The sequence below is a fragment of the Salmo salar genome, chromosome ssa02 (assembly GCF_905237065.1).
Source record: "Salmo salar chromosome ssa02, Ssal_v3.1, whole genome shotgun sequence".
NCBI classification, from domain to species: Eukaryota; Metazoa; Chordata; class Actinopteri; order Salmoniformes; family Salmonidae; genus Salmo; species Salmo salar.
The window spans coordinates 51,329,758-51,401,846 of record NC_059443.1 but is presented as its reverse complement, the minus strand read 5'-3'; the positions used below and the strand labels follow the sequence as shown (position 1 = coordinate 51,401,846).

General features: G+C 42.1%; 1 protein-coding gene across 12 annotated transcripts; it reads right to left on the bottom strand.

The window, feature by feature from the left end:
• Positions 1-34,317: 34,317 nt before the first annotated feature.
• Positions 34,318-64,471, bottom strand: LOC106586283 (TOG array regulator of axonemal microtubules protein 2). Of its 12 annotated transcripts, XM_045705607.1 has the most exons (11): positions 64,069-64,471; positions 63,243-63,276; positions 62,831-62,922; positions 62,504-62,557; positions 47,387-47,938; positions 46,641-46,902; positions 46,165-46,333; positions 45,861-45,966; positions 45,474-45,709; positions 36,776-36,934; positions 35,115-36,025 (listed from the first exon to the last, which is right to left on the bottom strand). In XM_045705607.1, the coding sequence occupies exons 5-11, from the start codon at positions 47,867-47,869 to the stop codon at positions 35,875-35,877; spliced, it is 1,566 nt and encodes a 521-aa protein (XP_045561563.1). In that variant the 5' UTR covers positions 47,870-47,938; positions 62,504-62,557; positions 62,831-62,922; positions 63,243-63,276; positions 64,069-64,471; the 3' UTR covers positions 35,115-35,874. The 12 variants fall into 12 exon arrangements, 10 of the variants coding, with proteins under 10 accessions (XP_045561555.1, XP_045561563.1, XP_045561569.1 ...); XM_045705613.1 differs by lacking the exon at positions 63,243-63,276; XM_045705616.1 differs by lacking the exon at positions 63,243-63,276 and having other exon boundaries at positions 62,831-62,876.
• Positions 64,472-72,089: the final 7,618 nt, after the last annotated feature.

Below are 72,089 nucleotides of genomic sequence, written 5' to 3'. Positions count from 1 at the left end.
CACTACTAAAAGACACCAATAAGAAGAAGAGACTTGCTTGGGCCAAGAATCATGAGCAATGAACATTAGACCGGATGAACGGATGATCTCCACATGTGTGCTTCCCACCGTGAAGCATGGAGGAGGTGTGATGGTGTGGGAGTGCTTTGCTGGTGACACTGTCTGTGATTTATTTAGAATTCTAGGCACACTTAACCAGCATGGCTACCACAGCATTCTGCAGCGATACGCCATCCCATCTGGTTTGTACTTAGTGGGACTATCATTTGTTTTTCAACAGGACAATGACCCACCACACTACCAGGCTGTGTAAGGGCTAGTTGACCTGGCCTCCACAATCACTCGACCTCAACCCAAGTGAGATAGTTTGGGATGAGTTGAACAGCAGAGTGAAGGAAAAGCAGCCAACAAGTGCTTAGCATATGTGGGAACTCCTTCAAGACTGTTGGAAAAGCATTCCAGGTGAAGCTGGAGAGAATGCCAAGCGTGTGCAAAGCTGTCATCAAGGCAAAGTTTGGCTACTTTGAAGAATCTAAAATGTAAAATATATTTTGAATTGTTTAACACTTTTTTGGTTACTACATGATTCCATATGTGTTATTTAATAGTTGTGATGTCTTCACTATTATTCTACAATGTAGAAAATAGTAAAAAATTAAGAAAAACCCTTGAATGAGTAGCTGTGACCGAACTTTTGACTGGTACTGTGTATGTATTTAATTATATTTCATTTTAACATGCTAATATTATTGTATAACCTCTGAAAATGTGATATTGATAAGAAATTCCTATCTTGAGATATTTGTTCATCTGATTCGACCTGTGTCATTTTGGTGCCATTTTTGGAAAAGGCTTTGCATTACTGTATCGACGTGAATTTTTGACCCAGAATTCGGACACACAAATTGTAATATCTCAGCAATGGTAAGTCCTACAGACATGAAATAACATGCACTGTGCTAATAGGAGTATGTTGTATCATCAGATCAGCTCTAAAAGCAATGTTTATTTTACCCCCCAACACCCTAACAACCGTCATTTTTGCTGTCACAGTACATACTCTACAAACATAGTGGCTGGTTCGATGTCAGTACTTTTACCCTTTAGTTTGTGTCATGCTTAATCTCTATTTTATAGAAGTGCAGCAGCATTCTGTGTAGGCTACTGAAAGTAAAAAGCTGAAAAACATGGACATAACTTTTCTTGGCTCCTGTATGTTCTTTCTCTCTTTGTTTCTCTTTTTCCCCTTTTGAGACAGCAGCAGTCATAACTGCTTTTCATTGACATCATCAATTCTCGTCGCCCTGTGCTAAAACTCCCATCTTTTGTGATCCACCCAGGAAGTGTGTTTGTTCTTTATGTGTGTGTGTGTGTGTGTGTGTGTGTGTGTGTGTGTGTGTGTGTGTGTGTGTGTGTGTGTGTGTGTGTGTGTGTGTGTGTGTGTGTGTGTGTGTGTGTGTGTGTGTGTGTGTGTGTGCACATGCATGTCTGTGTGCCTGTGTCGGTGCTTGTGTGCATGTACGGTATGTGTGTGTGTTCTGTATACACTGGCAGGGACCCGAGGCAGAGACATTTCCATTGTTTTTGAAACTGGCCAGTATGGAGCATTTGCTTTCATTAACTATCAAAGGGCCCTCTGCGGCTGCAGTGGGACTCCCCGCCTTTTGTCTTTTTCTTGGAGGACACTCTGAGCCCTTCTATCTCAAAGGTATGCAACATGGCTCCCTGTCCAACAGTGTGTGTGTGTGTGTGTGTGTGTGTGTGTGTGTGTGTGTGTGTGTGTGTGTGTGTGTGTGTGTGTGTGTGTAACATGGTTCTCCATCCAACATCCAAGCCCTGTGTGTGAGTGTCTGTGTGTGTGTGTGTGCGCGCGCCACATGGCTCTCCATCCAACATCCAAGCCCTGTGTGTGTGTTCACGTGCATGGCAGTATGTGTGTGGTAGAGTGTGTGCATGTGCGGTAGTTTATGTGTGTGGCAGTGTATGTGGCTCCCCATCGAAGCCGTGTGTGTGTGTCTAAGTAATGATGTCATAGGCTGGGATAGAACAGGGATTAATAAGAGCTCTGTTTTTCCTTTCTGTCGTTGTCTCTTTTCAAGGCTGAAGCCACATCCAACATCCAAACATTTCAAAGAACACAGTTTTAGTGGGTGTCATATTTCCTCTTTTGTTTTAGTCCAGAAACGATGGAATTCAAATTTACTGAGCGAGGCATGTAAGCTCATGATGGAGTTTCATTATGTTTTGGCTAATTGTGATATTCTATAATATACAATTTATATTGGTATCTATCTATAGAATCTGTAGTTAAATGCCAAAATAAAGGAAACACCAACATAAATCAAATTTATTTCAAATCAAATTTATTTTTATATAGCCCTTCGTACATCAGCTGATATTCTCAAAGTGCTGTACAGAAACCCAGCCTAAAACCCCAAACAGCAAGCAAAGCATGTGAAAGAAGCACGGTGGCTAGGAAAAACTCCCTAGGAAAAACTCCCTAGAAAGGCCAAAAACCTAGGAAGAAACCTAGAGAGGAACCAGGCTATGAGGGGTGGCCAGTCCTCTTCTGGCTGTGCAGGGTGGATACTAAAACAGAACATGGTCAAAATGTTAAAATGTTAAAATGTTCATAAATGACCAGCATGGTCAAATAATAATAATCATAGTAGTTGTCGAGGGTGCAACAAGCACGTCCGGTGAACAGGTCAGGGTTCCATAGCCGCAGGCAGAACAGTTGAAACTGGAGCAGCAGCACGGCCAGGTGGACTGGGGACAGCAAGGAGTCATCATACCAGGTAGTCCTGAGGCATGGTCCTAGGGCTCAGGTCCTCCGAGAGAAAGACAGAAAGAGAGAAAGAGAGAATTAGAGAGAGCATATTTAAATACACACAGGACACCGGATAAGACAAGAGAAATACTCCAGATGTAACAGACTGACCCTAGCCCCCGACACATAAACTACTGCAGCATAAATACTGGAGGCTGAGACAGGAGGGATCAGAAGACACTGTGGCCCCATCCGATGATACCCCGGACAGGGCCAAACAGGCAGGATATAACCCCACCCACTTTGCCAAAGCACAGCCCCCACACCACTAGAGGGATGTCTCCAACCACCAACTTACCGTCCTAAGACAAGGCCGAGTATAGCCCACAACGATCTCCGCCATGGCACAACCCAAGGGGGGGCGCCAACCCAGACAGGAAGACCACGTCAGTGACTCAACCCACTCAAGTGACGCACCCCTCCCATGGACGGCATGGAAGAACACCAGTAGGCCAGTGACTCAGCCTCTGTAAAAGGGTTAGAGGCAGAGAATCCCAGTGGAAAGAGGGGAACCGGCAAGGCAGAGACAGCAAGGGCGGTTCGTTGCTCCAGCCTTTCCGTTCACCTTCACACTCCTGGGCCAGACTATACTTAATCATAGGACCTACTGAAGAGATAAGTCTTCAGTAAAGACTTAAAGGTTGAGACTGAGTCTGCGTCTCTCACATTGGTAGGCAGACCATTCCATAAAAATGGAGCTCTATAGGAGAAAGCCCTACCTCCAGCCGTTTGCTTAGAAATTCTAGGGACAATTAGGAGGCCTGCGTCTTGTGACCGTAGCGTACGTGTAGGTATGTACGGCAGGACCAAATCGGAAAGATAGGTAGGAGCAAGCCCATGTAATGCTTTGTAGGTTAGCAGTAAAACCTTGAAATCAGCCCTTGCCTTAACAGGAAGCCAGTGTAGGGAGGCTAACACTGGAGTAATATGATCAAATTTTTTGGTTCTAGTCAGGATTCTAGCAGCCGTATTTAGCACTAACTGAAGTTTATTTAGTGCTTTATCCGGGTAGCCGGAAAGTAGAGCATTGCAGTAGTCCAGCCTAGAAGTAACAAAAGCATGGATTAATTTTTCTGCGTCATTTTTGGACAGAAAATTTCTGATTTTTGCAATGTTACGTAGATGGAAAAAAGCTGTCCTTGAAACAGTCTTGATATGTTCTTCAAAAGAGAGATCAGGGTCCAGAGTAACGCCGAGGTCCTTCACAGTTTTATTTGAGACGACTGTACAACCATCCAGATTAATTGTCAGATTCAACAGAAGATCTCTTTGTTTCTTGGGACCTAGAACAAGCATCTCTGTTTTGTCCGAGTTTAAAAGTAGAAAGTTTGCAGCCATCCACTTCTTTATGTCTGAAACACAGGCTTCTAGCGAGGGCAATTTTGGGGCTTCACCATGTTTCATTGAAATGTACAGCTGTGTGTCGTCTGCATAGCAGTGAAATTTAACATTATGTTTTCGAATGACATCCCCAAGAGGTAAAATATATAGTGAAAACAATAGTGGTCCTAAAACGGAACCTTGAGGAACACCGAAATTTACAATTGATTTGTCAGAGGACAAACCATTCACAGAGACAAACTGATATCTTTCCGACAGATAAGATCTAAACCAGGCCAGAACTTGTCCATGTAGACCAATTTGGGTTTCCAATCTCTCCAAAAGAATGTGGTGATCGATGGTATCAAAAGCGGCACTAAGATCTAGGAGCACGAGGACAGATGCAGAGCCTCGGTCTGACGTCATTAAAAGGTCATTTACCACCTTCACAAGTGCAGTCTCAGTGCTATGATGGGGTCTAAAACCAGACTGAAGCGTTTCGTATACATTGTTTGTCTTCAGGAAGGCAGTCAGTTGCTGTGCAACAGCTTTTTCTAAGATTTTGGAGAGGAATGGAAGATTCGATATAGGCCGATAGTTTTTTATAATTTCTGGATCAAGATTCGGCTTTTTCAAGAGAGGCTTTATTACTGCCACTTTTAGTGAGCTTGGTACACATCCGGTGGATAGAGAGCCGTTTATTATGTTCAACATAGGAGGGCCAAGCACAGGAAGCAGCTCTTTCAGTAGTTTAGTTGGAATAGGGTCCAGTATGCAGCTTGAGGGTTTGGAGGCCATGATTATTTTCATCATTGCGTCAAGAGATATAGTACTAAAACACTTTAGTATCTCCCTTGATCCTAGGTCCTGGCAGAGTTGTGCAGACTCAGGACAATGGAGCTTTGGAGGAATACCCAGATTTAAAGAGGAGTCTGTAATTTTCTTTTCTAACCATCATGTTCTTTTCCTCAAAGAAGTTCATTAATTTATTACTGGTGAAGTGAAAGCCATCAGCACCTTGACATGGATTCTACAAGTGTCTGGAACTCTGTTGGGGGATGCGACACCATTCTTCCACATTCAATTCCATCACTTGGAATTTTGTTGATGGTGATGGAAAACATTGTCTCAGGCGTCGCTCCAGAATCTCCCATAACTGTTCAATTGGTTTGAGATCTGGTGATTCAGACACACACACTTACGCACACACACACACAATGTTTTGTATTGCTATCCTTGTGGGGACCAAATAATTGATTCCCATCCAAAATCCTATATTCCCTAACCCCTAACCCTAAATCTAACCCTAACCCTAACCTAACCATAACCCTAACCTTAATGCTAAGCCTAACCTTAACCCCAAACCCCTAACCCTAACCCTAAAACTATATTTAACCCTAACTCCTAAACCTAACAGTAACCCCTAACCCTAACCATTAATTCTAAACATAATTGTAACCCTAAACTTAACCCCTAAGCCTAAAATAACATTTGTCCTCGTGGGGACTGGCAAAATGTTCCCACTATCCTTGTGAGGCCTTCTGGTACCCACAAGGATAGTTTAACAAAAACACACACACACACACACACACACCCTTTAAACACCCTATGCTCCTTTGAGACCTCTATTTCAAAGTCACTGAGATCTCTTCTTGCAATGGTAGCCAACATAATGGGTAACTAGGCATTTTTTTCACATTTTAATTGCTTTATTAACTCAGGGACCACACCTGTGAGGAATCACCTGCTTTCAACTTTGTATCTCTTATTTACTCAAGTGTTTCCTTTATTTTGGCAGTTACCTGAATATCACAATGATGCTAGTCTTCATGCATTTATGCTGTGTAGGAAAGTGTTGTTACACCATATGACAAAATGTCACTCAATGACAGAGCTTGAACACTGAGCTGTGGCTCAATGACATACTGTACCATCCAGTCTTAAAACTTCAACCAAAAAAAACCCCAATAGACATGGTCTTGGAAAGCTAGTCCATTTTGAAGGGAGTTCCACACCCCTGAAAACCCTCCAACAAAAAAAGCCTGGCCATATTAGAACTCCCAAAACATGATTCACAGCACAGTATTCTACATTGGATACAACGGCATGATCTATGCATTATGTCATGTATATGAAGTCTTTACGTACTGTTTGGTCTATAGATTAAAGGTTTCGCCTAGTTATACTCCATCCAACCATCCAAATCCTCGTGTGGCATGACACAATTTATTTCTATCCCGCTTACTGATTCGTTCGCTGATAGGTGATTTTACGACTCCACATCTTGATTAAATTAGCTGTTTGCGACACCGCAGAGAAGACAAGAGGGGATGGACATCCTCTGACATCCCCTTTTCCAGCCTATTTCAAACGCTAATCGAAGGAGATTGCTCGATGCGTTGTACCAAACATTCCTCCCTCAGGAAAAAAACAACATATTACAAGTTAAAGACGAGGCTGGGAGAGTAGCCAGGAGGGAGAAGGGGGTCTGGCGGGATGCCCGATGAAACCATACAGTCTTTCTCCCATTCTTCAACCCCCACAGACCCCCTAAGACTCCCTCAGACAGCACCGAAAATAATCCCCCCTCCCCCCCTTCTTGCGCTCTGAATTTATATAGTCCCTTAAGAGGGACAATAACAAACCGCGGTGACAGTGTGTTGGGACAGAGCCCGGGATCATACTGTTGGAACGGGATCATAATATTGGAACGCGGTTCCCCCAGAGGGGAGAACAGAGGCATTGTCTGTTCGGATCCCGACCGACTATCAATGATGCATAAGGACGGATGGGTGATTACACAAGTACATACTGTATGCTCACACTCGCACACACAAAGTCACACACAGACACACATGCACACACACACACACACACACACAGACAAGCCCCCACTCCCAAAGAAACCTTTGCAGAGGTTTTGGTAAAAGTAGTTGATGAAAACTAGCCACTTACGAAATGCACTCATTAAAAATGACTTCCGTGATCTCCATTTTGCTAGCTACTTTTTTGTGTTTTATTGAAGCGGATAAGCTAGTCGCGTCAGCAGTGACGTAGTTTGCCTACGCCAAACTGACATTCTATTACGTACAGGTGCTGTTAAGCTGGAGCATTTGAAAATTGTGGGAGGCAACCCGGATGTCTACAGGGACTACATCTGTAGCCTTTAGGCATTTATAAAGGCTGTGAAAATGATCCGTGAGCTGTTATGAATGCTTATCACAACTTGAATAATGCACTATAGGATGATAATAGACAAAGACGAAAACTATTTGATCATTATTTTCTAAGGTGTGGCCAGTTTTATAATTGCTAATATCATCCATAATGTCTCATTATTATAGTCTAAAGCCCTCAAACTCAACTCTGGACCTCGAAGCCAGTTCCCCTGCTTTTGTCCATTGTTGCTGTGTAATCAGGGACTGATTTAGACCTCGACACCAGGTGTGTGCAATTAATTATCAGGTACAACCAGCAGGCTTTGGGCCTCTTAGGGTAAGAGTTGAATACCCCTGGTGTCAAGGAAACTCCAACAGCAGCAGTGTTACAATACCTTTTGTACATGACCTTATTTCGTCTTGCTTAACATTAAGGTACCCTTTATAATGGGAGCGTGTCCTGGCCCGCTCATAACGCTCTGTGACCCTTGGAATTCTGGGATTCTGGAGGATAATGCACAGCTGGTTGTGGTAAGAGGGGCTTTCAAACAAGGCATCAGTGCAAGGGTGAAGAAAGAGGACCTATTCCACCTACCATCAAGCTCTTTCTTCTCTCACACAAACACACACACACATACTCGCACACAAACTGTCTCTCACACAGACCCACCGGCCCACACACACACACACTGCACACTAACGTTCGGCAACAAAAAAGTAATCCATATTGATAGACCGCCAGATCCATTTGTCCCTCTTCGTATAGCTGGACCCCAGAGAGGGAGCCTGTTCTGACTGGCAGGTTTAATATGGGTACGTCCCAAATGACACCCAGTGTCTCATACAGTGCATTACTTTTTACCAGGGCCCATTGGGCTCTAGTCAAAAGTAGTGCACTACATAAGGAAAATGGTGCCGTTTGGGATGCAAACATGGACTCAGCTGCTGCTGGTGTTTCCATCCTCTCCCTCCCTCACTTTATCCCTCCAGCCTTCAAACAAATCTGGAAACTGCCGGCCACTGGGAATAACACATTAGACTGTCAATAAAATCCCCATGTCATTCATCGGCATTTATTGTCTCTGCTATTCCCTTGAACCAGAGGTGCTGCTGGTGGAGTGAGCATCGATTGTGTAGGGTAATGTTGCCCCTAGACGCTGATCCTGGGTCAGTTTTTCATTTTACCCACTAGTAAGGTTATGATTGGGGTAGGGGAAGCTAGAGATCCTAGATCTGTACCTAGTGGCATCGATTGCGTTTCATGACTAGTATATAGCCTGAAGGGGATTTGTTAGCAGAGGGATCCAAAACTATGTTTTGGAGACCACTGTCTAAAAACACATCAGTGTTTGTCCTTTTATTTTCGATTTGCTGTACCTAAGATACTTCCCACTCGAGATTATTTGAGTAATGAATTTACGCAGTTGTAGTAGTGATAACTGTACAAGGTGTGTGTGTGTGTGTGTGTGTGTGTGTGTGTGTGTGTGTGTGTGTGCCTGCATGGTTGTTTGTTTGTCTCAGTGTGTGTGTGTGTGTGTGTGTGTGTGTGTGTGTGTGTGTGTGTGTGTGTGTGTGTGCTTGTTTTCCTGTATGCCTGTGTGTGCGTGCATGTACGTCAGCCTCTTTGTCTCCTCTCTCTCAGGGCACTAGACAGATGTTATCATAGCTTCTGCTGCTGCCCGGTCCCCTTTTCCCTCCCTCCACCAAGACAGTGTCATTTCAGAGCACTGCCCGTAAAACGAGGCAGCTGAAGTTTACAGTCTTCAAATGATGCCCTTGAGGAAAACAATCGGCAGGCATAATGTGCGCTCAACTTCAAAGACCGCCAGCAGTACTAACTATGTAATTACAAAGCACTACTGCTTTTAAAGGAATGACGCTTGATCACCCACTGATGTCTTATGGTCGAAAGAAGGGAGAGTTAGAGAGTTGAGACAGTGTTTAAAACATCCTGCTGACCTGGCTCATTTGTAGTTTTTGTAGTTCTTTGGACATTGGATATATTTTGTTGTCCTTCTGTCTGTCTGTCGTGATGTGTGTGTGTGTGTGTGTGTGTGTGTGTGTGTGTGTGTGTGTGTGTGTGTGTGTGTGTGTGTGTGTGTGTGTGTGTGTGTGTGTGTGTGTGTGTGTGTGTGTGTGTGCGTGCGTGCGTTTATTTGCGTGTGTTTGTGTGGCGACCAACGACCACAACATTTTTGCAGTACTTGGTGTGTGTGCATGCATGTTTGCCTGCATACATTCCTTTATGTGTTCTTCATCTAAAAGTCATAGAAAGCACTCTGGGGAACAAATGTGGGAGGCACCATGAGGGAAAGATAGAGGTGGGGGGTATAGTCAAACCTACACACACACAGTAAACGGAAAGGAGAGAGACTGCGAGACGGTTCAGAGAGGAGACTTCAGGTTTGCCAGAGTAAAGAAAAGGAAACCTCCCTAATTGAACTCAAGTGTGTTTATGAGCCAGTTGGCGTCTCCAATCCCCCCCAAATTTTCTCAACCGTTTCAACCACGGAGAACAAAAAAGGAAAACATAGAGATTATTAGAAAATACTAACGCCGATTGTTTCTGGTTAGTCCCAGGCGCAGATTAGATTACGCCTGGGACTAAAGAAAGAAAAAAAAGAGACAGAGAAGATGATGGTAGACAATATGGGTTGCTATGGGAACCCCCGGCTCCAGACTTGAAGGGCGCGTTTGAGTCTGAAACACGAGCCCTTGAGCTCTACACAATGATGTCACCAGGGAGAATGTCAATGGGAGAGGAATACAAAACTCCTCTTTTTAACATCCAAGGGGCATGTAAAGAGCACTCAGTCCTCTCCACTCTGGTAATGTGTTACCATTTGTCATAATTATTACAATGCAAAACAAGTTACATTTTCATATGAAAATCGAATTCCGCAACACATGGGATTAATGGATACAAACATTTAATTCAAGGGTGTAAAAGTTGAGTCAAATGGTGTTCAAAGGTTAGTCACTGTTTTATGAACATGAACCAGAGGGGATGGTCTTCAGAAAACTCCCGTGTTTGTTACTGTTAATTGCCGCTTTGGTGATGGTGTAACAAAGCGAGTTCTGGATCTGTCTTTCCGACCTGGGACGCAAACCCAGGAAGATTTACACAACAACACATCATCACTCAAAGTCAGTTGTGCTAACTGACAGACCAAGAGGCTAACCTGAGCGAAGTTTGGCTTCAGATCTCAGGATGGTGATTTAGAATCATGCTCTTGTGACGAGATAACCCTGTCTGAGCTGTTGTTCTTTTGGTTAAGATGGTTGTCTGGCGAATGGGAGGGGTCGATTCCCACCAGCGCAAAGTAGCGCAAACAGCTCAACTGCTACAGAGGGAGGTTTAACCCTTTTCATACATTGGATGCTGCTACAGTAACGGGTCGATAGCAACAATTAATAACCTTTAAGACAATTTAAAAAAAGTTCAGCGTCAGAAGCGTCTACCTTTTCAGACAGTAGAATTATGCTCCGGCATAGAATGTTCAGTGTTGTTACCCTGACAACAATAAATGTCGCTGATTGATGTGCTGTTGTGTTTTTTTTTCGGATTTTTTTTTATGGGAGGGTAGATAGATGTTTTTTTTCTTTCGACTAAGTGTATTGCTAAGTCATTGTATTTAACAAACTTAAAAGTACTTTTCTTAGGAGCGAGTGGTCTGTGCTCAGGCTGCAGGCAGCCAGGTTGTGCACAGGCAGCTCGAGATCATTTGATTGACAGTTCTGTTTGCCTGGTGATGGAGGTTAGTCCCGCTTCAGAAGCGTCATTCCTTTAAAGACAAGTTAAATGCCCGTTCAGTGGCGCTACTATCTCCATTTAAAAAGCCATATTGTACCTTCTCAGACAAACAAACCGTAGCCGAGGTGCTTTTAAGGTGCCGCATTCGTAGCATCAATATCTTCTGGGTTTAATTGCTTTTTTTAACATCTTGCCTGGAGCCCGTATTGACTCTGATCTCCCAGTGGTCATTTTCACTTGATCCTAATGACAAGATCTGCTTTCAGACCACAACTGTCCCCAAAGGCTGGAGGCTGGGGAGCCAACTGTGATGTCATTCTTCGTAAAGGGGACGAGGCAATTCAGGATTCCTCCATGTCGAAGGTCACAATTGTCTGGTCATGAATTACCACCCCTGGAGATTTGCATTATTAACTAGCAGAGTACGTCAAGGTATCCTGTTACTCAATCTGTCGAAAGATGGAGAAGTGTGATTACCACCAAACACATGGGAAAGTATGTCATATTTTGTCAGGGAGCAGGTAGCCTAGAGGTAAGAGAGGCGAGCCAGCAGCTGGAGTTTTAATGACTCCAACCTAAGTGTATGTAAATGTCCTACTTCAACTGAACATGGATATACCCACACTATCATTTTCAATGTTCTGAGTGTAACCACGTTGGGTTAGTGGCAGGATGTTTTCTACCAGACTATAAATGAAATCCTATCAAAGGGGATTTGCCATCAGTGTCCCTCTGTGCAGGATTGCGTGTGTGCCCGTACAGTTCAAGCATTCAAATGAAACTCATATCCTACAATTACTGGTACTCTTTGCTTGGCGTAATCATAATCATGTTTATTCCTCCCGGTTTGTCTTCTTGTCTTGTCTCTTGGAAAGTTTTCTGTGAGGAAAGTTGAGCTAGTGGAGGAGTGCTATATACTGTATACTGTGGCTGGTTGATATTGGACGTACTGTATATACAGTGGACTGCTGTGCAGCAACATCTTGGGACTAGCATGACTAATAACAGCATGCACTTAACAGGAGCATGGATTTGTCACGGGCAACTAGGAGGGTAACCAGCCCAACACAGTACAGTCAGGTGTGAATGAGGATGAAGTGCAGTTGACTGACAGGACGGCGAGGAAGTTCATGCCTGTGGCTTTCAGGTGGCCATTTTGTGTCCTTGGGTGAAAGTGACAGTTATAATGCAGGCCACAGTTTTGGACCTTGAGATGATATGATTTTGCGTTTTATTGGCCGGCTGCATCTCTCATACTGCCTCTTTTTGAATTTCAGTGGTTCCAAATTTTTCTGTCTTTTTTGACATCCCAGGAATTGTAAAACATCAGGACACACTTACAGTCAAAGTAAGGGATTGGTTAAGTTTAGGGTTTAGGTTTAGGGGTACGGTTAATGTGAGGGGAAGTCATTAAAACTGCCAATCGTGATTAGGCCCCAAATAACAACCAATCTCAACCTACGACCCCTCAATCTTTCCTTTCCCAACAACGCCTGAAGAGCAACTATATAATTCATTAATTAAAAAAAATCTTAGTAATAACTTGCCAGGAAAATGTATTTTTCTCTTTTCTTAAAATGTTTTTGTTATGCTTTAATATTATAGCTCAGACACAGGTCATGGTTGTTAACATGAAACACAATTGCATACCCACTATTTCCCCTTCTGTGGCTAAAGTATTGCGTTCGGTGAAATCGCTGTTTGGAATTCTGTACAGCTAAAGTCACAATCTTAGGACTCTTGTAGTCGGTCTTTTAGGAGCTTGTGGCTGGACAGACTCACTCTCACCTCAGCTGAAATGCATGCCAAGGGTCTCCTCGAGATAAGCACGGTTCTTTTTTCTTCCTCAAATGGGATGGAGCTGGAAACTTTCTCATAGACCAGAGAATAAGACTTATGTGCATCCCAAATGGCACCTTATTCCCCATAAAGTGTATTACTTTTGACCAGGCCCTGGTCAAAAGTAGTGCACTATATAGTGAATAGGGTGCCGTTTGGGACGAATCCTGAAGCCATAAAAGCATTTGATGAATGAGCTGAGCATGTTGTGGCCTCTCGCTGGCATACCTTATCGTATTGTTTGGCTTACCGGGGACCGAGGTCCAGAACATTTAATGGTCATTTTAACTGACCGTATACAAACTGTAGATTCCACCACACGGCATATTTGGTAGTTGAACTTTTGTTATCGAAAAGCCAATGTTTTGGTTGATAACCATCATCAAAGCTTGCCATATACAAGGTTAGCATATGCACTTGTAGCTTGCATACATTTACAGTAAGTACATTGCGCTCACTGGTGTAAGGTAAAAGCAGCCTAGTGCGAGATGTATTTTTACATGTATTCCATTGAGTAAACAATAAAGGTATAGATGTAGAACAGATATAGATTTTAACCAACTAACTCAAACAAACTCATACACCCAACATAATACACATGTTGACCCTCACTCAAAAACACATATAATACCCAAATTATACACACTTGGTTCTAATAGCAGCTGACTGAATTGGCGTGATTGTTGTAGCTCACTCTCCTGTATTTCTAGTTAGCTATTTGTTGAAAATATATGGCAAGACACGGGGCAAGCGGTTCTCACTTCTACTCCCATGCCAGATTCCCAGCCATGTGACCTTATATGTTGCTCTCTGTAGCCTAACACATATTTTAATGGCCTAGCCACTTCTCAATGGTGGTTTCAGCAGTCTGTCCACATGAGAGCAATTTGTGGCAGTGTGACCGAACCACAGGCATATATTTATACATGCGGTTTGGTATGCCACGAAAAAAGAAAAAAAAATGTTGTGGTACATAAATGAATACTGTGAAAATGAATAGTCTCGGCTCTCAACATCGGCACAACAATGTGGGAGACTTGCGGGACCTGTGTGTGAAGCGTGGTAATTATTAACACATTAATAGCACATTAATGAACTGCATGGACTTGATTCCACACCACAAATGTGAATGTATGTACCCGAAAGGGAATGTTTGGTTTCAACAAGCGGTTCACCTGGCACTGAATATGCAATAGTGCCAACACCTTGAGACTGGCACGAATGTGTGTATCAGATTTAGGGCATGCATATATAGAGAGTTAATGGATAGGTTGTGTGTTTTAATTGGGACTGGTTAATTACTCTATTACACAGAAACAGAGTTGGTGCTTATTCAATGTGCAGTTATCAGGAATCAACGTTGTGGACTGAATGGCATGAAATGCATTTATAAAATGCCACATTTTGCCAAGAGAGAGATCTCACTGTGAAATTAATACTGTGAAAATACTTTGTAGTCTTCTTATCCCCTGGGGTTGAATGGGGTGAACGTGTGCAAATCCTAGAAAAGCCTCTGGGACTGTGCCTTCAATAATTCAAAAATGTTATTTCACTCAGGAGATCTTGTTGATATAAAGAAAGTATATCTTTAATAACAAGAAGGCAGCAATCAAACACTAATTCAAATCATACAAATGATGACATGAATGATGCCACCTAGATGAGAATAAAAAGCAACAAAACAAAAAAGGTTGTTTTGTCTGTCTAAAGGGTTAACCGAAGGTCAGTGCACCCCCTCACACTCTCTGGCGTTCCCAGCCATGTTGCTGCACCTGTGGGTTCAATGGGATTCCTGGGACATCGTAAAAAAGGGACAGAGCACACGCACATGGCTCTTGATCCCATGCCCCACAGGTACGGCAGACCTAGTTAGCCTGCATAGACCTCCAGTGTATTTTATATACTGTAGTCAGGGGTTCTAAGCCTAGTCATTATACAGACAGGAAGGAAGCTTGTTTCTCATTAGGGCGATATGTTACTGGGAGAATAATGTATCAACCTACATGCAAAATGTAGACAGTTGTATACTGTAGTGGGGATATACATTCTAACTACAAAGGTTGATAATGAGTTCTTTGAGGTTTGGTTGTCATTTTTATTAGATATTTATTTATTTCCTTCCTTCTATTCTTCCTTCTTTCCTCACATACTTGACCTAGCCATTGACAAATGTCATATTAACATCCTGATGTAAATGTCAGATATTCAATAGATCCTAGATTGAGTATTTTTCTCTGCATACCACATTGACTCTGCAAAGAGGCAGTCTATTTTTGTTGTAATTTTGGTGTACAGTGTGCGTCCAAGTGAGGATAGATAGTGTCCCTATGCGCTGATCCGGGCCTGCTTGGTTATTTATCTTGTGCGGATGCAGGTTCGATTCGGGGCTTGTGTGTGTCTGTCTGTCTTTGCGTCAGGTGTGTGTGTGTGTGTGTGTGTGTGTGTGTGTGTGCGTGTGTGTGTGTGTGTTTACACATCCCTGCGTCTGTGTGTATGTGTATGCGTCCCTGTGTGTGTGTCAGATTGAGTGGAACAGCAGATGTAGGGGTCTTTCCTGTTGGCTGGTAGAGAGCCGGTGGGTGATAGTGGGTGCCTGGGGGACGGTGCAGTGAACCGCTGCAGCTAAAAAGGACCATTAGCAAATGCATGGTGGGAATCCAGATCCTGCGTCAGTGGTTGGAGCTCCTTTTCCTAAAAACAAACAACAAAACATACAGTAGGAAGACATACACACACAGATGCACATAGCATATGTAAGTAAAAGTATAACATACTGTACTACAGTATACAAAGTCACACACACTGAACACAAATATTCATACGCACACACACACTACAGTATACAAAGTAACACACACAGAACACAAAACACTGCTCAAAAAAATAAAGGGAACACTTAAACAACACAATGTAACTCCAAGTCAATCACACTTCTGTGAAATCAAACTGTCCACTTAGGAAGCAACACTGATTGACAATAAATTTCACATGCTGTTGTGCAAATGGAATAGACAACAGGTGGAAATTATAGGCAATTAGCAAGACACCCCCAATAAAGGAGTGGTTCTGCAGGTGGGGACCACAGACCACTTCTCAGTTCCTATGCTTCCTGGCTGATGTTTTGGTCACTTTTGAATGCTGGCGGTGCTTTCACTCTAGTGGTAACATGAGACAGAGTCTACAACCCACACAAGTGGCTCAGGTAGTGCAGCTCATCCAGGATGGCACATCAATGCGAGCTGTGGCAAGAAGGTTTGCTGTGTCTGTCAGCGTAGTGTCCAGAGCATGGAGGCGCTACCAGGAGACAGGCCAGTACATCAGGAAACGTGGAGGAGGCCATAGGAGGGCAACAACCCAGCAGCAGGACCGCTACCTCTGCCTTTGTGCAAGGAGGAGCAGGAGGAGCACTGCCAGAGTCCTGCAAAATGACCTCCAGCAGGCCACAAATGTGCATGTGTCTGCTCAAACGGTCAGAAACAGACTCCATGAGGGTGGTATGAGGGCCCGACATCCACAGGTGGGGGTTGTGCTTACAGCCCAACACCGTGCAGGACGTTTGGCATTTGCCAGAGAACACCAAGATTGGCAAATTCGCCACTGGCGCCCTGTGCTCTTCACAGATGAAAGCAGGTTCACACTGAGCACGTGACAGACGTGACAGAGTCTGGAGACGCCGTGGAGAACGTTCTGCTGCCTGCAACATCCTCCAGCATGACCGGTTTGGCGGTGGGTCAGTCATGGTGTGGGGTGGCATTTCTTTGGGGGGCCGCACAGCCCTCCATGTGCTCGCCAGAGGTAGCCTGACTGCCATTAGGTACCGAGATGAGATCCTCAGACCCCTTGTGAGACCATATGCTGGTGCGGTTGGCCCTGGGTTCCTCCTAATGCAAGACAATGCTAGACCTCATGTGGCTGGAGTGTGTCAGCAGTTCCTGCAAGAGGAAGGCATTGATGCTATGGACTGGCCCGCCCGTTCCCCAGACCTGAATCCAATTGAGCACATCTGGGACATCATGTCTCGCTCCATCCACCAACGCCACGTTGCACCACAGACGGTCCAGGAGTTGGCGGATGCTTTAGTCCAGGTCTGGGAGGAGATCCCTCAGGAGACCATCCGCCACCTCATCAGGAGCATGCCCAGGCATTGTAGGGAGGTCATACAGGCACTTGGAGGCCACACACACTACTGAGCCTCATTTTGACTTGTTTTAAGGACATTACATCAAAGTTGGATCAGCCTGTAGTGTGATTTTCCACTTTAATTTTGAGTGTGACTCCAAATCCAGATCTCCATGGGTTGATAAATTGGATTTCCATTGATTATTTTTGTGTGATTTTGTTGTCAGCACATTCAACTATGTAAAGAAAAAAGTATTTAATAAGATTATTTCTTTCATTCAGATCTAGGATGTGTTGTTTAAGTGTTCCCTTTATTTTTTGAGCAGTGTACATACACACACACTGAGCACACACACACAGAGACACACACACACACACACACACACACATACACACTGCGCATGCATACACAGCCAATTGGCCAGTGTCACGTGGTGTTGATTTTTCAGTGTAACATCTCTAGTACTGATTCAGTTAAATTAACTCTGCTAGTGTTAAATTAACACTCAGTGGTGTAAAAGAACGCCAGTGTTGGTGTTAATAACCACTGTTGAACCAAAACTATGCCCATCTTTATCATGTTCCCAGCTTGCTCTGTTGCAGGTTGATTTTTTGAATGTATGTTTTTGCATGTACAGTGGGGTTCGGAATTATTGGACACTTAGGAGACATGCCAGGAGAAAAAGGAGGGCTGGAGTTCTGAAAACTACCGACAGCTACCTTTTAGTTTCAATGCATTAACATGATTTCTAATCTAGATCACACTATTCACCTGGCATTGAGATGATACGATTTAGAGTGTGGGTCTGAACTTGTATCTGTGTGGTGTGCTCAGTGGTGTGCTCAGTGGTGTGCTCAAGCAAAATAGTCACATAACATCAAAGATAAACCAGCATATTTACAGAAAGGATTAAGTATTTTCTGCATATGCATTGTTCTTTCGAAGGCCAAACTCACCGTTGCTGTGCATGGACAAAGAGCTCTATTTTCATGTCATCTGACCATAGCACGGGCCTGGAGTTTGCTAAACGGCATGGTGACTAGGATTGGAACCGGTGGTATCGTCATGGAATAAAAATAGAGGTATTTGGCCATGCACACCAGCAGTGGGTTTGGCCTTTGAAAGAACAATGCATATGCAGAAAATACCTCATCACTACTGTAAAATATGGCGGTGGATCTTTGATGTTATGAGGATATTTTGCTTCCACTAGTCCTGGGGCCCATGTTAAGGTCAATGGTATCATGAACTTGAAAGGAATGGTCTAAGATCCCTCTGTCACGTCCTGACCATAGAAAGATGTTATTTTCTATGGTGGAGTAGGTCAGGGTGTGACAGTTTTTTTCTTCTATGTTTTCTATTTCTATGTTGTCAGGTTCTAGTTTTGTATTTCTATGTTGGGGTTTTGTTTGGGATGATCTCCAATTAGAGGCAGCTGGTCCTCGTTGTCTCTAATTGGAGATCATACTTAAGTAGGGTTTTTTTCCACCTGGGTTTGTGGGAGATTGTTTTTGAGTTTGTGTATGTTTCATGACGCAGCCATGCCCTGGGAGTGCATAACGGCCCTGACCAGGAGGATCTTGTGGGCGAGATCATTCTGTTAAATTGTACTGATTTTCTTTTGGAAAAGTTTTATTGTTGCATTTCCTTTAAAAACAGCTTATACATTTTTGCACATAATTTTATACACATAAAAACAGCATAAAAAACAGCATTTGAATATTACATTTAAATTTGTTAAAAAGTACATGAATAAAAGTACTTTTTCTTGTAAAACATCAAAATCTGTCAAGGCCATTTAAAATGTGTACAAATGATTTAACAAAGGTAAAACACTTTTAAGACATGAAAACATGTTAAAAAGTCACTTTGTTAAAAAAAAAGCTGTCTTCAGTCATTATTTGCTTAAGATCTCACTTAGTGAAGGCCACAAGACTGAAAATGAATGAATGCAACAACCATGCCCCTGTCAGTAACAAATACAGTCATGGGTGGTAACCCTACAATTCACCAAGGCAACCTGGGAAATATGCAAATACGGCTTTACACTAAGCAGTGGGTTAATTTAACAATGAAATGTGTGGACCGGTATAGACACTGGAACAGTGTTACATTTAACAGTTAGTGTTGATTTAATACTGGAGAATTTGATGCGCAGACACACACACACACACACACACTGAGAATAAATATACACATTGAACACACACACACTGAGCACACACACTAAGCATACACCACACACACACTGAGCACACCACACAGATACACAAGTTCAGACCCACACTCTAAATCTGATCATCTCAATGCCAGGTAAATAGTGTGATCTACAGTAGATTAGAAATAATTTAATTGAAACTTAAAGGTAGCCATCGGAAGTTTCTCACCTCCAACCCTTATTTTCCCCCTGGCATGTCTCCTAAGTGTATGATGCCACTCACAGTCACCACACCCCTTCCAAACTCTCTGTGCCCTTCATGTCACACTAACTCGCTTTACCGAGCATACAGTATGCACTGTGCTCACAAACAACGCACGTTACACATCAGAGAAAGAAAACACATTTTGGTAATTCTATCAGAGATCAGAACGATAAGGTTTGTTGGAATTCTGACATTTGCAGGAACATTGATAGGCAACATGTGCCTGCAACCCACTACATAGACAGTAAATGGGCCGCTTCCCTATTTACGTTGTAATAGTATTTGAGCATATCAGAACCCTGACGAATACATGAAAACGCCAATCTCTGATGGAAGTCAATGTTTTCTTTCGTTTCCAAAAGAAAGATAAGTAGGTTTACAGGGAATCCTCTTCTTTGACATTAGTGGGGATCACACACACACAATTTGGGCATGATGAGGTCACTCGTCTAAGCAGCATGCATTCTTACACACTATGCTAAATACTGTCAATTTTTTATTTCAAGTCAGTTAAGAACAAACTCTTATTCACAATGTCAGCCTACCAGGGAACAGTGGGTTGACTGCCTTGTTCAGAAGAACAGATTTTTACCTTGTCGGCTCAGGGATTTAATCCAGCAACCTTCCGGTTAGAAGCCCAATGCTCTAACCACTAGGCTACCTGCCGCCCAGTATGTCTAAAGTCTAGCTGTGTTTTTAAAAGAAGGGATTTTTGCTGAATAGTCCACAACGCTGGAAACAAGCCACATAAACATAAAATACTTTTAGACAAAGACACAAAATAATCGAGTTTCCAGTTGGTAAAAATACATGAAGGAAAAATTTTAAAATGCTGGTGGTGGGTGAAATATTTTCATGCCAATTTGCAGCTAATAAAGCATGTGTACATTTACAATTATGATTTAAGCTTAAGGCGTTTCTCTTCGTTGTTGCGCCTCCTTCCTGCAGCTGTCACGGTATTCAAATAGTCAAATTCAGAGCACAGAAGTTTCCATATGAGCAGATGACTTTGCCTGTCAAGAAACCTCACGTCTCGTGTTTTGAGCAGAGGGGAAGAGAAACGAAAATGGGCTGATTTTCTGGTTGGCTTGACCAGAAAGACCCTTGTATTTTTATACCAGTTAATGTTGAGTGAACAAGTCATGGGCCTCTTCCTCATCTTTGTTTGAGTAACTCAGAGTGTGGTTGCGTTCCTAACATTGTTAAAAGTAAGAGAGAACCAGTAGGGTTCAGAAGCCAATGACATTCATTGACATGACAGCATTATTCTGCTAGATATACAGTTGAAGTCGGAAGTTTACACACACTTAGGTTGGAGTCATTAAAACTCGTTTTTCAAACACTCCACAAATGTATTGTTAACAAACTATAGTTTTGGCAAGTCGGTTAGGACATCTACTTTGTGCATGACACAAGTAATTTTTCTAACAATTGTTTACAGACAGATTATTTCACTTATAATTCACTGTATCACAATTCCAGTGGGTCAGAAGTTTACATACACTCAGTTGACTGTGCCTTTAAACAGCTTGGAAAATTCCAGAAAATGTTGTCATGCTTTAGAAGCTTCTGATAGGCTAATTGACAACATTTGAGTCAATTAGAGGTGTACCTGTGGATGTATTTCAAGGCCTACCTTCAGACTCAGTGCCTCTTTGCTTGACATCATGGGAAAATCAAAAGAAATCAGCCAAGACCTCAGAAAGAAAATTGTAGACCTCCACAAGCCTGGTTCATCCTTGGGAGCAATTTCCAAACGCCTGAAGGTACCATGTTCATCTGTACAAACAATAGTATGCAAGTATAAACACCATGGGACCATGCAGCCGTCATACCACCCAGGAAGGAGACGCGTTCTGTCTCCTAGAGAGGAACGTACTTTGGTGCAAAACGTGCAAATCAATCCCAGAACAACAGCAAAGGTCCTCGTGAAGACGCTGGAGGAAACAGGTACAAAAGTATCTTTATCCACAGTAAAACGAGTCCTATGTCGACCTAACCTGAAAGGCTACTCAGCAAGTAAGAAGCCACTGCAACAAAACCGCCATAAAAAAGCCAGACTACGGTTTGCAGCTGCACATGAGGACAAAGATCGTACTTTTTGGAGAAATGTCCTCTGGTCTGATGAAACAAAAATATAACTGTTTGGCCATAATTACCATCATTATGTTTGGAGGAAAAAGGGGGAGGCTTCCAAGCCGAAGAACACCATCCCAACCGTGAAGCACAGGGGTGGCAACATCATGCTGTGGGGGTGCTTTGCTGCAGGAGGGACTGGTGCACTTCACAAAATACGGAGGAATATTATGTGGATATATTGAAGCAACATCTCAAGACATCAGTCAGGAAGTTAAAGCTTGGTTGTAAATGGGTCTTCCAAATGGACAATGACCCCAAGCATGCTTCCAAAGTTGTGATGGCTTAAGGACAACAAAGTCAAGATATTGGAGTGGCCATCACAAAGTCCTGACCTCAATCCTATAGAAAATGTGTGGGCGGAACTGAAAAAGTTTGTGCGAGCAAGGAGGCCTACAAACCTGACTCAGTTACGCCAGCTCTGTCAGGAGGAATGGGCCAAAATTCACCCAACTTATTGTGGGAAGCTTGTGGAAGGCTACCTGAAACGTTTGACCCAAGTTAAACAATTTAAAGGCAATGCTACCAAATGCTAATTGAGTGTATGTAAACTTCTGACCCACTGGGAATGTGATGAAAGAAATAAAAGCTGAAATAAATCATTCTCTCTATTATTATTCTGACAATTCACTATCTTAAAATAAATGGTGATCCGAAGTGATCTCAGACAGGGGATTTTTACAAGGATTAAATGTCAGGAATTGTGAAAATCTGAGTTTAAATGTATTTAGCTAAGGTGTATGTAAACGTCTGACTTCAACTGTACCTCATTGAGTGGAGTTTCTGCAAATATAGAAAACAGACACTGAATGAGATATAACATGCCTGTGAATATTCTTACATCTTTTTATGACATACGTAGCCTTCTTAATAGCCGCCCCCAAAAAGGCTACTGACAGGCATTCCTGCATAGCACATAAACATTGGGTTGCATATGTTATCAAATTACTTGATATGGGGTATAATAAAATTCCCTTGCGGGTCCTCCATCTGAAATTATACATTTATGGGGGAATAACTTTTTTTCCCATGACCTGGCAATGTAATGTATTTTACATTGAATTCTCCCATGCAGAACATTTACTCTTGTATTACCACCATGCACAGTTTCCAACCAATGTGCCATGGTCCATATCCTCAGAGCAAAACATTTACTGCCCCTTGTTGATGGATGGGTCCACATACTTATTTTCTCTTTTTTCTAAGTATTTCAGACACGAAAGGAGGGAAAAAAAGATCTGTCAAATGTCAAATTTCAGCATATTTCCATTTCATAATTTTCTCCACAAAGCTCGCCGCATTTCGAGAGCCACCACCCAGTTGTTGATAACGCTCCAAGTCAGAAGATTTCTGTGTAGAGTCTCACAGAGAAAATATGGACAAATAAGTGAATGTGGGAATGAAAGATTAAACTTGTCCCCTTTAGTGACAACATAACGAGAGGGTCTCTCCCAGTCCCAGTTTGTGTTAACATGGTGCCTCAGGGATGTCTAAGGCACTACTGTAGCCACCTCCCAACCCCACTCCCCATTTATGAATGCACTGTTATGAGCTCTACTCTATTGGCCTGCTGTGCACAGTAAAGAGGCCCTATTTTTAGCCTGTGTTTGAATGTAATACCCTGATGTGTGACTTTAATATGTTTGAATATACCTATACAATGTACACTACATATACAAAAGTATGTGGACACCCCTTCAAATTAGAAGATTTGTCTATTTCAGCCAAACCCGTTGCTGACAGCTGTATAAAATCAAGCACACCGCCATGCAATCTCCAAAGACAAACATTGGCAGTAGAATGGCCTTACTGAAGAGCTCAGTGACTTTCAATGTGGCACCGTCATAGGATGCCACCTTTCCAACAAGTCAGTTAAACAAATTTCTGCGCTGCTAGAGCTGCCCCGGTCAACTGTAAGTGCTGTTATTGTGAAGTGGAAACGTCTAGGAGCAACAACGCCTCAGCCGCAAAGTGTTAGGCCACACAAGCACACAGGATGGGACTGCCGAGAGCTGAAGAGAGTAGCATTTAAAAATCGTCTGTCCTTGGTTGCAACACTCACTACCGAGTTCCAAACTGCCTCTGGAAGCAACGTCAGCATAAGAACTGTTCATTGTGAGCTTCATGAAATGGGTTTCCATGGCTGAGCAGCCGCAAAAAAGCCTTAGATCACCATGTAAGCGTCGGCTGGAGTGTTGTAAAGCTTGCCGCCATTGGACTCTGGAGCAGTGGAAACGCATTCTCTGGTGTGATTAATCACGCTTCACCATCTGGCAGTCCGATGGACAAATCTGGGTTTGCCGGATGCCAGGAGAATGCTACCTACCCCAATGCATTCTGCCAACTGTAAAGTTTGGTGGAGGAGGAATAATGGTCTGGGGCTGTTTTTCATGGTTTGAGCTAGGCTCTTTAGTTCCAGTGAAGGGAAATCTTAACGCTACAGCATACAATGACATTCTAGATGATTTTGTTCTTCCAACTTTGTGGCAGTTTGGGTAAGGCCCTTTCCTGTTTCAGCACAAAGCGAGGTCCATACAGAAATGGTTTGTCGAGATCGGTGTGGAAGAAATTGACTGGCCTGCACAGAGCCCTGACCACAACCCCATCGAACACCTTTGGGATGAACTGGAACACTGACTGCGAGCCAGGCCTAATCCCCCAACATCAGTGCCCGACCTCACTAACACTTTTGTGGCTGAATGGAAGCAATGTTCCAACATCTAGTTGAAAGACTTCCCAGAATAGTGGAGGCTGTTATGGCAGCAAAGGGGCGACCAACTCCATATTAATGCTCATGATTTTGGAATGTTTGACGAAGAGGTGTCCATATACTTTTGTCCATATAGTGTATATGACTATGTATATGAATACAAATGGAAATTCACTGACTGGCTAATCTGTCACATTTACAAAAATGTTGATCAATGTGCATTGTCCATGTCAAATAAACATAATGTAAACCTAATGTAACCTAAAGTGAAGGTAATGTTTGTGTAGGAGACCTTACACCACAAATGAGGTTCCTGTGGGAAAATAAAGTTAGTCTAAGTTTAAGACAGCCCATGTCTGGGCTACTCCGGTCCTATTGGTCCTTTACAGATAAGGGACGAGGGGACCATTCCCTTCCCGTGTCCTCATCGCTGGCAGCCAGTCACAATGGGCGGGATTCATCGGGGTAATTCTGTTGTGCAGCTACTGACTTGGTCAGCACTCCCGAACCCAAAGAAAGAATGTGACCTCACAATACACATATTTCAACGTGACCCCGACCCGGACTGTACTGTAATGTACGTCTCCTGGAGTCTCCTTTCATCACCATCAAAACTTGCCTCTGTTCACAACACATAACCCAAACTATCCGGGCCACGTTCGGCAGAACAAAATGTTGTGGAACGTTCAGATAAAAATCATATATTTCTGTCTGTGTGAACAGACATGCTTGTCTACGTCAGCTCTATTCATGACATTTATATCTATCTTTATGAACTTGTTGGGGTGGGGGAAGGGCACCATCATGTTTACTGTTTGGTTTTATGAACAAAACACCGCAGGGGCTAGGGAGTCTCCTCTCTTCCTTTCTCGCTCCCACATTTCCCCTCTTCTTTTCCTCCTGCTCCTGTACTTTTCGAGGCCAACCTCGTAAACTTGTGTGCGTGCAACGTGGGAATATCGCGGCCAACCATCCAAGTGCGCTTGAGTGTACAGGAGATACAGAACATACAGTAATGCAAAGCAGATAACGCCGAAGCCTTTAGAATAGATATGAATTATAGTCAGTGTTGTGTCTCGAGCAACCTCTCAACTTGTCTACATCAAGCCCAATGTGTAATCAGGCCTGCTAACCAAAGAACCCTTTATAAGTACATTCACATCACGCCTTGCACACAAAGCACATGGCTGGTTATAGTCAGCTGTCTCTTATCAACATACATATTTGTATGTCATATGTACGTATATCAACATAGGTTTTTATCGGAGTGCATTTATGCTGTGTAATCACCTGGCATGACAGACGATGGGGGCTCATTAAAATGGCACCCATTATGCTGTCAAACAAACTCGTAGTTATGTTTAAATCCCAGGCTTACATGCCGCTACCAACTAAATCTGCCTCAAAGGAAAGTTGAATCCTCCTCCTTGTCGACACCCATCCAGGCTTTTCACAATCCATACAACATTTGCCTGAGGGATATATCATCTCAAAATGGAGGACGATGTCACCCCGGGCTTGTAATGATTCCTGTCAGCTTCCCTGGGAAAAGCATTTAACACAGTGCATTAAAGGTCTATAAGTATTTTTATAGAATGCTTCTTGTAGCCATAATTGTTCACAACGACCATAAAGACACGAGACAATCAAAACTGTAATTAAAAGTTTCGAGCCGCCTTGTTTGTGCTCCCATAACACGGGGTGTGTAAAAAACAGAGGGAGAATTTTTTGAAGGGTACACACAAGAAAAAGCGTTGAAACCACAAATCGCTCTGTCCAAGTAGGAGAAAACCCACTTTGTATGGGGAACAAGCCGTTAGCTCAGCATCTTAAAATAAGAATGAGGCAGCTCATTAAGCGAGAGGAAAACTATGTCACCCTTTAATGTCAAAACATCGCTGGGCATATGAGGGCACTGAGCTGACAAACTGAGCTGCGGAACCCATATTGAATGACGGTTGTCATGGCACTATTTAAAGTGGGAGAGGTTCAAGGCTGGGATTTCCCCACGGGCACTCTCTCGGCCACCAACCCTAAATAAGGACCCCTAGCGATGACAGCAGCGACATTTACTGAGTTACTCACTTCCTGGTGACAACTGTGTTTTGAATAAACTCCCCTGATTATTTTGTCTGGAATGCAGATGAAACGGTTAAAAGATGATGACTCTAGACAGACATTGCAAAGGAATTGTCCGTTTGATGTTGCGGCTAAACAAGAAAGTATTCTGGAGACAATGAAAACACGAATGAAACCATTTTGGAGGCCATCACACGCTGTTAAAGGAAGGCTATACACCTGCTAAGGGGTTGTGGGACAGAGATATCTGGATGTGTATGTGAAATAAACGACATAGCGCATAACAAAGAAGCCTATACCTGGGTTCAAATAGTATTCAATATCTTTCATATTGTGTGAGTGAACAAATGGGAGGGGTATACAATGTTGGGACTTATTCCATTGGTTCCATTTTGGCAAGCTCAATCAGGCACAGCTAAAGCATTTGAAATATAACAAATACTATTTGGATCCAGGTCTGAAGCAGTCCTCCATTTCTTTCTGTTTGCCTAGTTTCTGTTATCATTTTATTGGATATCACTATGGAATGGAAAGGGTGAGGGGAAAAAGGGGGACAGAAACAGAGAGAAGTGACAGATGAGTGAGTTAGGGGTGGGCTTCCAAAAAGCATTCTGTTATTCATAGCACCTGTCTATTTCATTTCAGATGACATGTATTCCCCCACTATTAGAATACTCTGGTCAAAGGGGTAGTGCTTAATAGGCAAAGATACCAAGGCATCACAGATCTCTAGTCAAAACATGGCACGATTAGTCCCTAACAAGTGGATCTTCAAGTGGTTGGATCATGATAGGCAACACTAACAATTCCTGTGTTAGTGAGTGAAGTGGAATTTAAATGAACAGCACTGTGTTGTCTTTTTCTCCCCAATTTTGATCTTGTCTCATCGCTGCAACTCCCCAATGGGCTCAGGAGGCGAAGGTCGAGTCATGCATCCTCCAAAACATGACCCGCCAAACCGCCCTTAACACCAGCCCGCTTAACCCGGAAGCCAGCCGCACCAATGTGTCGGAGGAAACACAGTTCAACTGACGACTGAAGTCAGCCTGCAGGCACGAGGCCCGCCATAAGGAGTTGCTAGAGCGCGATGAGCCAACTAAATCCCCCCTGGCCAAACCCTCCCCTAACCCGGATGACGCTGGGCCAATGGTGCCCCCGCCCTATGGGACTCCCGATCACGGCCAGTTGTGATACAGCCCAGGATCAAACCCGGGTCTGTAGTGACGCCTCTAGCACTGCGATGTAGTGCCTTAGAACACTGCACCACTCTGGAGGCCCAGCACTGCGTGTTCTATATGATGAGGAAATACTTAAGCAATGGCAATACACATTTTTTTGTGTGAAATACATTCATTGAAACTGATTCATATTGTAGTTTCACCAGTTTCGATTCCACTATCTCAGCAGGTAGCTCTCTTGTGTAACGCTAAGGAACGTTTTCTTTTAATGTTCCATCAAAGTAAATAAACATGATGCAAAATGACTACAATGTATGTACATAATTTTAATGTGGCATTTATTCTAAAAATTATTTGCGTAACCAGGAGCCAAAGTATATTCAACTATTATTTTCAAACCACTGACATCTACATTTCCAAGGACACAGGTTTCAAGGATCCAAGTACAACAGCTGGCCAAACAACCAATGATATAAGAAATCCCTCCTTGATACATCAAAGTTGAAACACATGGGTTGAATGAATACTTGGTGTTGTGGTTCGCGGTGCCCATAGCTTCTGACTGCAGGGATATTAGTAGCATATTAGCATCCGCAACGTGCCTTATTCAAAAGAGATTTCAATTCAATTTCACTCAGGCAATGTTGATGGCCATGCAATCATAATGGGGATTAAAAGAGAGCCCTGACATCAGTCGACAACAATGCCACACCATTGGCATTTAGTCCATTCTGAAAGTTTCTTATGGTCCCCTTGAATGCTGTTTGGGCCTTTGTAATTGCAGCCAATTAATTGTAACGCTGGACTGAATAGCCTGCGCTCATTGGTGGAACAATGGCCGACAAATAGAGCAAGAAGCACGCCAGGCTGCCAGCAGCCTCTCGCCAGATTATCAACAGCTGCTGCTGCCGTGGCACGGTCGTTCCTTTCAATGCCCAATCCCTTCTCATGAGGAGCTGGGGTGGGGTTGACGGGAAGACCCGGTGGCATGAGAGTGCCATCAATCTCTATTGTGTCCCCTCCCCTTTCTAAAGAAAACAGTCACTAAAGTCTCATTTGTCGCCACTTTTCCATGGTGGGTGGGGTTGTGGGTGTGCGTGATGGAGCCGCAGTGCTTTCTATGTGGGGATTATTAAGGGTTAATTGAGTGTGGTAAATGATTGGGTGCTGAATAGGGATTAGTGGTAGGAGGTGGTGGAGGTGGCAGATGTGGTGTGAAACGAAGAGCCACTCGGCTTCTAAAGAATACAAATCAGGGCCCATGCTCTATTCCGGACTCTATCTAAGACTCAATTATCCCATTCACGCTGGGAGCAAAAGAGTTGCTGGAGTGCACAGATGGTTTCCATGCTAAAGAACTCTGGGGAAAGCAGAATTATTTTCTGGGCACCTTTTCTTCAGGTTCAATTAACAATGGAGCAATGGGGGTTTATTGGGTATTCATGATGTGCTGGGCCTTGTGAACAGGTTTTTAAGATTGAAGGATTCTGAAAGGGACAATGGAAGAATGGAAGGCCATGAATCGGAATGAGAGGGTGAGGATGCGGCTTAGCTCTGGCTGTTTTCCAAATTGAGACTGCTACACCGAAAAAGGGGAACCTCTGATAAATGGGGAAAAATATGTAGAAGGGCGTGTCCACCGGGGGGCCGCCTGCCTGGCACGCCGTCTGTTGCTCGCCATCTCAAGCCAATGGAACAGTAATCTAATTCATTCTCCTTCAAAAAACTCCAGACCTCTCCTTAGCCCCTCAAAACAACACAGCTCAACAGGCTTGAAAAGGCCTGAGAACCCTGGAGAACAGCGGAGACAAAGGCGAAGGGGAGCTCAGTCAGGTCATGAATATAGGGGCCTGTATTAGGGCTGCCATGTGTTCACGTCACCCTTGGCTGTTGTTGTTGTGGAGGCACACGATTCTCCGGCGATCGCCTCTGTCTTTATTTAGTCAAACCAAATGAATGCCACTTGTCAGGGAGAAAGGAAAATAAAAGCATCCAAAGAGTCATGTGGCTAATTTATCCTTTTAATGTATATGAACAATGCTTCATTTACAATATACTTCTAATTGACTTTCAAAACAGTAGCACGGAACAGGGTTGAACTATAGGTGACACTTTAGTATAGGGATCACATACTATGCACTCATTTTATTTATAAGTGTGTATTGATATCTAATTAGGCCCGTATTAGGTATTATTTGCCATGACTTCTAATGTTAAAATAAGAAAACACTGAATAAATACCTAATAAATGTCTAACAATACCCCAAAAGGCCAATTTGTTACTTATATTGCTAATGAGTGTCTATGACGTGATCCCTATATAGAAGTGTTAGATAATAGCGTATGAGCTGTTGTTCCATTTCAACCATACCTTCTATCCAAGTGCAACCGAATGATATTGTTTACCTCAGTCTGCAATCTCATTAAGTAAGTTTTAACTTTGCAATCTATCACCTCGGGGACCTTTGCTTGTGAACTCCACATTGTTTGACACTCAACAGTATGTTTCAAAGTTTGCATTCCAACAACTAGCCTGTAACTCCTCGACTTAAATTCCTCAAGTACTGTCAAATGTGAGAGGCTCACATCTCAAGACGAATCGCCTGGGATATTTCTCAAATCTCCATCCTAGCCATCTCAAACATTCGCAAAATGTCCTTCCTGGCATGTTTGGGTGTGAATAGAAGAGGACATTAATATTGGGCCTAATCACCGTTCAAGGTCCCACATCCATGTATGTCCTTGCCCCCGACCCAGTGGTTGAAAAGCAGCTAATATCAGCCAGGAAGGAACAATGGACAAAGCTGAGCACTTGAATCACAATGAAGGAGAAGGACCTGCCCTGCTAACACAAGCTGCAAAGACCCACCCGACCGACGGATGCCTCACAATACGCCAAACAATAAATCACAGTGACTGAAACAAAAGAACCCAGACTATAACCTCTTATCGCCCCCTAAATACAGTACAAAAACCTATTCATTCATGTATATTTTCCACAGAGAAATATGATTCAAACTCAATAAGCAAAATGAACGTCAAACGGCACAAACAACTTTTTTTTAAATTAGAGTGTTGAACTGGAAAACCCATACTATAACGGTCATTTCCTGGGTTTAAATAAATCATGAATAGGCTTTCAAAGGGCTATAGCAATGGCGGCTGTGAGAGAAGTGCTATTTCGGCTAAAGATTGGAATCAGGTCGGGGTCCCAGACAATACAAAGTGCAATTGGCTATTTTTGGCGCTTCATTGTCAGGGAAATGGGGTTCCTTTCTTTCATTGTATCCAGTATCCACTCTTTCTTTCTTTCTTTCTTTCTTTCTTTCTGCCCCTAATCAAAAACAAAACATCCCAGGTCTGTACTATGGGGCAATCAGGGGGCTAAGGGGTTGAGACTAGTACATTCTTGTGGTCATTTTCGTAAGCTTGCGGCAATGCCGTTGCACTGCAGTCACCCTATCCAGGTCAGCTTGTGGGAATGCGTCGATGACTTCTTTGCTTTTACTGTTCATTGTTTTGGAAATGTGTGTTAAAAAAAAAAATGGGCAAAGTTCATGTGGTCTACACACAACAATATCTTATCATAATACACTTTTGTCTTGTGTACTATAACAAACATTCCCTCTCTTTTCAAAGAGTGACTGTATCTGACATTGACTGGCATCGACTGAAATACTCTTGGTCTCTTGGCAACAATTTAGAGGACGAAAAATACGTTGTTTTCCATTCACCAAAAAATACCCTTAGGATGTTTTCTCTACAGAAAAACTAACAAAGAAATTGCATATTCCACGCATTATGTGGATATTTTCATCTTTCAGTTCCCATGTCTCTCCCATACTGGATTATGATCTTAATGTTCACTCAGTCCTGAACAGACAGGATCGGTGTAAGCAATACGGGAAAAATTATAAAGAAATCACAGAGCATAACAGAGGGTAAAGTGACTATTCATAGATAACAAACAGAGAGAAACAGCAGCATGTGTGAAGGAATGTGAATATGTGTGTGTGTCTGTGGGGGGGGGGGCGGGACAATATGCATGTGTGTGTGTGTTTTGGAGTGTCAGTGTAGCATGTGTAAGGTTAGAGTCCAGTGAGTGTATATCGAGCCTGTGCAAGAGAGTCAGTGCAGAAAATAATAATAAATAATAATAAAATAAGGGGGTCAATGCAAATAGTCCGGGTAACCATTTGATTAACTGTTCCGCAGTGCAATGGCTTAGGGGTAGAAGCTGTTAAGGAGCCTGTTGGCGCTCCGGGACCGCTTGCTGTGCAGTAGCAGAGAGAACCGTCTATGACTTGGGTGGCTGGAGACTTCGACAATTTTTAGGGCCTTCCTCTGACACTGCCTGGTATAGAGCTTGAAGAATATTGAAACGAATAATGGGCAAATATTGCACAATCCAGGTGTGGAAAGCTCTTAGAGACTTTACCCAGAAAGACTCACAGCTGTAATCGCTGCCAAAGGTGCTTGTACAAAGTATTGACTCAAGGGTGTGAATACTTATGTATATTTGATATTTCAGTATTAAATGTTCAATACATTTGCAAACATTTCTTAATATATGTTTTCACTTTTTCATTATGGTGTACTGTGTGTAGCTGGGTGAGAGAAAAACATTTAATCAATTTTGAATTCAGACTGTAACACAACGAAATGTGGAATAAGTCAAGGTGTATGAATACTTTCTGAAGGCACTGTAGACAAGGATGGGGGCTTGGGGTTTTGATGGGAAAGGTCTAGGCTTTACAGGGAAGGACCATGGTTGGCAGGGTTGGCCTTCATTCCATTTCAACTCAATTAACTCTGAAAATGTAGTCAAATGCAGTTCATGAGTTCACTCAGTTCAGGAAACAACAATATCATTGAATTTGATCTATGTTTTCAAATGTCCAATTGCTACATTTGCTGAGCTGAGCCAGACTGGAATGGAATCAGAGTTTTGCAGGCAGATCACCAGTGATACAAGTCAGTATTCGACATCCATCCATGGCTGAGGATGTCAGGATATGTGGAAACCGGCCACCAGGGGCAACAGTGAGCGCTGTTACCTTTAAGTAAGTTTTGTTTTTTCTAGGACATTGTGGATGTGGATAAGCATCTGCCTCCAAAGGTTTCATGGTTGAATCCAGCGATAGAGTGTCAATTTTGATAGTTTTGTTATAAGCCTATCCCAAACCTTAACCATTTGGAGTTAATGCCTAACCTTAAGATTTCTGAGTTAATGCCTAAACTTAACCCTAACCTTAAAATCCGGAGTTAATCCCTAAATGTAACCTTAAACACTTTGAGATTTAACGTTTAGCACAACTTTGAAATTTGACGTTTGAGAAACATGGATGAACGTCTAACTCTGATGTGAGACTGAGACCTTGCAGAAATGTTGACACTTGCTGATAGATTTGTGGATCCAGGATCACATGTTGGGATGTGGCTCCCTCTAGTGGTACTTTTCCATATAGACTTACCCACACTCCAGGGTTTCGACCAGGGTTTTATGTTAATGTCAGCTCTAAAGACTTATGGTGACGGCATCAACAATCTTTGCATCATTCAAGTCTGTTGCTTTGTGAGAAGGTGTTAAAGTTCACAGATAGCCATTGTTATGTAAAAAACAGCTGAAAAGAACACAGAGCATTGCCTTGGCCCCAAATGAGAGCAGGGATCCATGGGTAAAATACTGGGGTAAATCCTGTATGTAAATGCACCATTAGAAGCTGGATGTAGAAACCAATGGTATAAACTCTGGGTGGTCGTGGTTGTGAGGCACCATCTTTTACTTGAGCATTATTTAGGTCACTGTAAACAAGGGCAACAAAGCCCAAATCCTGTGATAATCAAACAAAACAGAAAATACAACAACCACTGTTGTAATGTGTGGCGGAAAGAAGCATACATTTTTTTGTCCCCACTAGTGACTACCCTTTTCCACTTGTGCTCTAACTAGCTATCCCCCTTTCCCTTTCTTTAAATATTCTCATGAATGGATTTCACATGAATTCTTGGTTATTCCCATCTATGCAAATGGTATGTCTGGCATCTAGTGGTGTTTTGCAGTATGACTGGAGTCCTGTCTATCTCTAACATGCTGACCAGACCAGTTGCAAAATAAATGAACACATACATGTTATTCAATCATCTGCTTAGCCAGGTGCTAAAATAGAACTTGGTTCTATTTGTGACACTGGACGCGCTTGAAGTCCTGTATCTTCCATCTCCTCATTTGTTTTTAGGAGCATATATCAAATTTCAAATCAAATTTATTTATAAAGCCCTTCTTACATCAGCTGATATCTCAAAGCGCTGTACAGAAACCCAGCCTAAAACCCCAAACAGCAAGCAATGCAGGTGTAGAAGCACGGTGGCTAGGAACAACTCCCTAGAAAGGCAAGAACCTAGGAAGAAACCTAGAGAGGAACCAGTCTATGAGGGGTGGCCAGTCCTCTTCTGGCTGTGCCGGGTGGAGATTATAACAGAACATGGCCAAGATGTTCAAAGATGACCAGCAGGGTCAAATAATAATAATCACAGTGGTTGTCGAGGGTGCAACAGGTCAGAACCTTAGGAGTAAATGTCAGTTGGCTTTTCATAGCCGATCATTCAGAGTATCTCTACCGCTCCTGCTGTCTCTGGAGATTTGAAAACAGCAGGTCTGGGACAGGTAGCACGTCCGGTGAACAGATCAGGGTTCCATAGCCGCAGGCAGAACAGTTGAAACTGGAGCAGCAGCACAGCCAGGTGGACTGGGGACAGCAAGGAGTCATCAGGCAAGGTAGTCCTGAGGCATGGTCCTAGGGCTCAGGTCCTCCGACAGAAAGAGAGAGAGAGAGAAAGAGAGAGAGAGAATAATTAAATTCACACAGGACACCGGATAAGACAGGAGAAATAATCCAGATATAAAAGACTGACCCTAGCTCCCCGACACAAACTACTGCAGCATAAATACTGGAGGCTGAGACAGGAGAGGTCGGGAGACACTGTGGCCCCATCCGACGATTCCCCCGGACAGGGCCAACGAGGCAGGATATAACCCTACCCACTTTGCCAAAGCACAGCCCCCACACCACTAGAGGGATATCTTCAACCACCAACTTACCATCCTGAGACAGGGCCGAGTATAGCCCACAAAGATCTCCGCCACGGCACAACCCAAGGGGGGGCGCCAACCCAGACAGGAAGATCACGTCAGTGACTCAACCCACTCACCCCTCCTCGAGATGGCATGAAAGAGAACCAGTAAGCAAATTGATATAAAACATCCCCACTAAATGTTTTTAAATGCTCACGAATTTCTACAAAATGAGCACAAATTTATATTAAACATGGCTACAAATTATGAAACGAGCTCACGAATTGTAAAACGTCCACGTACTGTAATATACATCCACTATACTTTTAGTTTTGGATGTTATGATGATATTCCCTGGAGGTCGGGGCCCACAGGGCAGGTGCCCTGCGTGCCCATTCGGTAATCTGGCCCTGATCATGAAATTAAACTACAGGTATTGTTGTTACACATCCTCACACTGTCTTGGAGGATAAAACTGAGACTGTAGCCAGCTTCCATTTTACCTAATTTTATTGTCCAAAGAATGTTCTCATAGTCCAGAAGCATTGGATGAAAATCCACAATGTTGGTGCCATACAGGAGCACTGACCAATCTGCCTCCAAAAGAGGACTGCTGGTTTTGAGGATGGTGTGGAGGTCAGTGGTTGATGATCTGAGCACCCCCTGAGATGGTGAGTATGGTTTCAGTAGACCACTATTGAGCTGGTAGATCAGATAGGAGCTTCGAGGAAAGGTCATTTAGTGCTTTGAATGTGGTTCATATTGCCTTATAGTGAATTCAGGACATGGACAGGGAGTCGATGCAGCTTAAAGATGCATTTACATGGGGGTTTGGATGATAGTGTCAAATTTCTTAGAATGAGCAAAAATATTAGAGTTTGTGGACTGGAGGGGGTAATAGTCAAGTTGGGAAATGTGCAAATATTTAGATACAAACATATAGTCAAGTTGGGGATTATTCAGATATTCCTGTTGAAAAAGAGAAAAGACAAAAAGATATAATCTTACAGTATATTAAATTTATCCCATTGGGCCAAAACTGGTTGAACCAAAAAAATCTATGTATGACGGTGAATCAATGTGGAAAACACAATTGGATTTTCTTCACCCAACTTTTAACCAACATTTTTGGTTAATTTCACATTGGTTGATTTCCCAAATTTAAATCAAAACTAGACATTGAACTGATGTCTGTGCTCAGTGGGATTGGAGTTCTGTAATCATATCAGCTCATTTGTCATACTTCTTCTAATCATCCAGAGAGAATGTACCTTTCTTTGAGGTTAACCTTTGAGATGACCTCCCTCAAGGATTCTCGCTCTTTCCTCGGAGCGAATTTGTCCCACATTTTAGCAAAGTCGCCATTGGTGGCCACGTTTCTCAAGATATTGCGACCATGATGCCTGTGGACAAAGATATTAATATCATCTTAAACGTGCAACATATCAAATAATTTCTCCTGTCTGTGATTAAAAACAGTACTCAAACGATGGCAACCTGAGAAAAAAATATCCCATCAAAATAAGACATACATTAGGTCGAATTTGCAAGAGGGTCGAGTGCCCTGCGTCCTGCGAAACACAACCCAGCCAAGCCGTACTACTTCTTGACACAAAGCCCGCTTAACCTGGAAGCCAGCTGCACCAATGTGTCGGAGGAAACACCATACACCTGGCGACCGTGTCAGCGTGCATTGGTCACCACAGGAGGTCGCTAGTTGGCGATGGGAGAAGAACATCCTTTGGCTTCGGCTAAGCTTTTGGCTTTTTAACTTTCAAACCCACATGAGTGCCTGGACTTGGATTTTCCTATGCCACGTAGCACTTATTTGCGTTTATAATTTTTCCTATTTGTTTTCAATTACTATTCCCCTCCAAGAGAACCTGTGGTTGTTTTGGAATACCTAAAATCCGCAATTCAAACCATGACACCCTTTAGCATAGATGCTGTAGACAGCCGACAATGTGGCTTTTAAAGGCAATTTCAATTTGTATTCGTGGTAAACGCTGCAGATGTCGACTCAAGAGTAAATTACCTTTACAAGCTGCATTGTCGGCGATCTAGTGCTATAGCGAGCCATGGATTGAATCACGGCCTAAATTAAGGCCGGCCATTATGTTTAAGCAAGCTACTTTACAGGAGGAACATCACACCTGACTTCCTGTGCAGGGTCCACAGCCAGTTTACTGACGGCAATCAAGAAACGGTCAGTGAGGTCTTTCTTCCCCGACAGGAGACGAGCCATCCCCATGACCTCAGCCAGTCTCTCCAGGTGCTGAGCAGTGCAGCTCCTCACCGCAGCGTTACGGTGGCTGAGGAAGGAAAAACAGAGCACATCAGTTACATGTCATAGAGATACATGAGTTAGGAGACGAATGATAATGGATTGTATTGATGAAGTCTCATCGATGGATCAAAATGTTCACTAAGACTTTATATTAAAGTCCCTTAATATACCATTTATAAACTGTTTGTGAAGAGTTCAATTACCATTTATTAATCATTATTCCTACATTTGTAAATGTCAATGAGAAATCTATAAATAGTTGTTTACACATTTATAAATGCTATTTTAAATGATTTGTTCATGATTTATCAGATAATTAATAAGGTATTTGATCATAGTGCCTTGTATATGATTTCATAATGTTAAATACCTTTCCACTCTCAGTCCAATTCTTGCTAGTCAATGTCAACTCATTGCCTATAAATATACATACATTTATAAATATTCCAGCCCAGGCGCAATTTCGATTTTGGTCACTAGATGGCAGTGTCAGTGCAAAGTCTTAGACTGATCCAATGAACCATTGTATATCTGTTCAAAATGTTGTATCAAGACTGCCCAAATGTGCCTAATTGGTTTATCAATACACTGTGCACTCTTCTCAAACAAATAGATTGATCACTGTAATATCTACTGTAAATTGGACAGTGCCGTTAAATTAACAAGAATAAGCTTTCTGCCCATATCTGTCCTGGGAAATGTTTTTGTTACTTACAACCTCATGCTAATCACATTTGCCTACATGCCGTAGAGGTTTAATATCATAATGTTTCTTAACCTGTTAGGGCTAGGGGGCAGTATTGACACGGCTTGATAAAAAAAAGTACCCGATTTAATCTGGTTACTACTCCTGCCCAGTAACTAGAATATGCATATAATTATTGGCTTTGGATAGAAAATGCTCTAAAGTTTCTAAAACTGTTTGAATGGTGTCTGAGTATAATTTGAACTCATATGGCAGGCCAAAACCTGAGAAGATTCCATGCAGGTAGTGGCCTGTCTGACAAGTTGTGTTTCATCTGGGCTCTTTTTATTGAAGATTTAGGATCTTTGCAATAAGGTGACACTTCCTACGGCTCCCATAGGCTCTCAGAGCCCGGGAAAAAGCTGAACGATATCGAGGCAGGCTCTAGCTGAAACACTTTATCGGTTTTGGCAAGTGGCCGCTCAGAGTACTGTGGGCTTAGGCGCGTGCCCGAGTCGACCGAATGCTTTATTTTCTTTCCTCTGTTTACCTAAATGCAGATTCCGGTCAGAATATTATCGCTTTTTTACGAGAAAAATGGCATAAAAATTGATTTTCAACAGCGGTTGACAGGCTTCGAAGTACGGTAATGGAATATTTCGAATTTTTTTGTCACGAATTGCACCATGCTCGTAACCCTTATTTACCCTTTCGGATAGTGTCTTGAACGCACAAACAAAACGCCGCTGTTTGGATATAACTATGGATTATTTTGAACCAAACCAACATTTGTTATTGAAGTAGAAGTCCTGGGAGTGCATTCTGACGAAGACAGCAAAGGTAATAACATTTTTCTTATAGTAAATGTGACTTTTCTGAGTGCTAAACTTGCTGGGTGTCTAAATAGCTAGCCCTGTGATGCCGGGCTATCTACTGAGAATATTGCAAAATGTGCTTTCACCGAAAAGCCATTTTAAAAATCGGACATATCGAGTGCATAGAGGAGTTCTGTATCTATAATTCTTAAAATATTTGTTATGCTTTTTGTGAACGTTTATCGTGAGTAATTTAGTAAATTCACCGGCAGTGTTCGGTGGGAATGCTAGTCAAATGCTAATGTAAAAAGCTTGTTTTTGATAGAAATATGAACTTGATTGAACAAAACATGCATGTATTGTATAACATAATGTCCTAGGGTTGTCATCTGATGAAGATCAAAAGGTTAGTGCTGCATTTAGCTGTGGTTTGGGTTTATGTGACATTATATGCTAGCTTGAAAAAATGGGTGTCTGATTATTTCTGGCTGGGTACTCTGCTGACATAATCTAATGTTTTGCTTTCGTTGTAAAGCCTTTTTGAAATCGGACAGTGTGGTTAGATTAACGAGAGTCTTGTCTTTAAAATGGTGTAAAATAGTCATATGTTTGAAAAATTTAAGTTTTTGCATTTCAAAGGTTTTTGAATAACGCGCCACGGGATTACACTGGCTGTTACGTAGGTGGGACGATTTGGTGCCACCTATCCTAGAGAGGTTAAGACCTGCCTAAATGAAAACATGTGAATATTTGCGATGGTGTATATTAAATTGATTGACTTTGTAGTGTGGTAGTATTTGATATATAACTATTTATACATTAAAATGTTTATCTTTTACGCTATAAAGATACTTAAAATATGCAAGCAAGCATTAGGCAATGAGTTGACATTGACTAGCAAGAATTGGACTGAGAGTGGAAAGGTATTTAACATTATGAAATCATATACAAGGCATAAACAAACATTACAATGCAATACCTTATGCATGATCAGAGAGGGAGAGAAGTCATAGCCTGAAAGGCCATGCCCCAAGAGTCGCTGGGGTGGAGAGAGAGACGGCGTATCTCACTAGCGCAGGTCAGGAACAAAGAAAAAGAGAGACAATGATTCTAAGACTCTTTTAAAAGCCTCTGAGTTGTTAAAATAAAACAATGTGAGTTGTTAACCTGTTGGGGCTAGGGGGCAGTATTTGCACGGCTGGATAATTTTTTTTTACTAGATTTAATCTGGTTACTAATCCTACCCAGTAACTAGAATATGCATATACTTATTATATATGGATAGAAAACACCCTAAAGTTTCTAAAACTGTTTGAATGGTGTCTGTGTATAACAGAACTCATTTGGCAGGCAAAACCCTGAGACATTTTCTGACAGGAAGTGGATACCTGATGTGTTGTATTACCTTTAAACCTATGCCATTGAAAAACACAGGGGCTGAGGAATATTTTGGCACTTCCTATTGCTTCCACTAGATGTCACCAGCCTTTACAAAGTGTTTTGAGTCTTCTGGAGGGAGATCTGACCGAACAAGAGCCATGGAACGATGATGGCCCATTAGACACCTGGCGCGCGAGTTCATGTTGGGTACCCTCGTTCCAATACGTTATAAAAGAGAATGCATTCGTCCACCTTGAATATTATTCATGTTCTGGTTAAAAAAAGGCCCTAATGATTTATGCTATACAACGTTTGACATGTTTGAACGAACGTAAATATATTTTTTCCCCTCGTTCATGAAGTGAAGTCCGGCGGGCTTAGATCATGTGCTAACAAGATGGAGATTTTTGGACATAAATGATGAGCTTTTTTGAACAAAACTACATTCGTTATGGACCTGTGATACCTGGAAGTGACATCTGATGAAGAGAATCAAAGGTAATGGATTATTTACATAGTATTTTCGATTTTAGATCTCCCCAACATGACGGCTAGTCTGTATCGCAACGTGTATTTTTCTGGGCGCAGTGCTCAGATTATTGCAAAGTGTGATTTCCCAGTAAGGTTATTTTTAAATCTGGCAAGTTGATTGCGTTCAAGAGATGTAAATCTATAATTCTTTAAATGACAATATAATATTTTACCAATGTTTTCTAATTTTAATTATTTAATTTGTGGTGCTGACTTGACTGCCGGTTATTGGAGGGAAACGATTTCCTCAACATCAATGCCATAGTAAAACGCTGTTTTTGGATATAAATATGAACTTGATAGAACTAAAAATGCATGCATTGTCTAACATAATGTCCTAGGAGTGTCATCTGATGGAGATTGTAAAAGGTTAGTGCATCATTTTAGCTGGTTTTATGGTTTTGGTGACCCTGTCTTTGAATTGACAAAACATTACACACAACTCTTGTAAATGTACTGTCCTAACATACTCTAAATTTATGCTTTCGCCGTAAAACCTTTTTGAAATCGTAAAACGTGGTTAGATTTAAGGAGATGTTTATCTTTCAAAGGGTGTCAAATAGTTGTATGTTTGAAAAATTTGAATTTTGACATTTATTTGGATTCAAATTTGCCGCTCTTGAAATGCACCTGCTGTTGATGGAGTGCACCACGGGTGGGACGCTTGCGTCCCACCTAGCCCATAGAGGTTAACCAATATGCTACTATAAAAGTGAACTTCCAATCAGATATCAGACCTACAGATGTAAACACAACTGAAACTCTGCTACCCAGAGTGGTAACGAGAGGGTTGGCGAGATAATTGAAATTATAAACCGGGTGGTTCGAGCCCTGAATGCTGATTGGCTGAAAGCTGGGGCGTATAACCTACCATTTGGTTTTGAAATATTGAAAACAAACCATATGATTTGAATGAAGTATTTAAGTAAACAACCGGAAAAGGTGACTAAGAAGCATTCATAATTTCAAATAGGCTACATGTCGTATTAAACAGCATATAAACACTAAATAGGTCAGGAGTCAGACATGTAGCCTAATACGAAATGTATTTGTAGTAGAGTTAAAATGGTTATTCCATCAAACTTCAAATTATTAGAATAGTACACAACGCAGAACAGAACAACCAGGTTCAGGGCCAAAGCCCGCGAACAGGAATATTCCAAGTTCAGACACAAGGGGGGAGTCAGATCGCTTTGATCGCCAGGAACTTTACTTTTGGTGTCTATTTTTAATTGTTGCGCTACTGGTGCTGCCTGTTGATGTTAGGTAGGCAGTTACAGTAGCTGAATGATGTTAACATCGTCGGGTTTTGTTTCATTAAATGTATTTTATTTCATCTGGGTGCATGCGTCACCTACTAACACCCTGGTACTACCCGTAGCTGCCGTTCTCCTCAGTCCGAGAAAACACTGAGAAAGGTGTGTCTTGCAGATTACTCCTTTGTAGAAGTCCATAACGTGAAATAAATAAAACATCCCAAGGTTAATGCTGTAGATATTGTTATAAGGGAATGTGAGACTATAGAAACATGTAACTTTGAGAGTTTTATTGTTGTTATTAATATAGTTTACAGAGTGCTAAAAGTGCTGCTGTTGATAGCTAGCATGCCTTTCTGTGATGCAGACTGGGAGCTAACAGTACCGGCGTTGCATTATGGGAGATGTAGTTTGGTCCTCTAAGGTATGAATGGGAGAGAGGCAATTTCACGTTGTAACTTGTTTGTGCTGCAGTGTTTTTTGTAAATGAGTTGTTGTATTTTGGTACTGTCAACACTATGGCGCACGCGCGCAGCCAGTTTGGGTTCCGTGTAAGCTCAGCATTTAAACAACATTTTGTTGTATTAAATCGTTATAGTCTATAAATTGCACATACATGCTTATTGACTTACTTAGAATTAAATACAAATTAAATGAAAAATGCCTCATTAGGCTCAGTCTACAGTGCCTTTGAATTTATTTTTAAAAACATGAGTTTGGCCAGAGTCTGTAGCTTCAGGCTCATGTGATTGTGCCTGGAGAGCAGGCCAGCCGCAGAGAATACCCTCTCAGCTCTTGCAGAGCCACTTGGGATGCTAAACACCGTTTGGGCCACTAATGCCAGGCTGGGCAGGGATGCGTAGTTATTTTTATTTTGTTCTGTAGGTAGGCCTAAAGGATTTTAGGTCAAATATCCCTATCAAAACAGAACGCTCCTTGAAAGAGGTAATAGAGTTAGTTAGCATGCCATCAATGATGGCCTATTGTGTAGATAATAGAAGGAAAATTAACTGAACTTTTTAGAGATTATTTTTTGTTTATAAATAATGCGCTAAAATGACACACTTAGCTAGCTACCCACCTCGTTCCTTTCTGTTAGCATGTACACGTAGTAAGTACATGCTTTCGGGATACCTGTCTTTTCATTCTTTAGTTGTGGACACTACATAACCGCACTGCCTCTCTTGCTCTTGGTCCTCCTCATCTTTGTAAGTCTCCTTGATTTTTCACCTGTGTGTTTTATCAGCTTCTTTATTAAGATATTTAGAATATTAGATGACAGTAGCTAAAGCAAGGTGCTATAGCAGCACACAAGTAGACTACAAATGCATGCTGGGCCGGGCATGCCCTGCGCTTGTAAAATGAGTGCTACTGGAGCGAAATTGAAGGGGGCGAGAAAGCCGAAGCTCCAGCCTCTGGGAAACTTGCTCCACGATCCAGTCAAATAGGGCAAGCTCCACTCCTCACTCCGCTCACATACTCTGGCATGGCCACACCCTAGGTGGGACTGACTTTGCAGCTATCTGCATCTCAGTCAGACATGTCGCTTTGGAGCCTATTTGTGCTCTGTTCTAACAAATCTCGCTGCGCATCATGTAGAAATGACCTAGTCTGATCATGCTCTTTTTCATATGCTTGAAGTTCTGCTTCCAATTGCTCTATGCTGCGCTCTGATTTCCTCTGGGAAGTTCATCAGTAGTTTGCTGTGTTGCTATTAGTTTTTCCCGAGTAAAAGCACAGCAAGCTTTAGAATTAACATTCTCTCGTATTTATTCTGATGCATGTCAATACACTGAGTATACAAAACATTAAGAACGTCTTCTCTTTCCATGACAGACTGACCAGGTGAATCCAATTATTGATGTCACTTGTTAAATCCACTTCAATCAGTATAAATGAAGGGGAGGTGACAGGTTAAATAAGGATTTTTAAGTTTTGAGACAATGTAATATTGCCTGTGTGTAGCTGGTAGAGAGGAGTCAGGCGCAGGACAGCAGATATGAGTAATAAACATAATTTACTCAAATATTCACAAATACAACGCAATAATTCGAGCCCACAATAACGGACCGTATTACAAACAAACAATCACTCACAAACAAACATGGCGGAACAGAGGGTTAAATAATGAACAAGTAATTGGGGGAATGAAATCAGGTGTGTAAGTCAAGGACAAAACAAATGGAAAATGAAAAGTAGATCGGCGATGGCTAGAGGGTCGGTGACGTAGACTGCCGAACGCCGCCCGAACAAGGAGAGGGACCGACCTCGGCGGAAGTCGTGACAGACAATATGGACATGGATTGTGTATGTGTGCCATTCAGAGGGTGAATGGGCAAGACAATATTTAAGTGCCTTTGAACGGGGGGCTAGGGTCATATTGTTATATCCGGTGTAATTCTCCTGTCTTATCTGGTGTCCTGTGTGATCATATATATATATGCTCCCTCTAATTCTCCTATCTTTCTCGCTCTCCCCTCTCGGAGGACCTGAGCCCTAGGACCCATGCCTCAGGACTATCTGGCCTGACGACTCCTGGCTGTCCCCGTCCCTAGTCCACCTGGTCGTGCTGCTGACCCTGTTTCTGCTGTTCTGCCTGCGGCCATAGAACCCTGACGTGTTCACCAGACCCCCCCGCATGTTTGGTATACTCAGTGCATATTGCCAGCACTAAAGAATTTCATCCCTATTCGAATCAAATGTGAGAACATTCTTGCCTTTTTTGATCAAATCATTAATAAAAAATATAGATCGCTTGCATATTCGCCATCACATAGGCCACATGTTCATTAAATATGATAATTTTGTGTAACTAGGCAAGTCAGTTAAGAACAAACTCTTATTTTCAATGACGGCCTAGGAACAGTGGGTTTACTGCTTTGTTCAGGGGCAGAACGACAGATTTTTACCTTGTCAGCTCGGGAATTCGATCTTGCAACCTTTTGGTTACAAGTCCAACGCGCTAACCACTAGGCTACCTGCTGCCCCAATAGAATAGAATAAACTCAAATTTAGTCCAAAGTATCTGTAAGATATATCACATCGGGGTCACCATTTACTGTAGTGTCGAATTAGAGGAAATTAACTTTAATATGCACATGTTTCTCTCCGCCGTCAAGAAGGGTGCCATAATTTTTGGGGGCCCGCTTGGTGTGGGGGCCTCCCAACCAAACCTCCCCAAGAGGCTAAAGCCGGCCCTGCTCTGGAGCATCACTTTCATATAAAGTGTTAACAAATGTTCTTGTGTAGAGATGATACACATCCACTGCTAATTAGGTCCGGGACGATACCAGTATCCAAAACACGAAGCAGATTTAACTTCTTTAGGAAAACAGACGTAATGTTGGAAACAAATATCATTATGTTGTGATCCTGAGTAATATTCACTTATTTTCCAAGCTATATCACACAATATTTTAAATACAGCAGGTTTTTAAAGGACCAAAGAGTGAGATCTGCTTTGTGTTTTCATTTTTGCCATTGAAAATATATTGCGATACTGGCATTGTCCCGGCCCTAATACTTGCCTTCATTGCACATTTAGACTTGCCATTTGCCTTGATTGCACATTTATACATCCCACTTAATAACATACATTGTACTTAATTGTTTTACTTGTACATTTTTTGCACTCTTTTATTTGCACTTCTGGTCAGATGCTAACTGCATTTCGTTGTACTGTACTTGTACTTGTTCAATGACCATAAAGTTGAATCTAATCTAATGTGTGGTATACCTAAGCGAGCAGTGACCATTTTGCACCAGAAAGTTCAGGTCTGTTTGAAGTGAATCCTAACTTCCACTCGAGTCAAACTTTCAATGTGAGACAAAGTGAACATTTGTGGAAGTCCCGATCTACCCCTTAGTGAGTGTTAATTGACCCCTCTCCCTCTTTACCTCAGCCCACCGACCAGCAGGGCATTCATGACACGGGTAGGGGTGCAGCTCTGCACCATGTGACCCAGGGCACAGTTGGCGCCCTGCCGGATGAAGGTGTTGGCCTCGCTGGCTTTGTGCAGCAGCACGCGTGCCGTCCCCTCCACCTCACTGTCCATGGCCCTCTGGAGGTGGACGTACATGTCACCCAGTGTGGCCATGGCAGCACAGGACACTGCAGAGCGCAGGTTCTTCACCTGAATCATAATAACACGCACAGGACCAGCTATTAATGTTGAGCAGTACAACCCACGAACATCAGAAACATGACACAATAATTTGACTTGTTCTCCAAATGTAGCAGATTTGTGCAGATGAATGAAGAGGGCAGTGAATGAATACAGCTACCTCATTTATAATGGCAAGGCAGATATCATGGAGTTTAGGCATCAGTATGTCCATGTGGTTCTGAGCCATCACACGGAGAGAGGTCAAGCCCTCGATCTTCTTCTCCCTGCAATTCAGTGTAAGAAACGTAAGCAATTTCCACAACATTTTCCAAAAACATTATAATGATGTTCATCAATTAGGACTCTGGTCTCTTAATTTCAGAAGTTTCTACACTCTATGGAGCAAATCTACATTTCCAAGGACACTACACTGTGCTTCCTTTAGCCTAGCTCCATTGGTCTTGTCTACAGTGAATGCTCACCAGTCATCAGAGGCAGAGTGGAGCAGCTTGAAGGTCTTAGTCAGGGCCTGCTCTGGGTTGGACAGGGGCTGCAACCTGGCCTGGTCCTGACTTTTCTTTATTTGGCCCTTTGGCTCACTGGCTGCCTTCTTGTCTATGGGTTGACAGCAGACATCTATCTCTCTGTGAACTGTATGTATTTATTTATGTATTTACTAATTTCCATATCTGTTTGTACTTTTAACACTAGAACATCTTAGTAATATATCATTTTAAATTTAGCACACATTTTTGTTGGTGCTCACCCTGCTCAGAAGCAGGGTCTAAATAGCCTTGAGCAAAGGTTCTCACTGTGCAACAGGCAAAGCAAGTGTGGAAAAATGTCTTAGCCCTGGGCTAAAGCCATTTGTGTCCCTTCCTACTGTCTTTCTATCAATCTACCTAGCTTCATCTCCCTGTCTAATTTACATTAGTGTGAGTACGTGAGAGGGACTGACCTGAGCCGGTGGCAGCCTTTGGCAGGCTAAGGAACCTTATAGGCCGAGGCAGTTTGCTCCTGGGCTTGGTAGGAGGGGGAGCAGGCCTGGGTGGGCTGTCACGCGACTTGACCGGGGTCCCAACATCCAAGTAGTCACGGAGCTCCGCAGGGGTGTTCATATCCACTGAGCTCAGGCTTCCCAAGGAGCTGGTGGCTATTTCCCCCATGGACATGGCCGAGCCCAAACTTCTTCTGCTCATGGCCTTCACCTCATGTACCACCTTTGGCGTAGACCAGAAAAGAATGCTCCCATCAAAGAAATGCATATAGAACTAGTATATACATAAACTAATACACAGAGAGATCCTGTATTCTAGGATCTACTCTATCATGCTGTCAAAGAGAGCATCCTTTCTAACCTGTACCCCTACACACTGTACCCCCTCAACTAACCTGTAGCCCCGCACACTGACTCGGTACCGATGCCCCCTGTATATAGCCTCGTTATTGTTATGTCATTGTGTTACTTTTTTTATTATTATTGTTTACATTAGTTTATTTGGTAAATATTTTCTTAACTCTTCTTGAACTGCACTGTTGATTTCAAGGTAAGGTCTACACTTGTTGTGTTTGGCGCATGTTACAAATAAAGTTTGATTTGACTTTAAGACATGGAACCACTCTCTGTTTTGGCAATTTATCAATCCAAGTATAATTCTGAACTGCAAATTTTCACATTTACAATAAATTCAAAGTCCATCCTACCTTCCAGGCCTCCTCCTTCAGGTGAGCCTCGATGTCCCTCACCTCCTCCATCAGGTCAATGGGTCCATTGTTGTCAGGACAGCCCTGGTCCAACTGGACTTTCAGGGCTTTGACTCCCCGCCTGCCCTTCTTCTTCTTGCCCCTCTTGGAGGGAGCTCCAGTGGGAGGGACGGGAACAGGCCGCACGCTACTGCTGCTGAATGACTTATTTACCTGGATGGACTCCAGAGAGTGAGATCCGGGTCCAACTTCGGCTCCGTCCACCCCCACCACGTTCTTCAGTGGGGCCAGAGCTATGTGTTCAAGCCTTCGTGGCAAAGGCCTCGGTGGAGCTTTCGGCCGCGGAATGCACTGAATAGAGGGGACGAAGTGGTGCGCGAAGGTGCTGCCAACCCCGATGAGAGTAGTCCGGACATAATTCTCATGGATAGCACTTATCTTTCTTTGCTTTCCTTCCATGGCCTCTCTCTCAGCTCTCTGCATCTGCAGAAGTCTGGCATCACTGATGAAGCCCCGATGGCCCTCTGGGATTGGGTAGCTCTCCTGATAGCCCTGGATCACAATGGTACAGTATGAAATGAATAGCAGAAGGGAAGTAGTCAACAGTTTCTACAGTGTGTCATATAAAGCTTTTAAGCTAAAGATGTTATGGATGTAGGCCTACTGTATGTCTATGAAACCACAAAATAAACAGTGATATTTTTGAAAAACGTTTGAAATACTGATGAGCCTTACAAAACTTGAAAACCTGTCCTGGTCATCCTGTTGGTTTAAAGCCATGTTTTGCTTCCTCAAGTTTTCAATGACGCTCTTCATCTGAGAGTTCTCCTTCTGGAGTTTGTCAAACTCACTTGATTTTCTTCCTTGATAAGCCATTGATGATAAATATTAACACTCTCAAAATAAGAACTTAACCTATCTCTGAGAGAACTATCATGAAATGAGTGGAAATGAAATGATGCTTGTCAGATGGAACCAGCAATGATATCATGGCAAGGATTCCGTTACATTGTGATGTCATAATGGGGTCTGTTGACAGCGCTGAGCACATCAGCACATGGTGAACATTCATGAAAGCTTTTTGATTCCCATATAAAATCATAAATGTGTGATGAATGTAAATACTATATACACATACATATATGTCTCTCTGACCCGGCCTAGACGCGGGGGGGAACAGCTCCTAACATATAGCCGAGCCAGGGGGTCGCTCTGACCCGGCCGAGACAACGGGAGGGTTAATATATCCACATAATTTTCCTCCCTCATGATGCCATCTATTTTGTGAAGTGCACCAGTCCCTCCTGCAGCAAAGCACCCCCACAACATGATGCTGCCACCCCCGTGATTCCCGGTTGGGATGGTGATCGTCGGCTTGCAAGCCTCCCCGTTTTTCCTCCAAACATAATGATGGTCATTATGGCCAAACAGGTCTGATTTTGTTTCATCAGACCAGAGGACATTTCTCCAAAAAGTACTATCTTTGTCCCCATGTGCATTTGCAAACCGTAGTCTGTTTTTTTTTTATGGAAATTTTGGAGCAGTGGCTTCGTCCTTATTGAGCGGCCTTTCAGGTTATGTCAATATAGGACTCGTTTTACTGTGTATATAGATACTTTTGTACCGGTTTCCTCCAGCATCTTCACGAGGTCCTTTGCTGTTGTTCTGGGATTGATTTGCACCAAAGTACGTTCATCTCTAGGAGACAGACCACATCTACTTCCTGAGCGGAATGACGACTGCGTGGTCCCATGGTGTTTATACTTGCGTTCTATTGTTTGTACAAATGAACGTGGTACCTTCAGGAATTTGGAAACTGCTCCCAAGGATGAACCAGGCTTGTGGAGGTCCACAATTTCTTTTCTGAGGTCTTGGCTGATTTCTTCTGATTTTCCCATGTCAAGAAGAGAGGCACTGAGTTTGAAGGTAGGCCTTGAAATACATCCACAGGTACACCTCCAATTGACTCAAATGCTGTCAATTAGCCCATCAGAAGCTTCTAAAGCCATGACATCACTTTCTGGAATTTTCCAACCTGTTTAAAGGCACAGTCAACTTAGTGTATGTAAACTTCTGACCCATTGGAATTGTGATACAGTGAATTATAAGTGAAATAATCTGTCTGTAAACAATTGTTGGAAAAATTACTTGTGTCATGCACAAAGTAGATGTCCTAACCGGCTTGCCAAAACTATAGTTTGTTAACAAGACATTTGTGGAGTGGTTGGAAAACGAGTTTTAATGACTCCAACCTAAGTGTATGTAAACTTCCGACTTCAACTGTATATACATAATTTTGTGCACACATTTGTTTACATCCTCGTTAGTGAGCATTTCTCCTTCGCCAAGATAATCCATCCACCTGACAGCTGTGGCATATCAAGAAGCTGATTAAACACCATGATCCTTACGCAGGTGCACCTTGTGCTGGGGACAATAAAAGGCCACTCCAAAATGTGCAGTTTTGTTACACAACACAATGCTACAGATCTTTCAAATGTTGAGGGAGCGGTCAATTCGCCATGCGGCTGCTGTAGTGTTACTCTGGCAACACTACAGCTGTTGCCAGAGTAGATGTCAACACCAAAGCTGTTGCCAGAGAATAGAATGTTAATTTCTCTACCATAAACCGCAGTATGTACAATAAGCCTCACAACCGCAGACCACGTGTAACCACGCCAGCCCAGGACCTCCACATCCAGTTTCTTCACCAGCGGGATCATCTGAGACCAGCCACCCAGACAGCTGATGAAACTGTGGATTTGCACAACTGAAGAATTTCTGCACAAACTGTCAGAAACCATCTCAGGGAAGCTCATCTGCAAACTCGTCATCCTCACCATGGTTTTGACCTGACTGCAGTTTTGCGTCGTAACCGACTTCAGTGGGAAAATGCTCACCTTCGATGGCATCCTGGAGAAGTTTGCTCTTCACGGATGAATCCCTGTTTCAACTGTACCGGGCAGATAGCGAGCGGTTTGGTGATGTCATCGCTGTGAACAGCAAGTGCCCCATGGTGGCGGTGGGGTTATGGTATGGGCAGGCATAAGCTACAGACAACAAACACAATTGCATTTTATCTTTGGCAATTTGAATGCACAGAGATACCGTGACGAGACCCCGAGGCCCATTGTTGTGCCATTCATCCACCGCCATCACCTAATGTTTCAGCATGATAATGCACGGCCCCATGTCATCGGATCTGTACACAATTCCTGGAAGCTGAAAACGTCCCAGTTCTTCCATGGCCTGCATACTAACCAAACATGTTACTCATTGAGCATGTTAGGGATGCTCTGGATTGACATGTACGACAGCGCGTTCCAGTTCCCGGCAATATCCAGCAACTTCACGCAACCATTGAAGGGGGTGGGACAACATTCCACAGGCCACAATCGCGTTGCGTTTATATTTTTGTTCAGTGAATTATATATATTGTATATACACACACTCACACATCAGTTATGTTTTTATTAGGAAAAGTGACAACATTTACTTCCAGTGTGTGTTTAAAAATATATATATTTCCTCTGTCTCTGTTTTTCTCTTTCCAGCTGGTTGATGAACCTCAGGTTGGAGGTCAATTCCATTTAAATTCCAGTCAATTCAGGAAGTACCTTGAAATTCAAATTCCAATGAGGAACATATGTCATTTGAATCTGGTTTAGTTTCTGAATTGACTGGCATTGAAATGGAATGAACCACAACCCATGATGACTAATGATAAAATAATACATGCTGTATCTCCAAAAAACACTAGAGGGCAACATTGCCTGGCATGTCTTGCAATGAGAATGGGGTTAGAGTTAAGATATGGAATAGCATCAATACAATAATGAGGGATTCCATGTACAGCACTTTAATTTTAAAGTGAATGTGATCTCTAAAGCAAAAGGGATATTGTTTGAAGAGATTCCATTGGGTATGATGTCCATGGATGTCACGCAAGGAAGCTGAGCTGAAAAATCTAAAGTGAAACTATCAGAGATGCACTGTCAAAACATTGGAGTTAGTACGGGTAGGCTAATTACCTGAGAAAGGTAGAAACAATGTAAAAACATTTTTGCAACGTATCCACAGCCAGTCAGTTGCACAACATTGGGATCTATAAGGCATAGATTTTAGTTTTTCTACAGCGGTAACTATACAGTACTGGATGTATTGTTGTTACTATCTAACTTACATGTTAGATATGTTATGTTTTGCTTTCTCTCACTGTCCTGTCAAATTACCACTGTACAGCTGTATTGGTGATCAGGGTTGACTTTAATTCAGTAAAATGAAAAGTCTTCATAATAAATGGGAGATTTGACTTAAATTATTCACTGAATTGACCCCAGCCCTGGTGGTGACTATACAAAATACTCTTTATAGGAGGGAGAAGATGGAGTTTAGTTCAGTCGAAAAGGAAGAGGTTTGTGTTGTTCAATGGCACCTTGTATACATTACGACATCACACTTTGTACTCAAATTAGCATGCTTAGAGCGTGATTCAATCAGTAGCTGAGAATATCTATGTTGTAGTTCACGTCAATCGCCCTTTAAAGCGCTTTAGATGATTGAATTTAGGTTTAGTCAATAATCTTTTGGGGGGGAATAAATCATGGAAACATACTTCGAGTGAATAATAATTTGAGTGGGGAGATTTTAGAAAAGAAAACCTCTGTCACGTCCTGACCATTGTAAGATGTTATTTTCTAAGGTAGAGTTGGTCAGGGCATGACAGGGGGTGTTTTGTGATGTTTTGTATTTCTATGTTGATGTTCTAGGTTTCCATTTCTATGTTGTTTTTTGGGTTGATCTCCAATTGGAGGCAGCTGGTCCTCGTTGTCTCTGATTGGAGATCATATTTAAGTAGGGGTTTTTCCTTCCTGGGGTTTGTGGGTTAATATATTTTGAGTAGTTTTGTTTCTCTCTGCGTCACGGTTTGTTGTTTTTGTCAAGTCAGTTATTTATGTATAGCAAAGTTTCACAGATTAAATAAAATGTGGAACTACAACCACGCTGCACTTTGGTCTGCTCCTTTCGACAGCCGTGACACTGTCTTCAATATGTTTTTTCATCAATACATTGATGTGTGTGTACAACACATATAGCCTAACCCGGTACATATGGAACGCCGTATGGGTCTTTGCGTGTCAAAAAGATACGCGTCAAATAACCTTATTGACTAATAAGGACCTGAATATGACTCCACGTCACATAATTTAACATGTTCATACATTTTTTCTGTAGTTATTACACATTGATTACACTCTCACAACGATACGTATGCTATGGGTCGTAGATTTTGTCACTGATAATTATGAGGTACAGCCAGAAGAGGATAGGCTCTCTGAGCTGGGTTCCTCTCCAGGTTCCTATATGGGGATTTTTCCAAGCCACTGGTCACACCTGAGAGAGCCAATTTCTCTGTTTGGTTAGGTCAGGGTGTGATATGGGGTGGGCATTCTATGATATATATATATATATATATGACATAGAATGCCCACCCCATATCACATTATGTAAATGTTGTCACTTTTCCTAATAAAAACATAACTGATGTGTGAGTGTGTTATGTTGTTCAAGTGTTCCATAGTGAAATAAAATATGAGCACTTATCACGCTGCCCTTCTCATTACGACAGCCGTTACACCACTGTGCTCTCACTTCTGCTTTGCTTGCACTTTGGGGTCTAGGCTGGGTTACTGTAAAGCACTTTGTGATAACTACTGATGTATAAAAGGTCTTTATAAATACATTTGATTGATTGATTTCATCGGTTTACAAATTGGTGTCAACTGTGTGTCCGTTAGCAGAGCCATGCCAGCGAAGTTGGTGCAGTTCACCGGTTGGGAAGCTGTGGTTGAGAAGCAGATTATCCTGAAACCTGACCAGGCACCACGGGGCAGACAAGTCTACACCATGTACCACAGCACCCACCGTGACAGTGAACGAGCCATCATCACAGGGGGATTCCGGCCCTCGACGGGGGGCACGTTGGGCCTGGGGGTCTACTGCAGTCGGGACATAGCCAAGGCGCAGGGTTACACCGGTGGGTGCCCCACTGGAGAACACGTGATATTGCAGCTGAAGGTCCAGGTGGGCCACGTGAAGAAGATAGATAGGCAGAATGTAGCAATGTGGTGCTCGTGGCAACAGAGCGGATACGACACAGCCTGGCTGCCCTCCGCCGTCATTGGGCATGAGGAGGACTGCGTTAAAGATCCAAAGCGGGTGGCGGTGAATGGCATCGCGCACTGTGGCGACCCAGGCCACGAAGCAAGTCCTTGAGAAGCTCATCAGTCAGCAGAGACATGTGGAAGAATCAAGTGGGCAGGTGTAAGGGGTGCACGATGCAGACACCGATTGGCCACTCTCTGGAGGTGTGGTGCCACTGTATGCCCTTTTATTTACAAACACGTCTGCAAAAGGAGCAGTTGAAAGTGACAGCTTCGAAATACTGGATACTATGACATTATTTGTTAATTCGACAATAAAAAAAAAGTTTGTGTGGAAATAAATGAATATTTGTTGATTCACTCATTGTCACCCACGATGAAATCGGAGGGGGACTATGGATCTGTCTCCATCCGTTCGTACGTACAATGCTCACGTTAGTTAGTCACACGCGATCTCTCAGACACCACTGGCCCGGTTTTGACTAAACTTGTGTGAATGATGCATCTTGCCATTGACGACATGTTTACTGTTGCCTTGTTATTCTTTCCTTTTAGTCTTTAAAGTTAGATTCAGTACCATGCGAGTTTCATTGACAAACAAGCTAGTTTTAATTAAACTGTTTTAATGCTGGGTGGCAGATTACACACAATGAGCGTCGAAGGCTACATTGTAGCAAAAGTAGCTGCTGCAACAAACGCATGCCCAGTATTAGTATACTGAAATCTAGACATAATGCATTAGCGCAATTTGAAAAGGATGTGACGAGAGGACATGAGGAGTCAATGAAATCCATTTGAGAAAAAGGCCTAGGGAGAATCTCAATTGGATTTGCTAAATGTCCTCTCCTCCGTTTTATCCTCACCTCTTTTTGAAAAAGGTAACGTGGAAACATGCACACGTATGAAATGAGACTCTCCTCCACTAGCAGGCAAATTACATTTACAGAGGAAAAATTCCATAATACATGTGTAAAGAGTTCAAAATAAATGTAGCTAGTTGTGCTAGACATTTTATAGATATAAGGTTGAGTAGCAAACAACAGCTCATTCTAAGGGGGTGTTGCGGATTTCTAAACTATTTCCACGATAAAATACACCTGAGTATCATCCACCGGAGGAAGCAATCGAGGAGAGGCGCAAACTCCTCCGTTCACCTACAGTGTATTAACCTCTATGGGCTAGGTGGGACGCTTGCGTCCCACCTACTCAACAGCCAGTTGAATCCTGTGGCGCATTATTCAAATACCTTAGAAATGCTATTAGTTCAATTTTTCAAAAATATGACTATTTTACACCATTTTAAAGACTCTTGTTAATCTAACCACACTGTCCGATTTCAAAAAGGCTTTACAACGAAAGCAAAACATTAGATTATGTCAGCAGAGTACCCAGCCAGAAATAATCAGACACCCATTTTTCAAGCTAGCATATAATGTCACATAAACCCAAACCACAGCTAAATGTAGCGCTAACCTTTGATGATCTTCATCAGATGACAATCCTAGGACATTATGTTATACAATACATGCATGTTTTGTTCAATCAAGTTCATATTTATATCAAAAACCAGCTTTTTACATTAGCATGTGACTAGCATGTGACTAGCATTCCCACCGAACACTGCCGGTGAATTTACTAAATTACTCACGATAAACGTTTACAAAAAGCATAACAATTATTTTAAGAATTATAGATACAGAACTCCTCTATGCACTCGATATGTCCGATTTTAAAATAGCTTTTCGGTGAAAGCACATTTTGCAATATTCTCAGTAGATAGCCCGGCATCACTGGGCTAGCTATTTAGACACCCAGCAAGTTTAGCACTCATCAAAGTCAGATTTACTATAAGAAAAATGTTATTACCTTTGTTGTCTTCGTCAGAATGCACTCCCAGGACTTCTACTTCAATAACAAATGTTGGTTTGGTCCAAAATAATCCATCGTTATATCCAAACAGCGGCGTTTTGTTCGTGCGTTCAAGACACTATCCTAAAGGGTAAATAAGGGTGGCGAGCATGGCGCAATTCGTGACAAAAAAAAAAAAAAATCGAAATATTCCATTACCGTACTTCGAAGCATGTCAACCGCTGTTTAAAATAAATTTTTATGCCATTTTTCTCATAAAAAAGCAGTAATATTCCGACCGGGAATCTGCGTTTAGGTAAACAGACAATAGAAAAGAAAGCATTCGGTCGACGCGGGCACGCGCCAAACCCATAGTACTCTTGAGTGGCCACTTGCCAAAAGCGATAAAGTGTTTCAGCCAGAGCCTGCCTCGATATCGTTCAGCTTTTTCCCGGGCTCTGAGAGCCTATGGAAGCCGTAGGAAGTGTCACGTTATTGCACAGATCCTCAGTTTTCAATAAAAAGAGCCAAGATGAAACACTACTTCTCAGACAGGCCACTTCCTGCATGAAATCTTCTCAGGTTTTGGCCTGCCATATGAGTTCTGTTATACTCACAGACACCATTCAAACAGTTTTAGAAACTTTAGGGTGTTTTCTATCCAAAGCCAATAATTATATGCATATTCTAGTTACTGGGCAGGAGTAGTAACCAGATTAAATCGGGTACGTCTTTTATCCGGCTGTGTCAATACTGCCCCCTAGCCCTAACAGGTTAACGAATTGACACTCTACTACATATGGCGACCACTTCTTCAGGCTAGGGTCTATTTTTCTCCACTTCCTGTCTGACTGACGTGCCCAAAGTAAACTGCCTGTTACTCAGGCCCAGAAGGCAGGAGATGCATATAATTGGTACCATTGGATAGAAAACACTGAAGTTTGTAGAAATAATGTATGAGACTATATCACAATTGATATGGTAGGAGAATATCCAAAGAAAAACCAACCGGAATTTGTTTTCTTTTTGAGAGCCCATGCTCTTCCAATGGAACGTATAGGGTCATATCCAAATCCAGCTCCCAGATTGCAACTCCTATGGCTTCCACTAGACGTCAACAGTCTTTGTTCAAGGTTTCCCAAATGAGGAAGAATTTTGAGTTGGAAATCAGTCTGTGTGCGCGAGACGAAGAGCACCTGCTAATTTTGCTTTTCTATTGAACATACTTCTTTCCGTATGAAATATTATAGTTTAATTACATTTTAGTACCCGAGTGTCACGAACCGGCTCCAAGTTCGTAACAAAAGGGAGACAACGTGGAGACAAGGAATAAGAAAATATATTTATTAAATAAGTAAACTAAATAGAATTAACAATAGTGTGTGTAATTTGTAGTGTAAGTGAGTTTTGCATGCATAAATGTGATAATGCAGGTTGTTGAAAGGTGCCAAAGCAAACTAACAAAAGGCCACAGCCAAAATCTATCAGTGTCTGCATGGACAGAATCTCCTCAATGAATGGGGAAGAGGTGCATTTATCCTGGGACACACCAGAGCCCAGGATTGTGTCCCATTTCACTGACGACCCTCCCGGCTCCACCCACCGACATCCTATTAAGGAAAACAAGAGCAAAGAGAAAGAATTCGGCAGACAGAGTGGGAGGGTGGTCACATGAGGATTAAATAGAAACGTATTTTGACTTGTTTTAACAAAGTTTAGCGGTAGCCTTTTGGAGTCCTTTCTCTTCATGTTGAACGAGTGGATAACTCAAAATCGATGGCACAGACTTTTTGGGATATAAAAGTAGGATTTTATCTAACAAAACGACCATGCATGTTGTAGCTGGGAAACTTTGGATTGCAAATCAGAGGAAGATTTTCAAAAAGTTAGTGAATATTTAATCGCTATTTGTGATTTTATGAAGCCTGTGCTGGTTAAAAAATATTTTGATGTGGGTTGTCGCACTCAAACAATCGCATGGCATGCTTTCGCTGTAAAGCCTATTGTAAATCGGACAATGCAGTTAGATGAACAAGACTTTATAACTTTTTAACTAATATAAGACACTTGTATGTACCTAAATGTTTATTATCCATAATTTGTATGGTTATTTATTTGAATTGTGCGCCCTCCAATTTCACCGGAAGTTGTCGACAGGTGTCCCGCTATCCCTAACGGTATTTATGGTCACGGATAAGAGTTGGAAGGAGAAGTCAAGGAGAGGGCAGACTTTTCCCAATTGAGAATATTCCCTTGTGACAAGAGGCCCTTGCTCTAGTTTGAGCTAGTCCTACCTGTCACAGATTAAACATGGAATACATTTTTTTTTTTTTAATAGTAGGACATTTACATCCATTTTTGATCACTTAAATGAATTGTATTTACACATTGAATCCGACTGCAGATAACGCTAGCATAGTGGTAGATACAGTATCTCAGAAGGACTGTTCCGACTAGGGGTTAGGCAAACTTAGTCCTTATCTCATGTTTCAGGCAAATGTGGATTTAGGCTGGGATTCAATCCCCTTAAACACGCTTGACATCTAAACGTCATTTCCGATTGAGCATTCATCTGCAGAATTTATTGTTAACTCGATCTCTGCGTACATCGAGGAAAATTCATTTAAACGCTGCGCTGCATCGTCAGCTTTCCAGTGTGCTGCGCTATAAATTGAATCCCTGCCTGAACTGAACAGCTAGTGATTTAGCGTTAGGTCTGTATGCTTAATTCAACATTTGTGTTACTCTTGGACCAACCGTGACTCTAAAAAGCAAATATTGAAGAAACACTAAAGTCCAGAAAGTTAGCCTACTCCCGATTGATACGAGGCTGCTCTGTGAAGTCTAAAGAATTTGGTAATAGCACACACACACACACACACACACAGTATGACTGTTTGCCCAACCTGGTCTCAGAGCATTTCGTATTATTCTGTATGGAAATCCAAACCTCCATTTAGTATATGTTTCGTATAGTTAATAAGACAAATGGTTACTTATGGCAAAAGTGAAAGTACAGTGGTTGGTCAGGGTAGATAGGTGGGCATATAATGTGAACGTCTAGCAACCCAAAGGTACGAGTTCAAATCTCATCATGGACAACTTTAGGATTTTAGCTACTTACTACTTTTATGCTACTTTGCAAATACTTAGCACGTTAGCTAATCCTTCCCCTAAACATAAACTTAACCCTTTAAACCTAACTCTCAACCCTAACCTTAACCCAAACCCCTAGCTAATGCCAACCAGGTAGCTAACGCTATCCACCTAGGTAAAATTTGTAGCATATTTTACGTTTCACAAATTCTTAACATATAATATGTGTACCAAATTTGTAACATATTGTACGTTTCGCAAATTTGGGACATAATACGAATTTTAGCATATCATACAAAATGAGTGATGGACAACCAGAAATGAATACATACTATACGAAAGGTAACATATCATACTAACTGGGGTGTCTCGGATTTACATACAGAACACATACTGACTTGCCTAGTTAAATAAAGGTTAATTAAAAAAATATATATAACACAAAATGCTCTGAGACCAGGTTGGTCTGCCCCCAGAACAAAATCTAGTAGATGGCCAGCATGCATGCAAAATTTGGTTCTGGTTTCTGAGACTACTGAGCTATACATGTGTTGCGCGTTTCATCACAATATTGTTTTGAACGTTTGTTTTAGGACTGCCAGGACAGCCAGCTAAACATTTACTCAATACATCCTCAATAGGCACTGATGAAGATTTGCTCTAAAGTGCATTACTGTGGCTTAACCTGTTAGGGCTAGGGGGCAGTATTGACACGTCCGGATAAAAAAACGTACCCGATTTAATCTGGTTACTACTCCTGCCCAGTAACTAGAGTATGCATATAATTATTGGCTTTGGATAGAAAGCACCCTAAAGTTTCTAAAACTGTTTGAATGGTGTCTGTGAGTATAACAGAACTCATATGGCAGGCCAAAACCTGAGAAGATTCCATGCAGGAAGTGGCCTGTCTGAGAAGTTGTGTTTCATCTGGGCTCTTTTTATTGAAGACTGAGGATCTTTGCTCTAACGTGACACTTCCTACGGCTCCCATAGGCTCTCAGAGCCCGGGAAAAGCTGAACGATATCGAGGCAGCCTCTGGCTGAAACACGTTATCGCTTTTGGCAAGTGGCCGATCAGAGTACTATGGGCTTAGGCGCGTGCCCGAGTCGACCGAATGCTTTATTTTCTTTCGTCCGTTTACCTAAACGCAGATTCCCGGTCGGAATATTATCGCTTTTTTATGAGAAAAATGGCATAAAAATTGATTTTAAACAGCGGTTGACATGCTTCGAAGTACGGTAATGGAATATTTAGATTTTTTTTGTCACGAATTGCGCCATGCTCGTCACCCTTATTTAACCTTTCGGATAGTGTCTTGAACGCACGAACAAAACGCCGCTGTTTGGATATAACTATGGATTATTTTGAACCAAACCAACATTTGTTATTGAAGTAGAAGTCCTGGGAGTGCATTCTGACGAAGACAGCAAAGGTAATAACATTTTTCTTATAGTAAATCTGACTTTGGTGAGTGCTAAATTTGCTGGGTGTCTAAATAGCTAGCCCTGTGATGCTGGGCTATCTACTGAGAATATTGCAAAATGTGCTTTCACCGAAAAGCCATTTTAAAATCGGACATATCGAGTGCATAGAGGAGTTCTGTATCTATAATTCTTAAAATAATTGTTATGCTTTTTGTGAACGTTTATCGTGAGCAATTTAGTAAATTCACTGGCAGTGTTCGGTGGGAATGCTAGTCACATGCTAATGTAAAAAGCTGGTTTTTGATATAAATATTAACTTGATTGAACAAAACATGCATGTATTGTATAACTGATAAGAGAATTATCTAATAAATGTAAATGAATCAATAAACCATGATGAATTATTAGTCATACAGCAGGTTTAATGAATAATCAATGTAATGATCAATGTAGGGATCGATTAGTCTGATTAGTTCCGGAAAGTCCAGGAACCACTGGAGAGGGAAAGAAATGTGTGTATGCAATTAGGAGGGACACCAGGAGACAGATGGTCAAGGGAGTGAAAGCTTCAAAGAGTTCTTGAACCTTGAGGGAAAAGAACTGGCTGAGCTCTGGATAGTGATAAACAGTGTGAGAAGTTTATGGGGGATGCAGGTCACCAACGGATTGTGTGTAAATGCATGTGCGTAAGTAAGCAAGAACTATATAATGACTGTTTTGTTATCCTGACCTCAGAACGTTCTCTGAATAAAGCTACAGATACCTTTTGCAGAAAGCTGAGTCCTTGCCTAATTATTATAACCCATTGTCTTACAAACCTTGGGCATTAGTCAAGGCGAATTGATTAATGATTATTATCTAGATATAAAATTATTTTAACAATAACATAATGTCCTAGGGTTGTCATCTGATGAAGATCATCAAAGGTTAGTGCTGCATTTAGCTGTGGTTTGGGTTTATGTGACATATGCTACCTTGAAAAATGGGTGTCTGATTATTTCTGGCTGGGTACTCTGCTGACAATCTAATGTTTTGCTTTCGTTGTAAAGCCTTTTTGAAATCGGACAGTGTGGTTAGATTAACGAGAGTCTTGTCTTTAAAATGGTGTAAAATAGTCATATGTTTGAAAAATTGAAGTTTTTGCATTTGAGGTTTTTGAATAACGCGCCACGGGATTACACTGGCTGTTACGTAGGTGGGACGATTTGGTGCCACCTACCCTAGAGAGGTTAAAAACACGATGCAATATCTAAAGGCAACTTATTAGTAGCAAAACCTTGTGTCTTTATTTTGAGGTCTCCAGATTGACTTTAGTTGCAGTGTAACGTTAGCAAGCTAGCTAAGAGTGAGTGGAGACCACCACACTTTTTCTTACAAACTTTGCTAGTTAATGACAACATTGTCATCTGTCTAAAGTAAATTCGATGACATGATGATAATGGCAGTCGTTTCCTACTAAATATTTGCCTACTTTAGCAATGTCATCGTATTTCGAAGCCACTATAGTGTATTTTTGGCTCCCATTCAAAGTCATTTACTTTTGGACATCAATGTGGCTGTAGAACGTTGATAACAATGCCAACGACTCGACCACGTGATGGAGTTGCAACCCATGAAAATGTAAGCTCCAATTCAGATACCTACTGACTTTGTCTCTACAAATGTGATCAAGTTGCTTGTCTCACGCAACATACGTTACAGATTACATTTACGGAATGTCTCTCTCTCAGGCACAGACCTATCAGGTAATGTTATCTTCTATGGGAAGGGTTTTGAACGATTAGACCGAAGAGACACATCGAGTCATCAACTGTCTGCCTGACTTACTTAACCGACCTTACTCTATGGACCTCTCCCTTCTTTGGACCACTCTCTTCTTGCTCAACACCGACATCTGAAGCTATCACGAGATATCAGGCGCTTCCAGTATTAGGCACTTTCAGGTTCTGAGAAAAGCACCAGGCAGCTATAAAGTGTATCTTAACAACTCCACAAGGCTGCAGGGCCAGATGGATTACCAGGGGCAGGCCTTTGGTTTTATAAGTGGCGGGAGGTCTGGGGGTCCTCCCTACGTTTTTTGGGGGAATCTAAAGCTAATTTCTACACAATCTAATACGACTCTGTCGGGGTCATTTTGTGGTAACTTTTATTGTAAATAAGAATAGAATATTAGTACCCCTGGTTGGGAACCACTGGGCTATACTGTATGTAACCCTCTCACCAGGCTCGAATATGACTCTCAATATTAACTTATGTAGAGTATCTCCACAGCATGGGATGTTAGGTGAGAAGGACATCTCCAATAAGAATTCCTATTGTAAACTGTCTAGGGTGACGACAGGGTATTAACTTCAGATGAAATGATTATAGGTTTGGGGGGGGGGGGGTCGGCAACCCGCGGCTCTAGAGCCACATGCGGCTCTTTAGCGCCGCCCTAGTGGCTCCCTGGAGCTTTTTCCAAAATATGAAAATGGAAAAAGATGGTGTGAATATATTTTTTGTTTTAATATAATTTATTATCCAATGCTGTAAAAATGTGTATAATAAATATTTAATTTCAACATTTCTGTCAACGAAGACTTACGTCATAGCCTGCGACACACGTTTCTTTCAGCTCGGCGTAGTGCCAGACAGGTGGCTGTTGCAAACAAACCGGCGGGTGTGTCATGGGCCATGGATCCCAAAGGGAAAAAGAGAAAGATAGCTGAGGAGAACAGAGGATTCCACAGTTCTTGGACCGAATCATTTGCTTTCATTGCCAATGCGGAAGGATTGCCTGCATGTTTGCTTTGTAATGAGAAGTTGTCAAATAAAAAGAGTAACGTGGAAAGACATTTCCATTCTTCCTGACAGTTATAGGAACATGAAGAAATATGCATTTGGAGTATTATCCATCTTTGGATCAACATACCTGTGCGAGCAAATACAGCACCCGCCTCAGATGAGAGCTTGCAGTCCTGCGTGAAGATTAAAGTTACATCATTCATGCCCGATGTTGAGAAGCTGTCCAGTGATGTCCGAAAACAGAAGTCACATTAAACGGGTAAGAATACAATCCTGTCATAGGCACATATTTAGTAACAAAGTGGCTGTTTTTATAAAGTGATTTCTGATTTTTGTCAGTATATATTTGGAATGACACATAGGGATATTATTGTGTTTTGTTGCTCAGGTCCGAGGATGGCTGCATTGTATTGTGCGTGTCAAAAGAGAAGAGGGTGCTGCTGCATTTTACCCTTGCACATTTGCAGAAAACTAAAGAGAAGAGGATAATGCACAGAAATCGAACTTAAACTGTATTATTTTAATTTTATATACTTTACCTTTTAAAAAGGCTGCTGTTTTATTGCACTCTGTCTGTTGCCCAGATAAGGGGGAAAAGAGAAGAGGATTGTATCGTATTATTGAGGATTGAAAAGGACCGCATTTTATTTCCATGGGGAGATCTGAAATTACAGGAGGCCTATTATGCACGTTGCACATTTTGTTGTTGTTTTTTCGAATCCTAAAATAAAAATGACATCAAAAATCTGATATCTGTATTGTATTTCTAAAATTTCATCAATGCAACGAAACATAATACATTAATATTATAATGGAAGTTAAACTTAAAGCACCATCGAACAGCAGAGTAGTCACGTGGTGCGTCATTCTCTCCAGGATGCGCTGCATGTAAAATAAACGTTTAATCATGAATGCTCATTATATATTTGTAGCGTACTTATCATTTTGATAGTAGGCTAATATAGCTAATATAGTCACTTACAGCATGTGTTGCCTTCATTATAAGGCTTATATAAGGCTTTTAATTTTTTGCGGCTCCAGACAGATTTGTTTTTTTTGGTCCAATATGGCTCTTTCAACATTTTGGGTTGCCGACCCCTGGGCTAGCCCATGCATTAAATTAAACTGAAACAGTATGACTCCACCAAGGCAACATACATAAGGTTCAATATGTGTATGATTACATTTTCACAGCACAGCATCAAAAATAAAAAATAAAATAAACCCCAATGAGTCATGCACAACCCATGTCCAAATTATTTAAAGCTTGCTTAATAACCCGTTTGCGCGCGTTGGAGATAAAAAAAAAAAAAAAAAAACGACTACACACAAAGTCCAGAAGCACCTCACGTTGTGATTACTCACTACTTGTAGATATTCCTTCAGGGAAGTATGGCAGTTCCTTGCAGGTTTCCTCACAAAATCCACAGCAAGCACCGCTATCAATGCAGACAGTACTCCTTAGCCGTAACCGATATACCATGGGAACATGAACTCGTTATGCTTTCCCAAGCAATTATCTCTCGGTGTTACACGATGCTAGGCTAACCTCAAGTCTGTCAAATACCTCCACTATGAGACGGTAGTTTCAGTCTTTACTAAGTCTTAACAAAATTATAACAACTCTCTTATAAAATAAAATCGTTATTTCCCTTCATGTGTTAGTAGGTATGGGTTTTGTTCTAGTTTTGTCGTCTTCTTTTATAATTTTCTTCACCAACGGTCCTAATGTAAAACGACCATCCTCTTCTCAACGTCTCTTTCCCTCTCTTTTTTCCCAAGCTCCCATTAACCAGGTCCACTCTCCCATTGGCCACAGCTTAACAAGCGACCTTATTGGTCAAAACTTAAACTTCAAAGTAAACCCAACTATTCACTTATACATTAAATACATATTTATTAAAAAATAAATGCATTAAAAACATTACAAGTTAGGAGCAATTCAATTACTTTTTAAATATAATACCAATTAATTATAAAAAATAAACTCAATATTTGTTTTTTACAAGAATAAACTCAATACCTAGTTCAAACAATGGTATTACATGTATCTTGGTGTATCTGTAAAATCTATTGGTAGCTAAATCCGGAGAAATTACGGACCATGTAAAAAACTGCTGGTCACTAAATCCGTCTAGAAGGACCAAGTAAAAAACGGGTGTCTGGAATGCCCTCACCCGTCTGGTGGGGACTTCCGGTTAAGCACTTCCGGCCAGAAGTTCGCAGCTAGCTAACTAACTCGCATAACTTCCCAAACATGTATTCATGCAAAACGGGCATTTAATGTTCAGTAAGGGGATGCCACAACAACTGGCAGAAACGGAAGCTGTTCATGGAGCAGGACGGTTTTGACCACCAAACTTTTTTGATTTGCACCCACCTCCTATGGATGAGGAGTCTCTTCGGCTTTGGCTCAAAGCATTGAACTTGAAGAAACCACCAAACCGACCCTATGTGTGTTCCTATCACTTCGTGGACAACAGGCCGACTGAAGACCATCCTTTCCCTGGGAAGTGCTCCAGTTAGGCTGGACTCATGACATTTTTAACAATGCTTTTTTCTGATAAAAGAATTGTCCATTGCATCCGCCGTGGAGCCTAGTTTCACAATATTACCATATCCCAGCTGTTTGCCGTAGTTTTTAAATAATCACAAAAAACAGGCCTTATTTTAGGGCATTTTTCACCCTGCCAGCTCCTATTAGTTCTATTGAGCACCGTGGCACCAACTCGCTTTCCGAATGTTCTATTCCCAGCCCATTGTTCTACGTCACAATGCCTGCTTCGCTATTGTTGGCAATGAGACCTGCCCACGTTGTAACATAAACAACAACAAAAAATTGCTCATGGAACTCTGAGGTCGTCCCATTGTTTCCTATAGTGGAAATATACAGTTGAAGTCGGAAGTTAACATACACCTTAGCCAAATACTTTTAAACTCAGTTTTTCACAAATCATTTAATCCTAGTAAAAACTCCCTGTTTTAGGTCAGTTAGGATCACTACTTTATTTTAAGAATGTGAAATGTCAGAATAATAGTAGAGAGAATGATTTATTTCAGCTTTTATTTCTTTCATCACATTCCCAGTGGGTCAGAAGTTTACATACACTCAATTAGTATTTGGTAGCATTGCCTTTAAATTGTTTAACTTGGGTCAAACGTTTCGAGTAGCCTTCCACAAGCTTTGGCCCATTCCTCCTGACAGAGCTGGCGTAACTGAGTCAGGTTTGTAGGACTCGTTGCTCACACACGCTTTTTCAGTTCTGCCCACAAATGTTCTATAGGATTGAGGTCAGGGCTTTGTGATGGCCACTCCAACACCTTGACTTTGTTGTCCATAAGCTATTTTGTGTGTGTGTTTTGGAGTGTCAGTGTAGTATGTGTAAGTGCATGGTTAGAGTCCAGTGAGTGTATATCGAGCCTGTGCAAGAGAGTCAATGCAGATAATAATAACAAATATTAATAAAATAAGGGTGTCAATGCAAATAGTCCGGGTAACCATTTGATTAACTGTTCAGCAGTGCTATGGCTTAGGGGTAGAAGCTGTTAAGGAGCCTTTTGGCTCTCTGGGACCGCTTGCTGTGCAGTAGCAGAGAGAACAGTCTATGACTTGGGTGGCTGGAGCCTTCGACGATTTTTAGGGCCTTCCTCTGACACTGCCTGGTATAGATCTTGAAGAATATTGAAACGAATAATGGGCAAATGTTGCACAATCCAGGTGTGGAAAGCTCTTAGAGACTTACCCAGAAAGACTCACAGCTGTAATCGCTGCCAAAGGTGCTTGTACAAAATATTGACTCCAGGGTGTTAATACTTATGTAAATTAGATATTTCTGTATTAAATGTTCAATACATTTGCAAACATTTCTTAATATATGTTTTCACTTTTTCATTATGGTGTACTGTGTGTAGCTGGGTGAGAGAAAAACATATTTAATCCATTTTGAATTCAGGCTGTAACACAACGAAATGTGGAATAAGTCAAGGTGTATGAATACTTTCTGAAGGCACTGTAGACAAGGATGGGGGCTTGGGGTTTTGATGGGAAAGGTCTAGACTTTACAGGGAAGGACCATGGTTAGCAGGTTTGGCCTTCATTCCATTTCAACTCAATTAACTCTGAAAATGAAGTCAAATGCAGTTCATGAGTTCACTCAGTTCAGGAAACAACAATATCATTGAATTGGATTTTCTACGTTTTCTAATGTCCAATTGCTACATTTGCTGAGCTGAGCCAGACTGGAATGGAATCAGAGTTTTGCAGGCAGATCACCCGTGATACAAGTCAGTATTCGACATCCATCAATGGCTGAGGATGTCAGGATATGACGTGGAAACCGGCCACTAGGGGCAACAGTGAGCGCTGTTACCTTTAAGTAAGTTTGGGTTTTTCTAGGACATTGTGGATGTGGATAAGAATCTGCCTCTGACTCCAAAGGTTTCATGGTTGAATCCAGCGATAGAAAGTCATTTTTGATAGTTTTTTTTATAAGCCTATCCCAAATCTTACCCCTTACCTTAACCATTTGGAGTTAATGCCTAACCTTAAGATTTCGGAGTTAATGCCTAAACTTAACCCTAGCCTTAAAATCCGGAGTTAATCCCTAAATTTAACCTTAAACACTTTGAGATTTTACGTTTGGAACAACTTTGAAATTTGAACTTTGAGAAACATGGTTGAATGTCTAATTCTGATGTGAGACTGTGAGACCTTGCAGAAATGTTGACACTTGCTGATAGATTTGTGGATCCAGGATCACATGTTGGGATGTGGCTCCCTCTAGTGGTACTTTTCCATATAGACTTACCCACTCTCCAGGGTTTTGACCAGGGTTTTATGTTAATGTCAGCTCTAAAGACTTATGGTGACGGCATCAACAATCTCTGCATCATTCAAGTCTGTTGCTTTGTGAGGTGTTAAAGTTCACAGATAGCCATTGTTATGTAAAAGACAGCTGAAAAGAACACAGAGCATTGCCTTGGCCCCAAATGAGAGCAGGTCTACCAGATCCATGGGTAAAATACTGGGCTAAATCCTGTATGTAAATGCACCATTAGAAGCTGGATGTAGAAACCAATGGTATAAATTCTGGGTGGTCGTGGTTGTGAGGCACCATCTTTTACTTGAGCATTATTTAGGTCACTGTAAACAAGGGCAACAAAGCCTAAATCCAGTGATAATCAAAGAGAACAGAAAATACAACAACCACTGTTGTAATGTGTGGCGGAAAGAAGCAAACATTATTTTTGTCCCCACCAGTGACTACGCTTTTCCACTTGTGCTCTAACTAGCTATCCCCCTTTCCCTTTCTTTAAATATTCTCATGAATGGATTTCACATGAATTCTTGGTTATTCCCATCTATGCAAATAGTATGTCCGGCATCTAGTGGTGTTTTGCAGTATGACATGACTGGAGTCCTGTCTATCTTTGTAACATGCTGACCAGACCAGACGTGTCGCGTGCGCAAGCGTTGCAAAAAACATGTACACATACATGTTATTCAATCATTGCACCCACACTGAGCATCTGCTTAGCCAGGTGCTAAAATAGAACTTGGTTCTATTTGTGACACTGGACGGCGGGCAAGTCCTGTATCTTCCATCTCCTCATTGGTTTTTAGGAGCATATATCAAATCAAAATTCAAATCAAATTATAAAGCCCTTCTTACATCAGCTGATATCTCAAAGTGCTGTACAGAAACCCAGCCTAAAACCCCAAACAGCAAGCAATGCAGGTGTAGAAGCACGGTGGCTAGGAACAACTCCCTAGAAAGGCCAGAACCTAGGAAGAAACCTAGAGAGGAACCAGGCTATGAGGGGAGGCCAGTCCTCTTTTGGCTGTGCCGGGTGGAGATTATAACAGAACATGGCCAAGATGTTCAAATGTTCATAGATGACCAGCAGGGTCAAATAATAATAATCACAGTGGTTGTCAAGGGTGCAACAGGTCAGAACCTCAGGAGTAAATGTCAGTTGGCTTTTCATAGCCGATCATTCAGAGTATCTCTACTGCTCCTGCTGTCTCTGGAGAGTTGAAAACAGCAGGTCTGGGACAGGTAGCACGTCCGGTGAACAGGTCAGGGTTCCATAGCCGCAGGCAGAACAGTTGAAACTGGAGCAGCAGCACAGCCAGGTGGACTGGGGACAGCAAGGAGTCATCAGGCCAGGTAGTCCTGAGGCATGGTCCTAGGGCTCAGGTCCTCTGAGAGAGAGAGAGAGAGAGAGAGAGAGAGAGAGAGAGAGAGAGAGAGAGAGAATTAGAGAGAGCATACTTAAATTCACACAGGACACCGAATAAGACAGGAGAAATACTCCAGATATAACAGACTGACCCTAGCTCCCCGACACATAAACTACTGCAGCATAAATACTGGAGGCTGAGACAGGAGAGGTTGGGAGACACTGTGGCCCCATCCGACGATACCCCCGGACAGGGCCAAACAGGCAGGATATAACCCTACCCACTTTGCCAAAGCACAGCCCCCACACCACTAGAGGGATATCTTCAACCACCAACTTACCATCCTGAGACAGGGCCGAGTATAGCCCACAAAGATCTAAGCCACGGCACCAACCCAGACAGGAAGATCACGTCAGTGACTCAACCCACTCAAGTGACGCACCCCTCCTCGAGAATGCATGGAAGAGCACCAGTAAGCAAATTGATAAAAAAACATCCCCACTAAATGTTTTTAAATGCTCGCAAATTTCTACAAAATGAGCACAAATTTATATTAAACATGGCTACAAATTATGAAACGAGCTCACGAATTGTAAAACGTCCACGTACTGTAATATACATCCACTATACTTTTAGTTTTGGATGTTATGATGATATTCCCTGGAGGTCGGGGCCCACAGGGCAGGTGCCCTGCGTGCCCATTCGGTAATCTGGCCCTGATCATGAAATTAAACTACAGGTATTGTTGTTACACATCCTCACACTGTCTTGGAGGATAAAACTGAGACTGTAGCCAGCTTACCTAATTTTATTGTCCAAAGAATGTTCTCATAGTCCAGAAGCATTGGATGAAAATCCACAATGTTGGTGCCATACAGGAGCACTGACCAATCTGCCTCCAAAAGAGGACTGCTGGTTTTGAGGATGGTGTGGAGGTCAGTGGTTGATGATCTGAGCACCCCCTGAGATGGTGAGTATGGTTTCAGTAGACCACTATTGAGCTGGTAGATCAGATAGGAGCTTTGAGGAAAGGTCATTTAGTGCTTTGAATGTGGTTCATATTGCCTTATAGTGAATTCAGGACTTGGACAGGGAGTCGATGCAGCTTAAAGATGCATTTACATGGGGGTTTGGATGATAGTGTCAAATTTCTTAGAATGAGCGAAAATATTGGAGTTTGGGGACTGGAGGGGATAATAGTCAAGTTGGGAAATGTGCAAATATTTAGATACAAACATATAGTCAAGTTGGGGATTATTCAGATATTCCTGTTGAAAAAGAGAAAAGACAGAAAGATATAATATTACAGTATATTAAATTCATCCCATTGGGCCAAAACTGGTTGAATAAACGTTGTTTCCACCTCATTTCAACAATCCAAAAAATCTGTGATGACGGTGAATCAATGTGGAAAACAGAATTGGATTTTTTTCACCCAACTTTTAACCAACATTTTTGGTTAATTTCACATTGGTTGATTTCCCAAATTTAAATCAAAACTAGACATTGAACTGATGTCTGTGCCCAGTGGGATTGGAGTTCTGTAATCATATCAGCTCATTTGTCATACTTCTTCTAATCATCCAGAGAGAATGTACCTTTCTTTGAGGTTAACCTTTGAGATGACCTCCCTCAAGGATTCTCGCTCTTTCCTCGGAGTGAATTTGTCCCACATTTTAGCAAAGTCGCCATTGGTGGCCACGTTTCTCAAGATATTGCGACTATGATGCCTGTGGACAAAGATTTTAATATCATCTTAAACGTGCAACATATCAAATCATTTCTGCTGTCTGTGATTAAAAACAGTAATCAATTGATGGCAACCAGAGAAAAAATATCCCATCAAAATAAGACATATATTAGGTAGAATTTGCAAGAGGGTCGGTTTGAGTAATGCACCGCATTACCTGATCTACAAATCATCTCAACTATCTAACAACTGGGTATTAACCGTTCGTTATTATGAAAATCTTAGCGAATCTGCACAGCGCTTGGCTCAGGCCGACCATTGTGATCAAGTAGGGTTGTCTTCATTAGGCACCAAACAGAAGGAAGGAAACTGAATCATGTACTGACTATTTGGACTCATTTACATCTTGAATTGTTACCCCAATTTCGTGGTATCCAATTGGTAGTTACAATCTCTGTCCAATCACTGCAACTCCTGTAAGGACTCTGGAGAGGCGAAGGTCGAGAGCCGTGCGTCCTCCGAAACACAACCCAGCCAAGCCGCACTGCATCTTGACACAATGCCCGATTAACCTGGAAGCCAGCTGCGCCAATGTGTCAGAGGGAACACCATACACCTGGCGATCGTGTCAGCGTGCATTGCACCCCGCCCACCACAGGAGGTCGCTAGTTGGCGATGGGAGAAGAACATCCCTGCCGGCCTTTGGCTTCAGCTAAGCTTTTGGCTTTTTAACTTTCAAACCCACATGAGTGCCTGGACTTGGATTTTCCTATGCCACGTTGCTCTTATTTGTGTTTATAATTTTTCCTATTTGTTTTCAATTACTATTCCTCTCCAAGAGAACCTGTGGTTGTTTTGGAATACCTAAAATCCGCAATTCAATCCATGACACCCTTTAGCATAGATGCTGTAGACAGCATCTACGCTGTAGACAGCATCTATGCAGTTTTTAAATTACCTTTAAAAACTGCATTGTCGGCGATCTAGTGCTATAGCGAGCCATGGATTGAATCACGGCCTAAGTTAAGGCCGGCCATTATGTTTAAGCAAGCTACTTTACAGGAGGAACATCCCACCTGACTTCCTGTGCAGGGTCCACAGCCAGTTTACTGACAGCAATCAAGAAACGGTCAGTGAGGTCTTTCTTCCCCGACAGGAGACGAGCCATCCCCATGACCTCAGCCAGTCTCTCCAGGTGCTGAGCAGTGCAGCTCCTCACCGCTGCGTTACGGTGGCTGAGGAAGGAAAAACAGAGCACATCAGTTACATGTCATAGAGATACATGAGTTAGGAGACGAATGATAATGGATTGTATTGATGAAGTCTCATCGATGGATCAAAATGTTCAGTAGGACTTTATATTAAGGTCCCTTAATATACCATTTCTAAACTGTTTGGAAAGAGTTTACTTACCATTTATTAATCATTATTCCTACATTTGTAAATGTCAATAAGAAATCTATAAATTGTTATTTACACATTTATAAACGCTATTTTAAATGATTTGTTCAT

Excerpts from the sequence above, each read along its gene's own strand:
- LOC106586283 (XM_045705590.1), bottom strand. The coding sequence starts at position 62,665 with ATGATTCGGTCCAAGAACTGTGGAATCCTCTGTTCTCCTCAGCTATCT. Across the intron at positions 45,967-46,164 it reads CACTCTGCCTCTGATGACTG|GGAGAAGAAGATCGAGGGCT; the intron begins GTGAGCATTCAC and ends ACTGAATTGCAG. Across the intron at positions 36,026-36,775 it reads GACCCTGCACAGGAAGTCAG|GCATCATGGTCGCAATATCT; the intron begins GTGTGATGTTCC and ends CTTTGTCCACAG.